At 40.6% G+C, this 72089-nt stretch overlaps 1 protein-coding gene across 14 annotated transcripts; it reads left to right on the forward strand.

Annotated features, from left to right (window-relative positions):
* Positions 1–8753: 8753 nt before the first annotated feature.
* tle3b (TLE family member 3, transcriptional corepressor b) lies at positions 8754–39644 on the forward strand. 14 transcript variants are annotated; one of them, XM_061033302.1, is made up of 22 exons: positions 8754–9223; positions 9763–9982; positions 10584–10684; positions 10904–10967; positions 12865–12909; positions 19188–19250; positions 19702–19806; positions 23710–23748; positions 25829–26032; positions 27026–27085; positions 30358–30480; positions 31029–31079; positions 31490–31645; positions 32737–32872; positions 33563–33735; positions 34377–34453; positions 34548–34797; positions 35641–35888; positions 36026–36173; positions 36284–36434; positions 37750–37826; positions 38240–39644. In XM_061033302.1, exons 2-22 carry the CDS (start codon positions 9959–9961, stop codon positions 38345–38347), a joined length of 2403 nt encoding a protein of 800 aa, XP_060889285.1. In that variant the 5' UTR covers positions 8754–9223; positions 9763–9958; the 3' UTR covers positions 38348–39644. The 14 variants fall into 14 exon arrangements, with proteins under 14 accessions (XP_060889285.1, XP_060889293.1, XP_060889300.1 ...); XM_061033310.1 differs by having other exon boundaries at positions 25832–26032; XM_061033317.1 differs by having other exon boundaries at positions 23713–23748.
* The last annotated feature ends 32445 nt before the right edge of the window (positions 39645–72089 follow it).

The following is a 72089-nucleotide window of genomic DNA, read 5'->3' on the forward strand; positions in this document are numbered from 1 at the left end:
TTTTAATAAGGTCAGACTGAAACACTCTTTTGTTCACCAATCAATCCTAAAATTGAATGTGGAGCTGAATCCTCGACCAAAGCACGTTTAGGGCCTCTGGGCATTTGTTTGCCGTTTGAGTGTTGTTTCAAATGTTTGTATCTTGAGTGTTGTGTTGTGTTTGAGTGTTGTGTCAAATGTTTATATCTTTGTTTCCTGTCTTAATTGTTGCGCTGCAAACGGAGCCGCTGTGACACAAGGCAAATTTCAGACTACGACAATAAAGTATTATCTATCTATCTATTGATTGAAAATTACCTTATTGATTGATTGAATGATGATTGATTGATTGATTGATTGATTGATTGATTGATTGATTGATTGATTGATTGATTGATTGATTGATTGATTGATTGATTGAACGTTATTGTCAGACAAAATCTGAAATGTGTCTTACATCACAGCAGCCCTATGTACAACATAAACAAATATTCAGAGGCCTTCAACATACTTTGATCTGGGATTAAGCTCCATATTGACTGGTGGAATAAGTTGACACTTTGTTTGTATTGTTTAATAAACCAAAACTTATCAAGCTGGTGCAAGTTTGACTTCCAGTAAATTTAGAACAGGCTGGTGATTGTTTGAGGCAAAATCCAATCTCTGGTTGGCGGAAAATTCTAGCATGAGGGTAATGTTAGTCTGTATGTTGAAGTTATATAGAAAACTCAATTTAGTGGAACTATGAAGCAAAAAGTCTTAAAGAATTAAATCAACAACACAGTAACTCCCATTCCAGCTCCTGTGAAGGCAATATGATCGTTTCTGAATTTATTGCAGTGGGTGGAGCAGGGTAATTAGAGCTATTGATCTGTCTAAATGATAGCCTTTGCCTAGTGCTGAAGGGCATGTGCTGAGCAAGCCCTAGTATTATCTGATGACCCATGAAATCGATGGCCTGGTTGCAATCTCCCAGGTGATTTACCTCATTCCATTTATCTCACAAGGTTGAGTGGCTCAACATGCACGTAGCCGCACACAAGGCCATGCACCTTATTGCATACCCTCCATAAGCCTGCATAAATGCTACACTGTTCCCTCCGAAGTGAACATGTGTGCAAACACCTCATCCTGCCTACAGTCCTGAGGCTCTGCATGTTCAGGCTTGTTCCCTTGGAAACCACATTTTGCTCTGGTCCATAATGAACTCAGTTCGCTGGTAGCCTGCTGAGTGACTGATGAAAAAAAGATCATTACACGGGGAAGACATTTGAAATGTCACCAAGATGTCAGGCTGCTCTCACATTCTTGTACATCCTCTTTTTCTTCCTTTTAATCAAATTTTTTACATCAGAACAAGAGAGCACGCAGCCGAGTGCAATCCTCTGCAGATTATGAACAATGTTCAATACACAGAGCTCTGCAACTACTCTAAACTTAAAGTTCTTATAATTTAATTTGTTAAGATGGTCAACATTTCCACCAAAACTGAAAGTCTACGAGATATAAATGACAACTAATCTTATCACCAGGGAATGCTTGTACTCAGTTTTTTCTAGTTCATTAGAAACAAAAGATGATTAAAATAAGACAGACGTAGACTTGTACACTCAAATGCACAGGTGGGAAAAAAGAAAGCCCTGAGGGCTTGTAAAAGGAAACCACTCAACATTAACATTAAAGCATCTGCAAAGTTTTGTCACAAAATACAAGCTGGTTTTGATATTTATAGAGAGTCTAAAAGCAGGAAGGACAATTTACAATCAATTTTTTTTATTTATTTAGCCTACTGTAACATAGCCCATTTAAATACCGCCATAGACTGTTCCAGACGACTGGACCTCAGTACCTCATGGATCAAGAAACACAAAGTGATGTTAACATTAAACTGAAACTTTAATCTTTTCTATCCTTCACAAAGTGTGTATGCTACCTTTTCTAAACAGATAGGAGTGTTAGCCAGGTCTCAGGAGTCACAGTCCTGCACTTTTAGGTTGTGTGGTACATGTTTGTTTCACTCCATTTCTTTTTTTAAAGCCCCCCTGATAACATAATCCAGACAAAGACTATGTTTATTATTATTAACTTAATTTAGAAATCTGTTTTGACTAATTTTATATTTTACACTTTCCCTTTGTTTCATTCTTAGTTCCTAATGAAGATATGTTACTTGAGTACCAAGTACCATATTAACATCCTTATTAGATTAGCATTTCCTCTCCATGCGTCTTTCTGGACCTCGAACAGGAACAGTATGTTCTGACTTGATCGGTGGTTTCTTTGGGGAAAAACAGGCTTTGTATTTGCCTGATTTAGGAGCAGTGGGGACTGTTATACGCTGAATAAATTATAAAATTTGAACACAATGATCTGGCATTACAAGAAAAAAAACTTGACACAGTGATCTCTGGCACTAACCCTGGGGGGGCATATTTGTTGTAACAACAGAAACAAAGTTTGGACTGTGGATTTTGGTGTGCTGTACTGAGAGCTTGGCAGGATGGTAGACTGAATAGTTGTGACTTAAACACCTTAGAAGTCCTGGTGGCTCATTTAGAGTGACAGTACAATATAGCATGCAGTTCTTCATTGATTGACCATTTTAATATTTCACAGTATTAATGAAGCATATACACCCGCTTTGTAATAAATCAAGACGAGATCTCAATCTACAGTAGCCTTATTTCTATGAAACAGGGTTTGCTAGACCATGTGCTTTCCTGTTTTCCACTGGCAGCAGTAGCAGCAGTACAAGGGGTACTTGTCACCTCCCTGTGTGTGTTATCATTCACTTGGTAAAGACAGAGTGGGCCTCACAGTCATCACTGGGTTCCCTTTCACTCTCAGCTGAAGGACGGGATCAGGTCGCTCTGTTGACCTGCTTCTTACAGCAGCCACTTGGATGGTAATCACAAAAAATAACACCAACCCACTAAAGAGCCTTACACTGGGCCGGCCTCTAGACCTGGTCACAATGAGTGCCGGCTAAATGAGCTTATTAATCACAGAAAGCTCCAGAGGCAGAGCCATTCTGAATTCATTAATGTTCAGCAGAACAGTCTGAAAAAAAAAAGACTCAATCATGTTTTTGATATCGACAACTGTGATCTCTTTTCAAATGAATGCTGCGAGTACAACAAACACTCAGATTGCTAAGTGCTGAATATTGTGTTCCAGGGCATCAGGTCCAAAAAGCACTTCAAATAACCTGCATTAACAAGTGAGATGGTTTTACTAAAATACAAAGCAAATTATCCAAATTATTCAAATGATTTCATTTAAAAACAAACAAGCCCAAATTTCCGCTATTGTATTTTAACCACTTTAAACTGTTGAATAGTATTCGTATAGTTTTTCAACTCAACAGTTGACGGCACATTGTGTATGAATAACTCTGAACATCTTGCACAAAAAAATTGACAAGACAGAAAAAGCTGTCTTTACTTCTAGATTACACAAATGCAACTCCTTAAAAGGAACAATTGTCAAGGTAGTTTGAAGGGCCCTCCTGTATGTTCTCACTTCTTCACTCTTGTTTATCTTAACAACCTGTCCTGATAGACAGCTGTAGTTTTTAAAGAGCTTACTAGTCACAGGTTTTCTTTGCAGAGGAAGGGGCCCTCTTTCAAGGAGGGATTACAGCAAATCACCAGAAAGGACTTTAAAAACAAGAAATTCCTCAACATCCTCTCTGTGTTTGAAACTCGGCTCTGTTTAACTCGCTTCCTCTGTTAATGAATAAAATACGATTTGGAGAACATTCTTACACAAGTCTCTATCTACCTGATAGGCAGCCCACTGGCTACAACAATACTACCTTTTATAAGCAAGATGAAACGGATGATGACATCAGAAAAAAGACTGCGTGTGTTAAGCTCCATTATTGCCCATATATACACACAAACATACATTATATACACCAGCTGCTTTGACAAACAAGTGCATGGACTTCAGCCAAAAAAAGGCCTTCACTGTTTTTGCCCAGACACTTCTCATGTCCGTGTTTGTCTCCTTTGATAAGGCCCTTTCATCTTGTTTGCATTGATTACAGCCTGACGAGTCACAGTGTTACACTCGGGGGCCCTTTTCATGTCTGCAGCCCCCACGACACACACTGGGTCCATTGTGGCGAGGAATGTCTCCTTTCATGGCCTCAACTCGCCTGTGAAAGCATGTCAATAATCCCTAGTCAGTGGGTGCTTCACAATACTGCTGCGACCATCCCACCACCCAGACCAAGAGGCTCCCATGATGCACTCCTCTGGAGAAAAAATGACGGGAATGGATGAAGTAATTAATCTGACAGATGCCGATAATCAAACTTCTCCACAAAAGATGAAACTTTTTACACGAGAAACAAAGCACTAATCAACGTTTCTTCATAAAGAACCTTCTCACACACCCCACCAAACATATCCAGAACAGCTTTACTGCTTTGCACAGCCCCTCCATGTTTTCACACTGAAGGAGTCTGAACATGGGCTCTCCTTTCAGGAAGTATCAGGATCCTCGTGTGCAGCAGAAGCAGGAACCAGCACTGGTTTGCTAAAGAAGCTGTGGTCTGAGGATTTGTTTGAGCAGAGAATGTGATACTGTACACAGAAGAAATGGGATTTGAATCTTCAGTGGCCACTAAAGCCATTAAAAATATACATCAGTAATGTTTATATTGGTGCTGGTTCGAGTTGGGGAGGGAGCAATTGAGTCCATTGGCCGGGCTTTTGCAGGATGGGAGTGGAAGGAGCCAATCATTGCTCTGTAAAGAATTAAAACCACCTCTGCAAATAGCCCCAATATTTGTGTAGCGCCTCAGAGTGGGAGTTTCACAGCGTCTGGGTTTCCAGTGCAAATAAACAGTGCAGAGGTCTACAAGGGTGGACCCCCCCCCCCACCTTCCCCTCCTTATCCCAGAGGTGAAGCCCACTCCTTTGTTGCTGCCTGATCTAGACCACTGTCAATTGAGTGAGGTGAAAAGTGGATCTGTGTGTGTGTGAGACATGTCTTCTGTGTGTGAGATGAAGCTGTATGATAATGTCTGTTTGTATGTGGTTCTTGAATCAGAGTCTCGGAGTCTGTGGAGACCGCCGCTGTGTTTGCCATTTCCCAGATAACCCATGTCCTCACACTGCTGGACCCACACATACCGATACCAGGGTCCTCAGTGAGAGCAAACGGACAAATATCAGAACACAATAATCAACAACTCTGCATAAATACACACATCTAATGAATAGATGATGACGCTGATAATAACTGTTGGTTTTATCAACTTTTAAAATGTTTTATAAGACAACATAAGAACTTTGCCTTTCACTGCAAAATACATGTCAGACCACTTCCACCCAGGTCCTCACTGAGATCTGATCCAGGGCCTGGATTTGGAAAGTGTCTTTAATGCATTCAGTCTAATTGGGACAGGTAGCCTCCCATTGTATTAGTGCAGGCTTTGTGTTTTACAGAATACTAATGTGGAAATACGTCTTCAAGAAATGTAGCAAGTATACTGTTTCACTCATCACAGGTGAAATATGTTTATTGATAAAAACAAGAGTGTAAACAGTGAAAATGAAAGAAAAGTTACACGCATAGATAACGATTCATCATACTGCTTCTATTCTGGTTGTCCTTTAAGTATCTACAGGATTTTCAAAGTTCTAGTCTTTACTTTTTTTAATCAATTTTTATACAAGATTTGGGTATGTTTACAACAAAGTTATAGAAACAAATTGAGTTAATGGGAGTTTGTTAGTTTAATTTTCTTACATCCCATCACAGAAAGAGTTTGTTAATCATAAGATGTATTGGTGAACAAAACCATAACATGAAAAGAAGATTTGGTTTTGTGCCGAACTTCTGATCTTCCTTCATGTTTCGGAGATTCTTAAGCTTCTTATGAGTGGGTAGGAAGCACTTTTAATTTATAATCGTTTCAACATGCATTTTCAATTTCTAGGCATTTCAAAATGACCAATAAACCTAAAAATGTTAATAAGATCGTGTTTAAGAGGTTCATGGCATTAAGGTGCTTTTTGGCAACAAGGTACAAGGTGGAACTTTATCTGTTCTTGTCTTGGACCGTTTTTCTTAAACATACAGCCATCACACATGCACCCTGCAAGAATGTGTGTCCAAGGTCAAAGGTCAAGCCATGAAAGACAGAGAGGAAATTATTTCAGAGGATTTTTCTTTACAAGAAAGATGACAAAATTAGATTTTTCCCCATAATGCAATAATGAACATTCAATACTTTTTTTTAATAAAAGATGATTAAGCATATTAAAAGACTAGAATATATCTACATATTAACCTATGATTATTTTATGAATTTTCATCAACACTTTTACGTATAATTTCACATATTTTGGCAAGGTCATGTCTTACTGAAGCCTCATTTGTAAAGTATGAATATTTGTCTGATTCTGTGCATGGTTACACTGCACCTGTGTTATTGTGTGATACCACAACTTGATAGAAATTCATGTGCATCACTGGTAAGGACAGACATGTTTTCCAACATGTTTACATTTTATTTGTGCAAAGCTACCACTGGATATCTGGCAGTTCTCTGTCTTCAAGAAACACAGTTATTATTGAACCAACGTTGAAGCCATGTGCCTATAGCAGATTCACACACTATGAGAACACAAGCTACAACATGAAATAAATTGTCGATTCTGAAAAAGCTTTTCATTGAACAAAGATTCAGGCAATTCAGCCTCAAACTGCAAAATAGAGACTTATTTTGTCTGCAAAACCACAATATTGTCTGTCAGAGCTTGTAACAGAAAGAACAGCTTCTAATAAATATGAGTTACTCCAAATGTTTACAGCTTGTTTTAACTCAAACTACTATGATTAAAACTGAAACTACACAGATCATTTATCATTAAGGAAGTTCTGCGCTGAAAAAAAGCAACAACTTTAAAGTCTCCTAGTGAGTGTATATCTCACTGACATGCCCTCAGTGCATGAGTTATTATCCCGGCTCATGTCAGAGCATCTGCAGGAGGGATACATTTGTTGCTAAGCAACAGCTAAAGCTCACAGCATGCCAGTTTCAGTTATGAACAAAATTTGGTCAGACCATACTTTTTGAACCTTATGGCCTTTTGTTTTGCTCCAAAAAATACATAATTAAGTGGAGGTCTGAGGTTCACTAAAGTCTGAGTAGTTCTGTCTGCATGTTAGAAATACTGACCCTACTGATGTGACCCTTGTGCTAAAACACAAATAAATAATGATATGCATTTGATACACTTTTAACTGTGTAGGCACTGCAAAAAACATTTTCTAATTTTCAAATTTATGATAATGCTGCTTTTTTTTTTTTAGCTGAAACAAAATAGTAAAATTATTTCTTTGGTAATTTAAACAACTGCCACTAACATTTACAACATCCAAATAAGTCAATGTATTAATAAATGTCAAGCGAACTGGCCAAACTTAAGTCTACTTGTTTCAGGATATACAGAAACAATATCCTGAAAGTAAAACGTCAATAGACTTCAATGGACACTGAGATTAATAAACAGATACAATTTGTGAAGAAACAGGACAAAAGCAGATGAGTGTAACAAGCTAATGTTTGAGCGAGGTAAAAGCTTTGTTTTGCAGCAAATGTTTTCATGGAGGGGGGGTTGAAGATGGGGGAATCAAACTGATATTTAGCCCCTACTGGCTTTTTTCCTCCTGCTTTTGTTTTATGCAAGGCTCTTTTTACCACATGGTAGTGACAGATTGTTTGAGCTGAAAGGAAAAGCCATTCGAAGCTAATTAAGCAGCCATTCCAGGCACTATTCGCAGGCAGGAGGGAGAGTAGCACAGGCATTTGTCAGCGCCGGACCCAACGTGGGTTTAATTGACAACCATGGCTGCTGACTGACAGCTTTTCCAGCTTGCAGCCAATCGCATGCCGAGCAGAGAGACAGCCGTGGCACCATTGGATAAAACGCTCCGAAGAGGTGGGAGAGAGGACCCACGTGGGGGCGAGCATAGTGAGCAACACCTGATAGGCTGATATCCTCACGCGCAGACGTGTTGTGGCCCACCTACTGCTGCTGATAGGAAAGCGTGTAGATGCTTGAGGTCTCGTTAGAAATAGGTCGATCAATTCAAGTCACTCAAAGGACACTCTGCTGTAGATTAAGCGGTATTCACATCTTCTTCACACTTTCGGGTTTTGAATGAAATTTGTGCGACCTCCTTTTATTCCTGGCAAAGAAACATAACTGGTCTCTTTTTCTAGGCATCTCTATTTCCCCTTGAACTGAGAACAGAAAGTGTGATCTTCCCGTTTCATACTGAAAAGATAAGTTCATAGTGAGTGTTGCTCCCATTCTGATGGTTCGCACACACCCCAAAAAAACACCACATTTCCATCCAAATGATGTAGTTACACGATGAAGTCCATCTATGGTTAGAGGGATTTTTCTCTTGTTTAAACAAGTAAATCGTGCCCGAAACTTCTTTGTTTTTAATGATAACGACTCGCGGGTTTATCCTCACAACCTGAAACATGGACCACCGGCTGCAATTTCGCGGATATATAAATTATTGCTTTGTTTTGAACAAGCTGTTGAACGCACTGAATGTCACTTCAGATCCAAAATGGCGAACATGTGAGGTCACATTTCCGCAGCCCAATCAGAACGCCGGTTTCCTCGATACCCCCACGTGGGGGATGCAGCGACGCGATTGGTCACCGTTGCTAAACTCCTTCTGAGAATCCTATTGGTCCAGCGCGGGGCCTCTCGCGGCAGTCGGGTCCTCGTGTCAGTGCACAGTCTGTGTGTGGTACAGCGCGCGGCGGAGGAGCTGGGTATACCCAACAGCGAGCTAGTGGTGTGTTTCACAACGGCCGACATTTTCAAGAAAATTTAACCCGGTTATTCGCCATAGAAAATAATCTTTGGACTTAGTCGAAGATTCGCGTACTACTACTGGATGTAACAAAGGCTTTCTTTGAAGTTGTGAACGGCCGACAACCAGCGCCGATTGAGGGGTTTCCAGCGTCCGACTGGACGGAGAGACGCTCTCCGCCTCGGGATCACCGGGGTTTAAAGGACTCTCAAGGGGGGCAAAGAAGAAGAGAAAAATAGAAACGACGACGGACATTATCCGCCCATATCATTTTTGCGGTGACGGATACAACTGGAGGATATAAAGCGCTGTGTTTGGATACTATTTTTCTTTACCTGTGCATAGGAGAGAGAGAGAGAGAGAGGAGGAATCAGTCCAGACAAAGGTAAAAAGGGCGACATGAATAGAGCCGCTAACAAGACGGGTGGTGGTGGTGGTGGTGTGGCTTTATGGCAGCCGACTTTGAAAGCAGCAGCTCCTTGTTTTCTGATCTTCCCGGACCACCAAAACAAGCCGCTCTGTGTTTTCTTGTTTCCTTTGTGGAAGACAACTCATTAGATTTACGAGAAAAAGGAAAGGCTCATGTCGTTGAGGGCGTGTGATTGAAAGTATCAACTTTGGGATTTATTTGATACCACGGATCAAACACATTTTTTTGCACTCTTTTTATTTTCCCCTTTTTGTAATGCAAATCAAGACGTCTGATTAACATATTAGACTGAAAATGTGAAACATTTGTCGAGATAACGTCAAAATACGGATAAAAAACTACTTTATTCTAATTTTGTGAAGTAACACGAGAAAAAGTGCTTTAAAATTCCTAAAAGCTTTTAAGATTCCTGTCGATTTACAACCGAGGATCCGCTGCATTTTGCTTGTAAAGTGTTTCGGCTCCTGAGCTGTGCCATTTTCCTGTTTGTTTAGGTTCAAAAGGAGAGGCTGACGGGGGTGATACCTCCAGCGGTCGGGCTGTGAGTGTGCTCATCGCAGCCGAGAGCAGGGCTTTGTCCGCCGCCATCCTGCGTGTACAGGGGAGGGGGCGGCGGTGATCTACCGCACCTTCACTGGGATTACGGAAATAGAGAAAACAAACCGAATTCCCTTGTGTAAAGGACGCGACATGTATCCACAAGGCCGGCATCCGGTAAGTAGCTGTCTATGTCACTATTTGTAAATTGATGCAAATGCACCGCCCTTCAAAGCAGCCCAATTAGCTCTTCAGAGTGGAGCTGCTGATCCACACAGTACTATCTATTAACTGCACCAGTACTGCTTAAACGCTTCACTTTGGCAGGTGAGAGACTGGCAGATCATGTATATTTGCAAAAAAAGATCAGAGCGTTTGGTTCAAAGCAGATCATCTCCTCATTCTGTTAAATTACATGTATTTCAGTACAGTTTGTCATGGCTGCATTATTAGCTTAGAAAATGTTAATTGTGCTAGAATCCTAAAACTGAGTATGCTTTTTAACTCTCCAAACCATACAACGTTATAGTGTAACATTCCTCTCAGAAAGGATGAAGTGACCTGCCTTTCGTCGTTACAAATGTTGATATGTGAAAGCAGCTCTTTCCTCCACCAGTCGGGGCTCAGGGGAATTGTGAGGACAAATTTACCAAGAAAAAAAAAACTTGTGCACATACAGTTTACCTCGAAAGAGGAGACAGCAAGCGATATGAAACTATTTTCTGCACTGTGATGGCATCGTTTACACCGGTGGTATCTCTAACCTTGCCCTTTTCAGGCACCTCACCAGCCAGGACAGCCTGGCTTCAAGTTCACTGTAGCAGAGTCCTGCGACAGGATCAAAGACGAGTTTCAGTTCCTGCAGGCGCAGTACCACAGGTAATGATCAGCCTTCTGCAAACAGCATGGACTTCCTGGAAAGAATAGGAAGAGGAAGCTGCCTCTGTTTAGTCCTTTTTAGTAGCTTTATACAACAGATGTCCTCTGATGTTAGACTCATATATTCTCCTTTTGTATAGAATGTACTTTAATTTGATTACATACCTTATATCAAACTGATCACAAAGCTTAATTTATTTCTCTCTTCATTTCCCAAAGTCTTAAAGTGGAGTACGACAAACTGGCTAATGAAAAGACGGAGATGCAACGTCACTACGTCATGGTAAGAGCAGTCGTGTTGCTGTGAGTCTGATTTAGAGTCGTATCCTCCCTTTAGCCTCAGGTGAACAGTCACAGGTGGTGTTTTGCAAAAGCCATGTTAGTATTTCTCCCTGCGTGGTATGTTGAGTCATGGCTGTGTTTTCATTGGATAAGAAGGTGCAGGTTGGGTGTGTGTGGAGGAGGGTAGGGGGCTCTAGCAGGGGTCAAATGTCCAACCATTGATTGTGGGGTGTGACGACCCCCCCTTTATGGCTCTGGGGTCTTCTTTATGACCCCCACCACCCCTCCCTAACACACCCAACATGACCCCCTGGGGGTTAATGACTGGTCTGCCGGCTCTGTGCATGAATCAGAGGTTTCCTGCATGTTTTATTTTTACTTAACTCCCCCAGGGTGAACCAGGGGGTCATTCAGACACTTTGACCCTCCCAGGGACTTCTCAGGGATTTTTCCTCAACAATAAAGACCACAGACACTACTACTTAGGACCAGGTGTGATTCTAAAACTAAACATCACCATATTGAGACGTTTTTTTCACTATTGATATATTATGTGAGATATATGCAAAGCTCCACATGAAGTTACTGCATTTTATGCTCAGTGGATCATGTACTTGTCTTGACTCTTTTGAGTGGCATCAGACAAGAATCACCTCTTTGAATCACTCATTAGGATCACAGACTTTTTAAGGTAACAAGATAATGTTATCTCATCATCTAAGACTTTTTAACCCTTGGTTACGTTTTTTCCTATTTTTAGTTTTAGTTTAAGTAAATTATAATTATAGAGTAATTAGTTGATTGTGCTACATTAAATTCTGTCACCATTATAATAAAGCACTCTAAATCCTGATCTGTAAAATTGTACTGTATGTGAACATTTTACACACTTCACACTTTATCTCCAGAGCTCAGAAAACGCTTCTCAGCCATCAAAGTGCAATTAAAACATGCGACATTCAGTTCAGAGCTTCCTGATGATCACACATTGACAATGCAGCCTGTGCCTCTGTAAAAAAAAAAAAAAAAAAAGCCAACACAAAGCTTCTTTCTAATACAGGAAAAGCTGCATTGTGTGCATGGAAAAGAAAAAGAACAATCTTTATCTTAGAAGTGATGTAACTCAGACCCCGCTGTAAGTTTGTGTGTGCATGCTTATCTTGTTTGTACATGAAAGGAATGACTTCAACCAAACACAGCAGTACGTTTGTTAAATATTATTTTCCCTGTGAGGGACCAGAAGGTGGTGGGAGTAGTTATAATAAATGGAAGCTGTTAACTGTGTGTTTGATAAACAAGACAGACAAACTGCTCGGCTTTAGTTTGTATCTGCTGGTGGGCTCACAAGCTTTTGGCAATCAACATCAGATAATGTTGCTTTCAATAATAGCATTGGCTCTCTACTGGGGTTTTGAAGCCATAGACTGTGTTTGTAGCACGAAGACTGGCAGTGTGTGGAAGAAGTAAATGAGGACAGTAGCCAGTAGTAGACTGTCGGCTGTGGTTGCACAAAGAACATGAAGTTGTCAACCTCCTTGTTTCATGTCAGTGTGTTTTTAACGGCTCACCCCTGAGCTGCAGAAAGGATTGAGCGTGTCTCTTTTATCGTTTGGGTGCTTTGGAAAACTTGTAAAAATATCAGACCAGTGAACCAACATGTTTTATAGTCTCGTTGGAGAAAACTCTTCAGTTACTTGCGATTTTGGTTAATTTTGTGCACAAATAAGAAATAACATGACGTAAATAATACCACATAAAACGATGGAATCATGTTCTGTATCTAAATACTAATATATAATTATTGAAAATGAAACCTTCATTTGTGACATGTCTTTGTTTCAAATGTTTTCAGCTGATTGTGATATGTAATAATAACCTTTTCTGTCTTCATTTCACAGTACTACGAGATGTCCTATGGGCTCAACATTGAGATGCACAAACAGGTATGCAGCCATATCATAAATGTTTTGTGTATAGTCCCCCTTAGTGATTGAGGAATATAAACACACCTACACACACACACACACACACACACACACACACACACACACACACACACACACACACACACACACACATACCTGACCTTAGTGTCTACCCTCATCCTTAAATGGCTTTGGGAGGCGAACACATACCAGCTTTCTGTAGTGAAAAGGCTGACAGGCTCAACAACATAGAGGGCACGCTGCCTGATGGGGATGGTTTGATAAGATTAAAGTAAAGTATTTGGCAGACTGTCTGAGAGGATGTGTTTCTGTGTGGTTTGTCCTTCTGATTATGTGAGTGTGTGTGTGTGCGTTTGTGTGTGCACATATGCCTCCACTATTCTGTGTCTGCCTCCCTAGTGCCAGGCGGGCTAAAAGCTCATTAGTTCAGCTGCCACCCAGTATTGGGCATCATGCTGCAGTGGAAAGACTTCCACAGATGAATGGGGCAAAAATATCTGCAGCTCCTCCGCACCACCCAAGGAGCCAATTCAGTAAGCTGGAGGCATGAAGGCTAGAGAAGGGGGTTGATGGGGGCAGCTGGGGGCATACTGTATGTGTTCAAATCAAATTCTCTGAAGAAAAAGTGACAGTGTTTCAAATCCTTCTCATATTTTTTTGTGCTTCCGGTTGATCATTGGTCTATGAAGTCTAGAGTTCTAGAGGCAAGTGGGTCTAACCCTCAACCCTAATGTTAAGTCAGGGTTAAAGCCCCCTGCACCATAGAGAATGTGCACCGCTGAAGTTTCCAAGAGCAAGGCATTGAAAGCAAAGGAGATCAAGCAGAGACGTTATGTCAGCTGTGATCTGATATTCCTCTGGATTCTTTCATTGACTTTGTTTGGTTCTTTTGGTCCGTCCTGGTGCTTGACAACTTTGTGTGTGCCAACACAGTTTTGGAAATAAGTGCTCTCCCTTTAAGGTGTTATCTCTTGGATTTAATGTGTGTGTTTTTTTTTTTTTACCCGTGCAGAGAACAATCATTTTGGCATAAATATACAACATTAGCTGAAAATTTGAAATGGAATAAGAGTAAAAAGTCATACATTAACTGGGTTCAGGTTTTTGAACATGAACACAATCGTTGTTCTGTTTTGTTTAGAATGGTGGAATATCTTAGATTTCTAATGGCTGGTTGGATAGTTTGTCAGCGTGTGGTTTTAACATCAAAGTTAAGATGAATCATATTTTGTACAAAGATTTTAAGGTGTTGATGAAAATATAAAAACAGCTACTTTTAATAGTAATAACATAATAGTTTTGTATATCAATTTATTTAAGATGCATGAATTTTGAGCTTCTGTGATTGGCAGGTTGACTTTTCATATTGTTATAAGACATCGTTTTCCTTAATGAAACACGCTAGCCCTCTGTAGAAGTCAGATTACCACCGTCAGAAACACCGCAAAACCAATCTCTCTTGAGCTAAAGATCTGACCCAGGGACATTTAGTCAGCCTTGTGACACCCATATTTTCTTTTGTAGCAACAGGCATCAGCATAATCTTTAATCCAGTTCACTTAATAAGAGGAAAGAAATATGAATGTGATCTCAAAACGCCCCTTTTTAATCGCTCTACACTTACATTTCCATTTCTTTGATTCTGTCTCACCTTTCGCACCCTCAATTCTTTTCTTCAACCTTCTCTTGCCCTATGTCTTTTCATTGCTTTCCCCTCCTCCGTCTGCCCTGCCACCCCAGTGATGTGATGTGAATGATGGCCCTCGTGTTATAAGCTGTATGATATGATGTATGAGGGCAGGGGGAGAAAAGGGAGGTGGGGTGGAGACTGCATGGCCCTCAGATCCAGAAGGTTAATGGCATCAGTGGGAGGGAGGCCCAGTTGGAACAGCAGCAGACTGCACAATTCATCAGCTTTAGATGATTTCTCCAGGCACGTGCTGTGTGTATGCGCGTGTCTGTGTGTGTGTGTGTGTGTGTGCTAACTAGGTGTTTTCTGTTTATCAAGGAGCTCTCTGCCTCACCCCCCTCCTCCCTGTTCTTGAGCGTTTTCTGTCAGGCACTTATCACCAACAAGGAGGTTGAGGCAATGCAGGGATTGGGGGGGCAGGACTGGTTGTTGTGGGTGGATGCTGGTGGCAGTGGACAAAGCAAAGGAAAGGGGAGGAGGAGACAGGAAAGGAGCAAGAGGCTTCGGGGTAAATGGGTTAATCGACTGGTCCTCTCCTGTGCATCTTCTTTGTTTATCAATAAGCCTGGTGGAGTCGACGGACCACTCTGAATAATGCATGATACCAGCCACCTCCCTTCTCCTCCCCCCTAGCTCTCCCTCCCTGGTGAATGAGTGTTTGTGATGACATCAGTGAGAGGTAAACAGACAGCCCTTAGCGGTCCCTGTTATTGGTAGGTGGTGGGGGGGAGAGGATTATTAGATGCAGGCGGGCATATTACTTTGTAGAAGATTTATGTGTGAAAAAAAGACTTGATAAACCCACTTTGTGTTGTTATCGCTACAAAGCTGGATTGTAAACCAGGCAAATCGGCACACACACACACACACACACACACACACAAGTATATTAACAAATACTTGCATCCCTTAAATGGTAATACCAGTTGTGTCTTTACACACAGAGACACACAACTTCCCCTATACGCCTGCTGATCTGAATTGTTACTACGAAGTAATGTGTGCCCGTTGCCGGGGGGTAATTTGTTTTGACAGTGTCTCTTATGATGGCATGAGAGTGCAGGGTGGAAGTAATCACCCTCGCTCGCTGTCAATAAGTGATTTTAATTAGCGCAGCTCATTAGGCTGCCTCAGCAACATGCCCTGCTGACTTTGTGGTGTTGGTTGCTTTGTTTTTCACTACCTCTGTTCTCTGTTGTGGACCCTGTTTATCTCTTGTTTCCTTGCCTGCATCTTGATTTCAGTTCTCTCTTTTGGCATAGTGAAAGCAAACGGAACATAAATAGTTAGTGTTAGTTATAAATAGTATTTTTTCCCCCCACCATTATTATGCATTATGTTCAGTCTGTATCTGAACATCTGTTATTTTGTGTATTAATTTCCTCACTTGTTGAATGAATAAGAGACACAAAAAGTGCTTTATCGTGGAGTGTCATGCCCGTTTCCTGGATGGAGGGAGAGGGTGAGAGGAGGACCAGAGGAAGGGAGAATGGGGGAGCTTGTACAAATGAATAATTTATCGAGGATTCCTGGAATTGTTTGCCAAGGTGATGATGGCCGACCTGTCTCTAAGCCAAAACAAACTGACTACGAGAACACACACACACAGTCTCTCGAGGGAGGTTGACAAGGTTAGTGGAGGCTGTGAGACATGCTGGATTTTGATAGCCGGGCTACAAGGGCTGCTTGAAACAGTTTTACACAATTAGTGTCTCGGTGTTTGGGTGTGCTCAACCAGCCAACTGATGATTGTTTTGTGTGTTGGACGGTGTTGCTGTGGTTAAAGGGCAGAAAATACTTTGTGTGTGTGTGTGTGTACATATGAACTGCATCGTTCAAATGAAAGTTATAAAATAATGTTTACATGATGCTTTTGAATCGGATGTAATCTGTTGGAAAACAGCCCATCTTCATACGCTCCCCTGCAGAAAAAGGATGTCACTACAGTTTTGTGTGTATGAGCTCAAAATAGAAAGACATGCACATGCAAAATATCCTTCATGCATTTGTAATGAGCAAGATACCTCTAAGTGCCTCTCTCTTCCTCTGCTCTGGCTGAGAAGATAATTCCCAAACAGCCCATCTTTGCTACCCCCTCCCCCCATCATATGCCACTTGTTTTCCTCGCCAATTGAATCCTCGTCAGTGACTCTGCTCTCTACTTGCGGGCTAATGCCTGTAGCGACAAACAGCCAAATGGCTTTCAACGCACCATTGACAGAGGGATGCAATGGAGAGAGAGAGAGCCTCTCAGAGCTGTGGTGCTACTAGACAACCCTGAGTACCTGTAATTGTGGAGCTGCAGTGAAAAGCTTCTGCCGGCTCAAAGGCTTCTGTTTTCAGTGGCTTTAAGTGACAATAAACTCTTTCCAGTGCCTGTCTGTGCCGCTAAAAGCACTGTGGAAAATAGAGCCTCCACAGTAAAGTGGGAGTCATTTAAGGGTGCTGCGAGTCATTGGATGTGATGTGTTGCAAGTATTTTTTACCTTCAAAATGTCAGTGAAAAAGTAGGGTAAATAAACTGTGTGCCCATTTAAACTCTCTAACATGTCAGAACAGAGCAGAGGGACTACTTCTGAAAAGATGTAGTTAATGTAGGTGGCAATTACATTAAAGGTTGTACAGTGTGTTTCTCAGCTTGATGTGTGAGTCATGTTTGCCCTCGTATAACCTCAATTTGAGTTAAATAATGCTGGTAAATTTATGAATTAGGAATTAGGCTGAGACAAGGAAAAAAAAAGGCTGCAGAGGAAGTCTGCTCCATTGTTTTATTTCCTGGCCAAAACATGTTAACTCAAGTTTCAGAGTTAGCCAAGTGTTTGGGAACAATTAAGAAAAACTCAACTCTGCATGATCTCAGCTCTGAAAGCACCTGCTGCAACTCACCTGTCGGCATGTGCATTTGAATTCCGTGAATGATTTTGGCTCTGAAGTGGAGATTTTCTATGAGCATATGGATGCCTGTCTTAGTGAATCATTTTTTGGTGAGGGTTTGTGATATTGTTGCTGTAATAGCAGTGTATCAGAGCACCGCTGTGTCCTACAAGCCCCATGTTGCTCCCCTTGCAGCCATTTCCAGAGAAGTGGTGTGATACTGAAACACTCTAATCCTACTGTGTGTCATTGTATCCAGCCCCCGCTAATGATGATGGTTTATGAGTCTCCACAGAGCTCCCTCCTACTCTTTCTCTAAGCCCCCCCCCCACTAGTGCGACCCCCTCCCAACCTCCCCACTCTCAGTTATCCCTCATTAATTTCCCGTGCCGATCAGATCGACAGGCCGAAAATTCAATTTAATGACCTGCCTCTTTGCTGCGCCTAATATGATTTTACAGGCTGTTCTGGTCAGGGCCCCAGCCCAATTTACATAACGATCAGCCGTGCCAGATAGCGTTTCCCCAGCAACAGAAGAGAGGGGAGATGAGAGAGAAGGAGGAAAGAAGGAGGGCACGGAGGAGAAGAGTGGAGATTAGCAGGGAGGGGTGTGAAGAAGCATTTGGAGGAGGAGGAGGAGGAGGAGGAGGGAGAGTGGGGAGGCTAGATGGAGAGAGAATGCACAGTGCGTATAAGGTCAGACGGGGGGTTGTGAGATAATTCCTGACAGGCCAGCAAAGGTCCGCCCCCCTCCTCTTCTTTATTTCTTTTCCTCTCCCCTCCGCTTAAAAGAAAAGAGTGACACAGGAGGCTGTGCAAAAGGCTACTGGCACCTCCTGTCCCCCTTTTCCACTCTCTTTCTCCTCCCTCCTCCTTTCACAGTCAAAAAAGGTTAAAGGAGAAAATTAGTGGAATGCAGAAGCCTTTAAAACGGCGGGAAGGACCTCAAACCCCCCCCACACACACCTGCTGGGCCTCCACCCCTAATCTCTCAGAATCAATTAGTTCACCTCCCCCGGTTCAGTCAAACTACATTACCTGAGTGTCAAATCAGAGCGTTTCACTTCACCATTCACACCCCCCAACCCCCCACCCCCACCAACATGCCTCACCGGTTCTACTTTCTTCTGCTTTCTACTTTTGTGTTTCTCTCCTCCTACTGCTCCTCTCCGTAGAAAATACAGATTTAAAAAAGGAAATGGGTTTAGGCCAAATGTCTTGGGACATTCAAGTGCATAAGACTGACAGCACAGCAGATCCATTTGTCTGAATACAGCGCTGTAAAGTGCTCTATGTCCGTCCAGCCTGCAGTATCATCTTTCTATCCCAGCTAATATTCCAGGGTCGATACGGAGATGCCTCTGATAGATACAGAGAGTTAACCTGTCTGCCTCAGTGTGCACTACCCCCCTCTCTATGGGCCGTAATTATGAAGTATGGATCTCATTATGGTCTCTACAGCCAGATGGTATTAGCATATTTCAACCTGCTAATGAAATAAGGCCTGAGTCTAATGGAGGCGGGAGAGAGAGAGAGGTGCATTTGTTTAAAGGCCGTCCTAATTTAGTTAAGAAATACATGATCTGTCCAGAAGGACGCTGCAAACATTTGCCCTTGTGTTTTATAGGTAGTTTAACGGTTTAATTATAATGTTGCCCGTGTCATGCGGCACACCAAAATGGTTCTTACATCTACTCTTTCTTCCTTACAGACTGAGATTGCCAAACGTCTCAATGCAATTCTGGCTCAGATCATGCCGTTCTTGTCACAAGAGGTGAGTGTCACTACAGCTTGCGCCCTTTTTATGAATGAAACTCATTTATTTCATTATGTTCAGTAACTGTACAAGGCATTGTGACCCTATAAATGGTTTATGTAGGAATATGAAAGCTTCTTATCCAAGTACTTGAAATGCAGGTAGTAATAGAAATTCTAATTATTGACAATAATTGATTCATCATTGGTAAATCCTAAACCCTGGTTCTTATATATCATACTGTAATTACAATTTGAATGGTTGCAATGGACAGTAATGGTTTTGTGGTATTTACTTGGGTTAAGTGGGATAAAATGGCTCTATATTTTCCCCCCTCACCTTGAGTTCAGAGTTCTAGACTTGTCTTGGTAAACCTTTAGACCATGCAGGAAAAATTGCTTTTTTTCTGAACCTTTTGTAATGTTGTTTCTCACCAGGAATCTAATCTTTGTGTTTTTGTGTCCTGCAGCACCAACAGCAGGTGGCTCAGGCTGTTGAACGGGCCAAGCAGGTGACAATGACTGAGCTAAATGCTATCATCGGGGTACGTGGACTTCCCAATCTGCCTCTCACTGTGTGTATATCCCCTTTTCTTACTTAATTTCACCTGAAGCAAGGGGCAAAACTGCATGTATAGAGGAGCACAGGCTATCCAATACAAACATTTAGGGGGTTGTAAGCTTGCCACAGTATGATTAAGGTTTTACTTCACCTTTAAGGGCTTCAGTTTGAAGAGAAACATGTCAAGAATAACCAGGAAAAGGGCGATAGATTCAGGAGTAAAAAAGAGGTGAATTGTGGCATTTGAGTTTCAAAACGAATGTAAAATAGCAACTCCATGTCCTCCTCTCTTGTGCACTTTTGCCCCATCTACAGTGGTTTATTATGTTTTATTTGAGTTCACAATGTTTGCAATGTGCTGGCAATATGCTGTTCACTGGTGTCGTTCCACTGATTGTTAGTTAACCGTGACCTGTCAGCACCCAGTGTGCAGCTCTTAGCAGCAGCTCTCCTCTGATTTTCTCCTCTGAGGCAGAGTCAAAGAACATCTGATATAAAGTAACACAGTCCAGGCTGAGATCAGATTGTGGGGTTTCTCAGATTTCACTCTGGCTGCACTTTAATTAGATAAAAGCTTCCAGCCAACAGACTTACCCAAACCTCTGACCCTGTAGCAGTAGGATTAAAGAGCAGTAAAGTTGGGACAAGCAGTGTGACTGCAGCAGAGATTACTGCATGGAGGATGTAGCAGGTACTGAACATTTGTAAGCAGCAGAGGATAAAAGATTTCAGCTACACTCAAAAACTTATTGTAAAATACAAAGAAAAGGAAAAACTCCCAATATTCTGACTCAGGAGCACTCATACCATCGACATACAACAAGGCAATGCTTCGTCTGAAACGTTTTCTTGTCATTTAATGAATCAGTTAATTATAGTGTCTCTAAATAAAAATAACCAAAATGCCTACCACAACTTCCCTAAGTCAAGGACACCGTCTGATGTGAGCATTGGTGTTTTAATGATGACTGTATACATGTGAATTCTTTACTGAATTAATATTTACTACTTTAGTTGTAATCTGGCTGTGCGAGGGTTGTGAATGTTGTTTTCCCCTCAGCAGCTGGTCATCTTCACAATTCAAATGTGTGATAAAAATATATACTGCATATTCCCTGCTCCAGTATTAAAGTATTCTTTTGGCTTTTAACTTGCAGCTTGTTTTACACTGATTATACGTGAAGCACTTTTCTTGTGTTTGATTTAACGGAGAGTATCTGCAGCTATCGTAAGTGTGATGGAGGATAAGAGTTCACTTTTAAATCAGTAATTGACCTTTTAATGGAGCCACAACCCTAAACAGTCACTGAACCCACCAGCCTAAGGGTTTTTTTGGGGGAGGGTGTTTCACCCTTTCATCTGGTTTTATTTAACTGCTATGTGCTGAATGCTCTCGATAGTCAGCCTGGACCCAGATGGATAGTTGACCCTTTTTATTAGTCCTCTGTAGCAGAGGTTTGTCGTCTGTAAGCTGTTCTCACTGGTTGGGGGTCAAGTCTAATGAGAGGCAGATATCGAAATTCGATTAAGGTAAATGAGCCAGGAGCACAACCCGCAGTTTTCAAGATAATTACTTCCTTTTATTTTTATTCCTCCATCCAGCACAGTCAGACTGTCCACAGTGACCCTGCCTTCATTAACGGTGGGCAGGGCCAGACAGAACACACACACACAGACTAAAGAAAACAGAGTTTGATCATTGGTGCAGAGACCTGGCAGGTGATCAATCTTCATGTCCCCACAGTGTGAGTGAGGCGGTGTGTTTGTGGTGTCATTAAAGTCTCAGAGATATTCAGAGAGCATCAGACTCTGGCAGTCAAATACAGCAGCTAGATCAGAAGATTTGAGTCCAGGCGAACACACACACTCATACGATGGACTGAGTTCTGATACGTTATGATGAAGCCTCAGTATGTTAAAGTCCCTGACTACTTTCAGGGTCAGGCGACTGATGTCAAATATAAAGGATTAGTTTCAGCTTTAGGGTCAGAAGGGTCTTAGGTCACTTCATGTGCAAGTAGTACATAGGATCAAATATTGTAATTTTCAACTAGGCCGAAATAAACAGTAAAAAAACAAATGTAATTATTGCAAATAGAGATTATATATGAATGTATTCTTTGTAATGTGAGGAGTATTGACCAACCAGGTTTTAGTTGTATGCAGGAAAAGAACTCTAGAAGAAAGAACAATGAGTTGAATGTATTGGCTGAAATGGATTCACAGAACCCATCGGTTATTGACGATGTTCAGCTTTATCAAAATGTCTTTCACACGTTTCATAACTTCTCTTTTCTTTCTCTTTAAGAGGAAGTCTTTGCCTGTTTATTAGTCATCTCGATCTCTACTGGCTAAACTGGAAGCCCAAACTATTAGCCAACACCATCAGAGGCCAAATCATCATTTGGCTAACTGAGTTGTGAGAGTGACAGTAAACTAGTCACCTCTGAAACTATTCGGATTACCTATAAAACCATGCAATCATTTATCAGGCTAGTTGCTAAAGATATTCCAGCACCAGCACCACGTCGAGAAGAATTAAATGCAGATAACTTTTTGTATTAGCTGATGGTTGAACAAAGCGAGCACATTAAAACAACACATTGGACTGTCAGCCAATCGGGTTTGGCTTTCTTCATGTTTGTGGTGAAGTAATTGCTAAAATGAAAAGAATGAATTAAAACAAGTAACGTTGCAGCCCCAATTTTAGATTTTTATTTATATTCAAAATATATATTGAAAAGGTGAGATGTACAATGAACTCTACAAGAAACGTTTGCTTGTGTAAATATAAACAATACAGGCAACATAATATCAAACTTAATCCAACAAGAGTTACCTGTAAGTTTAGCGCGCTGAAGTGTGTGAAGGTGATGGAAAGTCTGAGGTCAAAATGCAAATGATCCTCCTCTCTCCTCCACTATAGTCTGCATAAGTTGTGGCTCGAGGCGACATATGATTGAGTTTGATTGAGTGTCAGAGGTGCCGTCTCATTTCCATACTCCCGCTCTCCTTTTCATGATTCAGCACAGGCCAAGATCGTATCGAGGCAATGTTTAACGAGTCAGTTACAGGTGCTGCGCTGCTTATCACCAACCCTTATGTAAATGTTACACAGCGTAAACTTCAACACTACCTGCTTTTGTATTTGATGTTTTTCTGGATCATTTGATTACAGTTCAAAGACTAAAAAAATGTTTGTTTTATTCCAGGATGTATACTTACTTGATTAGAAAACGTCATATTTTCAATGTAGGTTTCAGTGTGTAGGCTTTCTGATTGAGAGTCTTCAGGTGTATATGGCTTGTCTTAATATCTACACATGTGCTACAATATGTTACTGTCTGAGGTTTGTTCAAAGTCAGGATGTGATCCATTTACATATAAACTCTGAAATGCATCCTCATCCATTAGATCTTATGATTTTTATTTTATCTTATTTTAGGGATGCATTTTTAAATATGTACCTCCAAATACATCAAATGAAGTGAGTGTAGGATATATTTACAGCTGTGCCCTATAGCTACAGAGAACATCTTCAACTATAGCAGGGTTTCTTTTCCACAATTTGTGTGTTTAACTGAGACATATAGAGGTCAACTCAACAGCAAAGAACAAGAAAGGTGTCAGAAAAGTCCTTGTTTCGAGTCTCTTACGGAATACATTTTGATTATTTTCTTTGCTTCCTCTGATAATAAACTGAAATATTTTCGTATTTGGGTTGTGCTAAGACTAAACCAGCAATGTGAAGACAATACCTTGGACTCAAAGTGATTATTTCTCCCTTTGTTAACACAGGATCAGTCGTAAATCAGCAGATAAAATAATGTCAGGTTGAAGCTATAGTTTCAGTTTTTCCTCTTCATGCTTGTTTCTTTTTTGGCTGAATCTCCTCTCCCTCTCCCCTTTGATCCAGCAGCAGCAGCCGCCTCATAGTGTCTACCCAGCCTTCATGGTCAGTTTTTTAAAGAATTTACTAAACATAGTGAATCTGTTATTCCCCCCTGAGCATTGTGAACTGGTCTCTGGTAGTCTTAACATGTGTCTTTGTTTAGGGAGATGATGTTTCCTTGAGACAGAGCATGCCTTTGGTGTGTGTATATTTTGTTTGCATTATGTCCTTTGTCTGCCTCGGTCAGACAACACAGATTTTAACCACTTTAGTTTTAATCTCGGCTACAAATCCAGCACTTCAATCTGATTCCTAGACTGAAATCAATCCGATGTGTTAGAGGTTAGATGTGTTAGTCCCATCTTTGTGATGACTGAAGGAGCTACCTTCCACAGAAGTCGTTGTAAAGCACAGGATAAGTAGGTAATGTGGCGAGGACTGCCAAACTTATTAAGCCGGTCTGGCAGCTGGTTTGTGCTGGTGCTGTTGATGCGTGTTCCACCTGACAGTACTGTTCTGCAGGGAGCCAGCTTCGCCTAGTTAACTTTAATTGCCTGTTTCCTGTGGAAGTTGACTGAGCTGCGGCGGCATTTACACATAATGAAAAAAGATAAGTGTGAAAGGAAGCCAGCTCTTTATCCATGAATATTGAATTGGAAGCAATTTATTTTCTGAATTTTCTCCCTCTTTCTCTCTCTCCTCCCTCCCCCTCATCTCTCCTCGCCGCTCTTCTCAGCCATAGCTCGTTAATGAGGCTTCTTGATAATGATCCCTGCACGCTTTTCCTCATTAGGCACACTCAATAGGGACGTCCCTGCCTCCATCCCTCTCTCTGTCGTTCTCTTGTTATTTTCTGATTCTGCCTCTCCCTCCTTTTTCGACTCTGGCCGCCCCTTCGTCTCTTTCTGCTCGCTTTTCCTTTTTCACAACAAATAGGCTGCTCTGCACACCAGTACAATATCGATTAACAATGCTGCTCCTCGGTCGCTTATGTCCATTGTGCGATTTCAGGTCCAGCTCGACATAATGAGCTGACTGAATAATGGCCAGCTGCTAAATAAACCTTTAAATGTGGTAAGCCACTAGATATACCCTCGCCTAGCTCGTGTAATGAATGTATGGATGAGGGTATTGAAGTTCTATCCAGCAAGCAGAATAGCAATCATGTTTTTTTTTCTGTTTTCGAGAGGCGGTTGATGGATGTGCTAAGTGTTATTTAACCTTGTTTTAAAGCACTTGCTTCCCTCTTGCCTGAGTGGCTATTTAACTCCTGTCTATCTACTCACTCCTCTCTGGCTGCCTCTCACACACACACACATCCATGGCCTCTTGGGAGGTGTATGTGTGTTTTCCAATGTGTCTGTGCTTAACTGCATTTTGCTGGAGGAGTGGGCGTGCTTGCTTGGTTTTCCTGAGTGTTGAAAGGGTTTGAGGTTTTAGATTGTAGACCTATTGATTTTGAACTGTCCCAGCTATGATGAAGCGCAGGGTTTGGGAGGGAGCAAAACTCTGTATCCTTTCTGACAATCAGAGGAGACGTGTTGTTGAGTCGAATATAGTTGTCACAAAAAGATCTTTAGTCTTAAGTGGGAAAAGATAAGCAGTTACAGCACAGTTGTGTTAAGACGAGGTCATGATCTAAAAAGAGTGTCAGGTGTGTGGTATAAATATCAGTTAGTCTCAGCTTTACTTTGCCCTACCATCTTAGCAGAGTTATATCTAAAGACATGTATCAATTTATAAATGAGCGTTGATGTTAAGTATTGGCTATAATGTACTGTATGAAGTTAGAAAAATGTACATTTTTGGTGCCACATGATGCAGTTCAGCCGATGATAAATACTTTGAACATGTGAGATAAAGTCATAAAAAAACAATGTTGGGAAATGAATTTTCTACTGTCAGATGATGCTCATTCTGTACAACTAGAGTAATGTACAGAATCAGTTTTCCCCTGAGCCGGTGAATGTGCTGGATCAGCATGTTGGCAGTCTCTGTCAGTCTATTCTGCATAAACGGTTTGGCCTTGGACTAAATGTGGTCAAAGCCCGCTCTAATGCATGAGTGGAGTGTGGTCATCCATGGATTCATTTCCCAGCCGACCCACTTGTCCTCTGTCTTGTCTCCGTGCATTTGTTTACAGCAGCAGCAGCTCCAGGCTCAGCACCTCTCTCACGCAGCCCACGGGCCCCCAGTCCAGCTGCCCCCCCACCCGTCAGGCCTGCAGCCTCCCGGCATCCCCCCTGTGACGGGCGCAGGCTCTGGCCTGCTGGCTCTTGGTGCTCTTGGCAGCCAGGCCCACCTGCCTGTTAAGGATGAGAAGAACCACCACGACCTGGAGCACAGAGGTGAGGAGGAGCATTGCCTGACACACGCATACACACACACACACACATACTGCCTGCAGGATTTCACGGCTGATGGGGGAATTGTTCTTTCCAAGAACTGGTTCTACCAGCCAGATGCATGTACCGTAAAAACAAGTCAGTGTATGTTTCGACCTGTAAGTGTGTATGTTCAGAATCCCTATGTGAAGAAATATTTGTAAAGGTTTCAAAAAAAAGTTTATTTTGATTTGTTAAAGTACTGTCAACCTGTACAAAGGGTTTATAGGTTGCAACTCATTTTGCTAATATTTCCTCACTAATGCTGAACATATTATTTATAAGCTATAAGAACAAACACTATCCATCTAATGACTAATGAATTTAAAAACATTAGTCAAGTCGTTATTAAAGCAAATTAGTTTCTCACTTTCTAATTAGCGACTGCTTTAGATCGTTGATGGATTAACTGGATGTGGGTTATAAACTTTCACTTTGCACATCCACATGTTCACAGTAAAGGATTTAAGGGTTATGAGTTTAATGACTTTCAAATAAGCCAAAAGAGAAGTTTTACGTTTTCTATCAGTATGAAGTCATCGATTAAGGCTTTTCTTAAAAGTAACAAATATATTTAATCTGGATGCCCAACAACAGTTTCTCTGAAGCTCACAGTTCAAACAGTTGGGTCTACCTGATTTCAAGATCTGAAAAATAAATAAAAGTTTCTAAACACAAGCTATGAGTTTTCTCATGTAGGCAACCTAAAGCCTACACTATCCCCAATAACTGCTTTTAACTGATTTATAGATATAGAGTAAATGACTCATGAAGCATGAATAAAGGTTATCAACCCTTTCTTTAAGGAGCATTATTAGAACATGGTACCAAGCTTAATAATGCAGCCTCACATACTTGAGTTTTTTTTTATAAAACAATGTTATTACTGTTATTTTATTTGAGTTTTGACACTTGGTGACACGCATACTAATTTGTGTTTCGCTTTCCTCTCTCCTGGACCCTCATCTTTTCACTCTCCTCTGGCCATTCCTCTGAAAGAACGCGAGTCGAGCACGGTACGTTGACTCTCACCTTCTCAGACTCCTGTGTGTCTTGACTTTGCCGGTCTCTGGCTAACTGTGTTTGGTGATTAGGTGTACTTTACATAGACTTAAGCTCCCTGTTCAATAGAAATTCATGCTCTCTCTGTAAGAACACACACATTTTTGTACTCAGGAGGTTGACTGAAATCAAATAATGAAGTCTGGCCAAATAAGCCAGTGCCATCTAATCCAGGTGGAAAATGACTCCAATCACTGGGCGAGGATTAGCAGTCAGCCAGCTCCTTTAATTTCAGCACAATTAAAAGCGACTTTGACTCTCCTTCTCTTCTTCCATCGCCACTTTGGAGGATTCACTGTTGCATGTGAACAATGCCTAACTGCTTTTCATCTCCTTTTATCTGCCATTCTCCTCTTCTTTTACATACATCTTTATTTTCTGTCCTCTCTCCTTCCTCTTATCTCACCCATTTGCTCGTTTCCAGCATATCCTCCTCTGTCTCGCTCGCTCTCCTTCTCATGTTAAAGTCCTTGTTTATTGGGCTGGCTTAAAGCTCTCAGTGAGCTGGAGCATGACGACCTGCTGGATCTGCTTGGCCAGATTGAGTTCCCATTGACTAGTCATCCTGAATGAGCCCACTCATGTCTGAAGGGAACCCAAACTCTTCCCCCGTCTCGTATGGTGACGAGCAGCTGCCAGTGCTACCTTACCTGATCTTCTTTCTAATTCACCCACACACTCGCACGTCCTGTCCTGTTGTCTCAGGTCATCTGATCCCAGAGTTGCAGGCAAGTGCAGGGTTATTGAGTCTAAGGAATCCTTTAAAGGTCACAGGCTCAACCACACAGACAGGCAGCATCCTCACACTTAAGTAAAGCAGCTGAATGGATTTCCATATTTTGACCTGAGAAGGAGAATGGTAGAAACAACTTCCATCCCAAAGTGTTGTTTTTATTTATTTTCAATCTCTCCTTTTTTTGTCATCCCTTCACTTAGACTTCAACTTCTCACTTTTCTCTGCCACTCATCTTTCTCTTCCCCTAATTTGCAACCAAGAAGTTAAACATCTTCTCCCTCTTTAACCGAATCTTCCTCTTTCTGAAGGCAGGGATTTGTTGAGCTGCCTGACAGTGTGGCATGGCCTCAGGGTTTGCTTGCTTCACCCCTCCTTTCCCCCTCCTTCTCTGCCTGTCGGCCTGTTTGGCAGTGCTAGCCCTCCACACCAGTGCCCAGACTACAAAAACCCCGTTTGCAGCTTCTGAGAGAGTGCCAGCCTGTCCGGGCATTCCCACTAGTGGGGAGAACTCGTTGCCACACTGCTACGCTCTCATGGCTTGCCAAGTTCCTTTCCTGTTTTGCTCTCTTGTCTTTCTTCCTCTTTTTTTCTCGTTTTCTCACTCTGCCTCTTTCATGGCTCTTTTCTCTGCTGGCAACACCCTCTTTGTGTCTTCACATTGCACACTTGTCCAGGTTCTTTCAATGGCCTCTTTATTCCTTTCTTTTTTCTTTTTTAAATTCTGGTTGATTTTCATGAACTCTGCTGTCATTCTCTGCTGTTTTGTCACTGAACGGCCACAGCCCACACACAAACACACAGACTGTCTGGGAGTCTTTAAGACATTTTTTACAGTTACACAGAAAGATCCTGGTCACTCTTTGTTATGTTTGTACGTACTTCCATATCATCTAGAGACAAAGTGCAAGAAGGAATGTCAGCTAGTAAGCTGTTTGGTTTGAATAGTGAGAGGTGTTTCAAGTGTGTCTCTGACCAGGTCACTGAGAGGCTGCACGAGAGGATTAGTTGTTAGGTTGTGTGTATACACACACACACCTCGAAATCCCATGAAGCACTCTGCTTCATCTTCACATTCTCTCTTCACCTCTACTAAGCCTGCATTAAAGGAGCAATATGCAAGATATCTACTGAATGAAATTATGAAATGACCTTTCTATATCATCAGACGTTAATGAAACATGCTATGTTGAAGTGTTGGATTCTCTGTTAACAGCACAGCAGCCAGTACATCCTCCTAAGTTTGGATTCCGATCCTGAATGGTTTGTTTTTTTGATCAGAGAAGCTGGGCGGTTTTAAGGCACCCCTACACAGCTGTTTTGGACCTTCGTTTATCAGCCAGATATGAGACCAGTTATCACGACATATCCACAGGTGCTGCAGTGATGGAAGCAGGCAAGCGAACTGGTTCAGATATGAATTATTCTACCCGACCTAAAAAAAAAAACCTTTTAATAAGCTCCACTACCAGACACAAGGATAAATATTGAAGATGCTTTTGAAAAATAGAGGGAGAGTTTACCACATTAAGGTTTCAAGACCAATACAGAGCTGGTTAAACACTGAAGCTTCTGTGTCCCCCACATAGCATCCCGCATGTTGGGGCGCTGTTGGCGCAGTGGTTAGTGCGCGCGCTCCATGTGTGGAAGCTGTAGTCTTCCAAGCATGTGGCCCAGGTTCAAATCCGGCCTGTGGCTTCTTTCTTGCATGGCGTTCCCCACTCCTCTCTCCCCCATTTCTGATTCTATCCACTGTCCTATGGCTCAAATAAAGGCACAAAAAGCCAACAAAAACATTCAAAAAAATGTAGCATCCCGCATGTGGATCGACTCTAGGAGGGGGCAGGGGAGAGACAGCTCTCTCCAATGTTTTGAATTTAGACTGCAGTACCAATTTTGAACGCTACATGTCACAGTTACATATTGCTCCATTAAGTATCACCTAGCTTGTGATTTAATGCTTTTGTCTCCCAGCGGTGTTTTGTGTGTTTGTGTGTGCTCAGCTGTCTCGTCTGTTTCCACCCTGCTCCATTGCCCAGGCAGCAACAGCAGAGCTAAGCTGTCCCAGAATCCTTTTCTGCACCTTCTATCACAACTCAGTCCAGGAGCATTGTGCGTTTAGCTTTACAGTCAATATTGTCACTGCTTCAACAAAAGAAAAAGCCCCGAAGCAGTGGCTGGACTAAAATACACCATTTTGGTAGTTTTAAGTTGCCGAGGTTTAAGTGTTGCATCTAAGCCCCAAACGTTTACTTGACAGGGCATATAATGTCAGTACAGTAGTGGATATTACTTTGTGATAGTTAAAATCTTAAATCCTAAGACTCACAGTTCTGCAATTGCACTTCTACACGCTGCAACTAAACTAATAGTTATACGTATGTATGTTGTATATTATGTGGTTAATGACAGTCTGTTTCAGGAAGTCAACGGTAAAGCACACAGAGTAAAGTGGAGACTGATGTGCCTGCATGTTGTTGTTGTTGTTGGCAGAATAACTCGGTGTCGCCGTCTGACAGCCTGCGGGCAGCGAGTGAGAAGCACCGCGGCTCTTCAGATTACAGTCTGGACTCCAAGAAGCGCAAAGTGGATGACAAAGACAGCATGAGCAGATATGTGAGTGTTTGTCTTTAGGTTTTCTTTAATTTCACAGAGATGAGTTCTCAGCTCTCCCACTCTAGCTGCTGGTTTTTTACTGGTTGTTTTTGTTGTGAGTGTAAATTTTAATAGGCCACGCCAGATAAACTGTTACTCCTTAGGAAAAGTTTAAATTTACAAACCAAAATGTTGACTTTACAAGCAATTTATTGACTGTGATTTCATTATATAAACAATATGACTCTTTTTTTTACGGGTCAGTAAATTCCTAATTATTTTGCTGGGGGTGTCCGAAAAAGGAGTAAAAAAATGTTGTCTCTTATTGTATTTAAATACACAGTGGTCAAGCATAATATTTACAATGAATTTACTCCAATTAAATGCTAATCTAATTAACAAGTATACAGTATCCTACCAAATACAGATGACATAGTTGACTGTACATTTGTCATGGTCTTTTATTTGATCTAGAAGCCAGAGAAGATGACAGCAGTTATTTATGCTGATTGTCTTTCACCACTGTTGTTGTTCCTGCAGTAAGCTGAGTCTGTCACTCCTTCTTTCAGGACAGTGATGGAGACAAAAGTGACGACTTGGTGGTGGATGTTTCCAATGAGGTAAGAACTGTTTGAACTGAGCTGCTCAGCCACATTCCACAGTGTGAACGCCGCACAGAAACTAAACAACGTTCTTTTAGTTAGTCTGTCAGAGCCTCAACACCTTTACAGCGCTGCCAAAAAGTCTGTCACAATATTAGTTGTGTATGTGCAATGAGTGTGTGCTCACATGCTGCATTTCTTTTGCCATTCATGCAGAACATAAGACAAAGAACACAAAGAGAAAAGGGAGTGACAGGTGAAGGAAAAGTGTGTATGTGTGTGAGGGAGAGTAAGAGCACGCATGAGTATATTTATCTGTGTTTGCACATGAGGCCCCGGTTTGTTTGACCTACATGTACATGCCAGTGGCTTTCCTCCGCTCTTGTTTGCTCAGCCTCGCTCTCTGTCTGTCTTGTTTAACTTTGCAGGATCCGGCTACCCCTCGAGTCAGCCCTGCTCACTCTCCTCCAGAAAACGGCCTGGATAAATCCAGAGTCCTGAAGAAGGATGCTGCCCCCAACAGCCCCGCTTCTGTCGCATCGTCAGGCAGCACTCCATCCTCCAAAGCAAAGGACCACGCCCATGTGAGTGTGAGCGACACACTAGTCTAGGGAGGAGATAAAATAAGGAGGTTACAGTGGAGGGGGTGAAGGGTGAGCTGACAGATTAAAGGGCATTTGTCAAGTGAAGTGGTTGTCTGTGTCAAGGACTTATACGCAGGAGGCTTAGCGGGCGGCTGCTATGAGGGGTTGAAGGGGGCAGAGGGTGGATGCACTCTCAGGAAATCAAACCTTATGGCTCACTCCTCAATCTCCTTTATGGCTTACCCAATAAATGGTCATTTCTTCCCTTACCCGAGGCTGTAAATAACCCAGAGACACCGCAGTGAGGGAACTGCTGTCTCCTACTTTTTTTGCCTCTACTCATCTCCCCCCCTCCGCAATTTTCTCTAATACTGAAGTTCTCCCTAACCAGGCTAAAACAATCCTCATGCATCGGTTTTACAACACCCACTTCAAGGAGGATTAGGATAGATTTATAGTCCACATTACTCCCCTCCACCTCCCATGACACCCAGCTTCTTTCTGCCCTCATTAGTGTGTGTCACCAAGATAAACCCCCCCCACTCCCCCCTCTGTCTGCAGAGGAAGAAAGATGGATTAATTATGAGAAAAAACGTTTGGTCCTTCATCTTGCTAGTCTAGCCATTCTTAACAAGCTTGACTTCTAAGATAAGGTTTATGCCCCTACCGACAACACACACACACACACACACACACACACACACACACACACACACACACACACACACACACACACACACACACACACACACACACACACACACACACACACACACACACACACACACACACACACACACACACACACACACACACACACCAGGGCTGTAATGAAGTGTCAGTGTTAGATTGGATTACCATGAGCACGTCCACTTAGATTGTCACTCTGGATTTCCCTGGCAGTGGGGTTATTTTTGACTCACTTGGATGTACTTTTTTTTACGGTTCACTGTGAATGTGTGTGGACAGTGTTGAGTGTTCAGTATTCAGTGTTAGTGTGGCTGAAAGAAAGAGTGAGTGAACTTCCAACTTTAGTAAGAGGATACAAAACAAGGTCACAACCACAGGTTAAAGAGTTCTTCTGTTTTTAGAACGACAAGTCTTCCACACCAAGCCTGAAGTCCAACACACCGACGCCAAGAAATGAGGCCCCCACACCAGGAACCAGCACCACCCCAGGACTAAGGCCTCTCACAATGGGCAAACCACCTGGCATGGAGGCACTGGGTATGTTAAACATCTTTAATATCATACTTTTAAACAATTGTTCTGCATTATTGATTGACAAAAAGGCCATTTTGGCGGCACCGGTGGCCGAGTGGTTAGTTCGTGTTCCACATGTACAAAGGCTATAGTCCTCTTAGCGGACAGACGTTGTACAGTTGAATTACGAGTAAACAGGTGCGTGCGGTGGTTGGCGTTCCAGTGTGTGTGTGTGTGGGTTTTGTGCAGCAACGTATGCTGGTGTAGTTCATGGTGCTCCCACGATACTCTGTCTGCAGACAGCAGGGGAGCAGGGAAAAGTAGCTGCAGCTGTGTCGTAGTATAGATATTACATGACTGTTGGGATAACCATTTACCCGCCATGTAGTGGATAGCTCTGTGAAATTCACTCGCCAAACAGAAAATCTACACACATTTGGCAGGTGTCAGCAGAGCGTCTAGACCCTCTCAAAAAAAAAAGAACAAATTGCTATTTAAAAAAAACATTCAGAGAGGATTTTAATTGTCTATTTTTTTGGCGCTGGTGATTTTCTTTTGGTGCTGGGTTAAATCTGTTTGGGGTCTCCAAAAAATTCTCTATGCAGGAAAAAAACCCTGGCTTATTGTAATTAGTGCTTCTAAATGTTAATTGTTGTGCCTTTCTTCTGCATGGTTTAGTATAAATTTATCCAAATGGTCCTTTCTCCTTTCCAGCTGCGCCTGCTCTGCGTACACCTCTGTCCATCGCGGGTTCCTATGCCTCCCCGTTTGCTATGATGGGCCATCATGAGATGAATGGATCCCTGACCAGCCCAGGCGTCTATCCAGGTCTCATCTCACCACAGATGAGTGCTGCAGCTGCTGCCGCCTATGGACGCTCTCCCATTGTAAGTAAACCAGCATCTATATATACTTATGAACTGAATAAATGAAGCTCTTCATCTGCACATTTATTCATTCATGTATTCCACCTCTGTTAGTTTGACATGAGAAGTCGTCACCAACAGCAGTATGAATGATCCTCCTCTGTGTTTGGTGGTAAAGTCAGTCTGAAGTATGACTTTGGGAAACTTGAGCATTCATCCTGTATTTCCATAACTCATTGTGAATATTTCTGCTCGGCTGGCTGCTCCTTGTTGTGTGTACATAATGAGAGAGTACAAAGACTGCCGCGCTGCTTTACTTTGATCTTAGCTAGTTAGCATTCTAAAGGCTTTAAAAAGCACCCAAAAAAAAAAAAAAATGCAGCTCCATGTTTGAAAGTCTCCCAGGCTTTCATTAGCATTAGCAAGCAGGATGTTGTAGCCTTGTGTAAAGCTTCTCTGAATGTAATGAAGATGAATCTGCTCCTTTCAAGGGATTTTCCTGCAAATGATTCCTACAAGTGTTCCTCAGGGTGTTATCAGATAAAGCAAAGCATAGTTTTCAATTTGAATATTAGCTTAGTAGTCTAATGTATCTTTGAAGATTACTAGTTGTTTTTTTATTTATTTAATTTTTTTACTTTTTTCTCCTCTTGTACCTACAGGCAGGGTTTGACCCTCATCCTCACATGAGAGCTCCGGGGCTGCCAGCCAGCCTCACATCCATTTCTGGAGGAAAACCGTGAGTATCTGAAATTTGTCTTCAGCCTTTTTGGGAACAGATAGCATTTAATTTGTATTAACTGACAGTCTTTTCCTTCCTCTGTCCTCTGCAGAGCGTATTCTTTTCACGTGAGTGCGGATGGTCAGATGCAGCCCGTGCCCTTCCCTCCAGATGCACTGATCGGCCCAGGCATCCCGCGCCACGCTCGCCAGATTAACACACTGAGCCACGGGGAAGTCGTGTGCGCTGTTACCATCAGCAACCCAACACGCCATGTCTACACTGGCGGCAAGGGTTGTGTCAAGATTTGGGACATAAGCCAACCAGGCAGCAAGAGCCCGGTGTCCCAACTCGACTGCCTGGTAACTAATCTTGGTATTATTTTGGAAAAGTCATGGCTGTGGAAAATGTGAAATGTTTGTGCAAGAGTTGTGTGTTATTAAAGTGGACATTTCAAAGTGCTAACAAGGTGTCCAACTAGAACAGAGACATAATGTTCTTGATTCATGAGGTCTCTGCAGACTTCCTCCCTCATTAAGATTATCTTGAGCATCAAATGTAGCCTGACTCCACATCCCATCATAGCTTTCCCCAAGATCCCATCTGACAGAGATGTGAATAATTCAGCAAAGTATCTCTGTGCTGTGCTGAAATAATCCTTGGTGAGAAAAAAAGCCTGCTGAGTAATGATGTTCTGATTGGCCGACCCTGTCTGCCATTACCCAGCTCATTACTTCCTCCCAACTGCCTCCCATTTCTCATTTTGATACTGCGGCTTCATGCCGTTCAACTCATAGAGCCTCCAGCACCCTTAAGGTGCGTCCAGAGTGCAGTTGGGTCTTATAAAGCCATCAGGGTGCTGTTTTAATTTGACCGAGAGCTTCAGCAGTCTTATTGATCTCTTTCTTTCTGCTCTCCTGTAGCCAAGCCAACAGCAGCAGCCTCACACACTACCTACATCTCTTGTTAAAGCTGACACCCACATCTTCACTTAAATACAGAGGAGTCAGCAGGAGTCTTAAGACTTGACTTGTCAAAGAAAGCTCTCCCTAAGTTTAAGCAGAGATGGTCTTGACCTGCTCAACAGAATTGTAATTTAGTATGTTCTTAACCTCTAATTGTCCTCTTCATGTAGATATTTGTAAGATTTAAAGATTAACGATGTCCTGTGACTTAGATCGTGACAATACCTGTTTCTATTTCAGAACAGGGACAATTACATCCGCTCCTGCAAGCTGTTGCCTGACGGCCGCACACTTATAGTGGGTGGTGAGGCCAGCACACTGACCATCTGGGACCTTGCCTCACAAACACCGCGCATTAAGGCCGAGCTCACCTCTTCTGCTCCGGCCTGCTACGCACTGGCCATTAGTCCTGACGCCAAGGTCTGTTTCTCCTGCTGCTCAGACGGAAATATCGCTGTGTGGGACCTCCATAACCAGACCCTCGTTAGGTAAGTGCTGTGGCTCTGAGGATATGATTTTACCAACACAGAAAATGTTAAGAATCAATCCATTCATTTTAATTTTGGACATCCGTTAGATTAGAGCATCTTCTGAATCCATTGTTTCTTTTGTTGGATTGTTGCAGGCAGTTCCAGGGCCACACAGATGGAGCCAGCTGCATTGACATCTCTCATGATGGGACCAAATTGTGGACTGGAGGACTTGACAACACAGTCCGCTCTTGGGATCTAAGGGAGGGGCGACAGCTCCAACAACATGATTTTACCTCACAGGTACAGAGAAGCTTACGATAATAAAATATGTCAATGATGCAATATCTTCTTGTTTGTCCCTCCTTGTAAAACAGACTTTTTTAGAGTGTATAACGTAATCCTTGTTGCAGATCTTCTCGCTGGGCTACTGTCCTACTGGAGAATGGCTGGCTGTGGGTATGGAGAGCAGCAATGTGGAGGTGCTTCACCACACCAAGCCTGACAAGTACCAACTGCACCTGCATGAAAGCTGTGTCCTCTCGCTAAAGTTTGCTTACTGTGGTAAGTAACAGACAAAGGGTCTTCTTTTAAATATGTGTGGAAAGACACTGATCTTTGGGTAACACAAACATCTTCAGGCATTTTTGTTTTTTAGGGGAAAGTTGTTTTGAGCTCTGTCCTGGTCCAACACTTGACAATTCATGCGGTTTGAAAACTAATTGGCATCTTCTTGACGTGTAATATGATTAAGAACATGGATTTTGTATACCTGACAATATGCCTCCTTCTGAGAGAAAGTAAATAGAGAAGTGGCACTAAAGGCTTTGAAACAACTGTAAGATCAGAATGTAGAGCAAGAAGATTTACATCAGACTTCAAATGAAAACATTTTGTGACTGGTTGGTGGCTCTTCTTTAATTTTCTAAGTGGATTCTCCTTGGGGGATTTGGAATTCAGAAAGTGAGAGTGAATCTCTTCAGTAGTGTTTTGAACATCATGGATAGAAACTTGTTTGTTGAACCCCTCCATAGGAGTACACAATGTTCTATCAGCATTGGCCTGGACATGAAGATACTGAACTATTTCACTGGTGGGCTGTTCTGTCTGATATTCTACTCTGAATCAACCTCTCTCTTCAACAATGACATGTTGAAAATGTTTCAAGCGTTCAGCGCCTGTCCTCCTGTTAATTAGTCACTTGCATGGTGGTAGTGATAGTGTGATTGCTGTTTATTTGTGAGAATTTGTTTTCAGTGTTTGAATGTCAGATCACTGCTCCTGACACTCTTTGCAGTGGAAACGGCACACAGCGAAAGCTCGTAACTGTATTAACGATGAAGCTGTTATTTGCTCATTAGAGACTTTAGTAATTGCTTTTTCCGTTTAAATCAATGTGCCTGTCGGGCAGACCAGCTGGTTTCAAGTTTAAGGCTCTGACAAATTAGGTTTTACTATTGCCTCACTTATTTATTTCGGAAACCAGCACTGTCGGTATTCATTTCCCCTCACAAGACCCCCTGAGCACAGCCTCGTATCACTGCCACGCATTCAAAATGATGCTCACTGCTTCAGAGCCCTTGCTGTCACTAATTAAATCATTAGCCAACTAGTCAGTGTGTAATTAATCAGAGGCTGATTAAAATACTTATCAGGGTGGAAATGGTGCGATTCTGCTTCATTATGTGTATTTTATGACGATTCATGTAATTGTACTTCCCTCTGTGAGGTTTGATAGTCACTGAAAAGGTTTTCATGGTCACATGTGTGCTGTTATTTTGTGTTAGCCTTGAATGACAAACCAGAATATGTTTGTGTGTGTGTTTGAACACACACACCTTCAGATTGTTTTCTCAACCTGTCTGTTCTGTGTTTGCAGGTAAATGGTTTGTGAGCACAGGGAAGGACAACCTGCTGAACGCATGGAGGACTCCTTATGGTGCCAGCATATTCCAGGTAACTATGACAAACATGAACACACTTAAAATCAAAGTTAAAGTGGAATATTACAGTTAGAGTTGAGAGAGTATTCACTAAATAGTATCAGCCGTATTTCACAACACATTTCTCTGAATCTCATCTTTAAGTTTGGAGCTTTTTCTAAACTTTTATCTGCATTTCATTACATGAAACTAACTGGTTAAATGTGGAAGGGAAGGAGATTTTAGCATGATTTAAAAAAATAAATAGATAACTTTAATTTTCTTAATTAAAAATGTAATTGTTGTTACACAGATTGATTTCCAGAACAAATCTCTCTTTTCTGAGTTTCCACAAATTAAGTACAAGTGATGGTCCACTAACTTGAGAAACAATAGCAGCATATTAGGACGATGTGTTGACGGCTTTTGTTGTTTTTGCTTCCACAGTCAAAGGAGTCATCCTCCGTCCTGAGCTGTGACATCTCAGCAGATGACAAATACATCGTGACTGGATCTGGAGACAAGAAGGCAACAGTGTACGAGGTCATCTATTGAACAGACGAGGCTCCTGCTTCAGCACTTCTACTGAGATTACTTTACTTTCCTCTGACCAACCATCTGTGGACCTCAACGTGCTACGATAGACTACAGGTTAAGCAAGGTCATCTGGCAGGAATTGACGGAGCTGCTGGCCTAAGGATAACTGCTGGAAAGATATTTTTTTCCCATTGGAGGCTTTATTTTTTGGTAACTCTTTTTTTGTGACTTCAGAATTTTTGCTCTTTTTTTTTTTTTTGTTTAGAATTGTTTGGTGAAATCGGATGAAGCAGCGCTTCAATTCTGAGACCCTTGTTCCCCAGATGTCTTGTGAAAAGTGTACATATCGGATTAAATAAAAGACATTTTATATATATTATAAAAAATATATATATTTTCATGTCCTGGGTGTACTTGTGATGGGTTTTTTGCCCACTTGGTGATATGCCATGATATTTGAGTGGGGGAGCAGAACATAAGTTTTCTCTTCAATTTTTTTGAAGCCCCTTCTCCCGGCTGATCTTTGAAGAAATCAAACAGAGGAGCATGAATCTTACAAGTAGGACGTTTTTGTGGAGATTTAAACATGGCCTTTTGTCACCGTGCTCTTACCGAACTATGAAAATGTGGAGTCCTTTAACTCTGGCAGAGCCTCAGCTGGTTTGGACCACCTTGCGCCCCGAGCGGGACTCTATGATTCAGGAGAAGAGATGGATGTAAATTAAATTCATGCTTATAAAACAATGTTTTTAGTGTACATCTCTGTCTGTGCTATATTTCTCTCTGTTTGTTTTACCTTGTTAGATTACAGGAGATAGGGGACATTTAATCTTTAGCCTAACCCTTGGACCTCAGTTGGCAGCAGAAGCAGTGCTGCAGGCACAAACTGGATGATAATGTGCTTTTTTTACTAACTTGACGTAATATGGATGTTGAATTGCACCATGGATTTCTTGGCTACAGACTAAACTCAAACAGTCCAATCTGTGCTGTTGGACTCTTTTTGCTCTTTGTATCTTATCAATATTCCTGGAACATGTTTGGTCAACTGTGATGGGGAGGCAACGCCGTGTAACTAATGAGGAAGGTAACACATGAAGTAATCGAGGTCCTCTAATGTTGACATTAAGACAGCGCTGATTATTCCTGGTTTGTACACTGTGCTCCTGATCCTGTCAGCATTTCCAACAACAGAAATTAGAAAGGACAAAAATCGCCTGTTCCTCTGAATCACACCAAAGTATGTAGCAAATGCTGTCAGCACTGAAAAGAAATGTACAGTTGTTAATAAATCAATAAAACTGTTTTTGTAGAATGGCCCTCTTCCTAGTTTATTTATAGACCGTGTTACCCATAAAGGTATGCTTCCGGTGTGCTTCTGAATCCAACATTTAAAGGGGAGGTTTTGCATTTTGGTTAAATGCTTATTTGCCGTAGGGGGAGGGAAATTAAAATTCACACTTGTGTCTGTATGCTGAGTTAGTTCAAGAGATGGTTATCAAAGCATAAAAAAATAAAAACACTGCTAGCTTGGCTGTGTTACAGTCCGTCTACCAGCAGCTCTAAAGCTCACTAATTAACAGCTGACTGCTGACCAAGAAAAAGTCTGGCCACTTAACACTGTCTCGTTTCTCTAAAGCACAAGCAGAAGAGGATTACTATTAATTTGCGAAAGTCAAACCTCATTGTATATGTCCCTTGATTCCATCCTGATCTAGTTAGTAGTAGTTAGTTTGTTATTGTAGTTAGTTTGTTATTCAATTTAGATAGAAGCTAAAGGAAACAATACAACTTGCAAGGCAGGCTTTATGGGATTCCACAATTTCCCAGTTTGGGATCAGTAAAGTGCATCAGTCAGTCAGTCAAAGGCTGACTGACCCCCCCCCCCCCCCCCCCCCCCCGAAAGTCCAATATGACTTTCTTAGGTCGATAAGTTGAAGTGACCCTTCCACAGCTTAAAGTCTTCTGATTTCATGCACCAATAAACCTGCACCCTGAATCTACGAACTCCTCTGAAGCCGAGTACATTTTACCTTTGAAATTGTATTTGAACATAGATTTTTCTTTGTTCTTTGCATCTGAACTGAAAAGATACTTTTAGTCTGCTAGCATGTTCTCAGTTAAAGCTCATATAAGACAGTCAGGGTGAAGGAATAATGAAAAGCTGCAGGTTGATCATCACATACTATATTTCTGTGATATACACTTCTCTCTGACTAAAGAAAAATAAACATAACAATAAGAATGCATTAGAACAAGAATGGAAATAACAAAAAATCCCTGTAAACTGAACATAAATACAATATTTATTTATAAGGAGTGTAACGGTATTTGTATTGGTCCCAAACTGTCACGGTTCAGTGCATGCAGAAATAAAACGAATACCGGTACGTCTGAGTGGATAAAAAAGCAATCACAAAAGACGGTGTCTGCTCCCCAATCCATGTGGCGGCAATGCTCGTAACTATGGCAACCGTTGTGAAACAGCCCACACAAAAGAAGACATGTTCCTCTCACAGGTCAATCACAAACACCATACATTGCTCCTTAAGGTACATGTTTTATTTTTTACTGTCAAATCAGGAGATATCATTTATTTCTATGTTTATATTCTGCTCAACTGTGTTTTGTTTTCCTCGTTTTTTGTTTAATGTTTAATATACTACAGGCTGAAGCAACTATCACGGGTAGGTCTAAACAAAACAAGACGGAACAAACAGAAGTTTGCACTAATGTTGCTTCAAGATAAATGAGAGTAACCTAGAATTATGCTTTCAAGACTTCTTGCTGTTTTACTGAACTGTGACCCTAACCCCGAGGTTACGGACAGAACTGTGACCTCTACTGTTACGCCCCTTATAGGTATCTGTACAAAAGCCAACATGCTGTAGAATATGCTAGATACTAGTGGTCATGTGACTCTCATCTTGCAGGTTATAACAACCCCTCGAGTTGCTTCTCATTTGTCTACCAGTGTAAATATTGGATCAAATGCTAGTCGAAACAGTCTAATTTGGTTCTCAGCTGCTAATAAAAAAAACATGTATTGCTTATAAAACAAAACGGACACCAATCGCCAGTTCTAACAGAGAAATCAAGTAGTTCCTGCAGGTGTAATGTTTGGCTAATGGGAACAGTTAAAGTGGTGGTTGTGACACACTGGTATGAGAGTGGTGAAGTGTTAGAGAGAGACGAGATCTAAAAGGTGTGAGAGGGAGACAGAGATGATTGTTGTGAGTTAATGGCTTTGTTTCCAGACGGGATGGTTTGTGGTTTCAGGCCTGCTGGTGGGAGGGATGAGACACACAGCTCAGGGTCTGTGTGGCCTGCCAAACCACACGCACACACGGACTGAGTGACTTCTCTGTTGCCTCACTTGGTTTACAGCACCAACACAGACACATTTAGTCACACTCAGATTTCTCACACTCCCACACACACCTGAGAATCAGACAAACCACTTTGGGAATTTGTTGCTTTGTGCTGAGATCAGAGATGAGTGAGGATGAAATGTCTCACAATCAGCATGTGGTTATGAAACTGTGACATTTGACTTTTTCTGTTTTGTATTTTGTCATGCACAGGCCTCCATAGAATTACTCATGATGTGCACTATTAATGTCAGCGTCTTTGAATCCTGTTTTCCTGACTCATCGCCCTGAACAGTTGCCATGTCTTTTCCTTCTCTCCTCTCTTTCTTCCTCTCCCACGTCCTTTCCCACTCTCTTGTTCTGCTCCCACCACAGGTGGCAAGTGCATTCATTTTCACTTTTGTGGGGGAGCTGGCTGTAAGGCTGTGATTTCTCACTGTGTATGTGTGTGTGTGTGAGAGAGAGAGAGAGAGAGAGAGAGAGAGAGAGAGAGGGAGAGAGAGGGAGATTTAGTGCTTAGAGAGGCAATATGGGGAGATTTCTTTACCACACATTTGAGCTGACTGTGTGGGCTGAAGCCTTTGTACATATGGCTGAGCTGTGCATGTATACATGCACATATTTCCCTCAAATACCTCAACATAAGAAGCGGCAGCCATCTGTGTAAGATCCTGCTTGCAAGAAATTGTCTTTATATATTTTAATAATCGTTTAGTCAGGAAACATTATAGCTATGTGGATTATTCTGTATGCTCCAGAGATTTTCCAGGTCAAAAAGTGACATTCTCTTAATAACCACACGTCATAAAAAAGGCGGTCACAGTTGACCGTACACCAGGGCTTACATACGTGGTTTGGTTTAGAAATGTAAAGTTGAGGTTAAGAAAAGTCAAGTGGTTTTGATTAAATATTGAGAGAAAACAGAATATGGAAAAGTTAACATGTCCTGTCATGTGGAAACTTTGACTCTTTAATATTTAACCAAAACAAAAGAAGATTTCTTCACATTCAAAAAGTGCTTCGACATAACCAAACCATGAATAAATGATTTCTGGATGCCACAAAAGAACAATGCGTGCAAGACGTGATCATGAAAATGATATCCATGTTTGTTGATGGAAAATGTAATCGCAGCAGAATTTGGTTTAAAAAAATGTGTTTTCTGTTTAAACTTACTAGATTTGCTTTTGCTCCGTCTAAACTGGAGCTCCAGACTGAAGTCAACACAAGTTATTGGGGCAACATTCACAGTCTCGTCTTCTTGTCTGATTCTGTGCAGCAAGAAAATCCTCGCTCTGCTTCAACAGAAAAGTGGAGTTCAATCAAGTCACTGTCATGTTTTGGTCATTTTAAGTGCAAAATTTTAGTCTTTTTGTGTTTGTTTGTTTTCTCACTGAGACGAGGGAGCCAAAAACTTTTACACTAAAAACTTAGAAATAACAACTTAAAATGTTTGTACAGAAGAGAGACTTATAGCTACTGTAACCTACTGAAATAAGACAGAAAAGAAGCATGTACATATTGGCGGGGGAGTATTCTTTTAAGACATCTTTTTTGAAAATATGAACAACTTCTGTATCGCGGTTATAAAGGTAACGGCCTAAAGATACAAATCTAAATTGGCTGTTTGCTCTTGTCTTGTTGACATAGCAGAAAAGCAGTCCTGCTGTGAGCCACGGCTGTTTTGACTCAACATGAAAAAGGCAACACTGGAAATGTTAAGATATATAACTTTTTATGCATTCTTCTGAATTTGATGCATTAACAAAAAATAAAAAGACACATTTTGATTTAAACTTCTCATCATTTCAACCGATTCATAAAAACACTTTCCTTCTCGTGCTGTTGAAAGCTGACTGTGTTTGTTAGCCTATAAAAAGGCTCGGCCTACAACCTGATGCAACGTGTTTTTGTACTCTTGACAGTCGAGAGCTTTTACTGTGAAGGAAAAAGGGACGCATTGCACTCAACAATTCTCTCATCGGCCCATTTCACCATGAAGGCGAATATATTGCTCACCTTACCCAACAGCCCTCTGATTTCATCTCTTCCTAAGACAAAATGGAGAGCCAAAATGATCAATCATTTCTCTTTTTCTCCCATCTTTCCTTTCACACCAACACAGCCTTTTATGTTTTGAAATTTCACTTCCAACATCTACTTCACTCCCAGCCGCTAAAGCCCTCCACCGCTTCTTCCTTTTCCTGTGCATCCTGTCTTCAGGATCTGCTCATATAAGCACATTGACAGGGCTGAACCGAGCAGCCTGAAGAAAAACACAGAAGAGTGTTTTTCTTCTTTGCTAAAGGAGCAGATAAAAGGCGGGAAGCTCTTTCCTTTCTCCATCACTCACTGGATAACCAAGTGCTTGTGGAGATTAAAGGGAGCTTGTGTAGAGGCAGGGAGCGCCGGTGCCCTCTGATTTCATCTCTTCCTAAGACAAAATGGAGAGCCAAAATGATCAATCATTTCTCTTTTTCTCCCATCTTTCCTTTCACACCAACACAGCCTTTTATGTTTTGAAATTTCACTTCCAACATCTACTTCACTCCCAGCCGCTAAAGCCCTCCACCGCTTCTTCCTTTTCCTGTGCATCCTGTCTTCAGGATCTGCTCATATAAGCACATTGACAGGGCTGAACCGAGCAGCCTGAAGAAAAACACAGAAGAGTGTTTTTCTTCTTTGCTAAAGGAGCAGATAAAAGGCGGGAAGCTCTTTCCTTTCTCCATCACTCACTGGATAACCAAGTGCTTGTGGAGATTAAAGGGAGCTTGTGTAGAGGCAGGGAGCGCCGGTGCTTCAGCTCCCAGAGGTCATTTGGGTTCCTTTGATAGCGTTCAGGCCGCTCTCCATCTTCTGACCCGTCCTTAAGATGAGAAGCTTTCATCAGTCTCTGCCGGACATGAGAGCCCACTCAGGATCAGGGGCTCAAATTAGAGGAGAGCTGTGTGTGTGTGTGTTTGAGTGTGTGTGTGTGTGTGTGTGTGTGTGTGTATTTTTATATTTTAATGTATAATTCAATGCTTTTACTGCTATAAAAGCCTTTCCTTTGGTCTTTGATCACACAGCCTGGTGAGAACAATGCTTAAACTGGATTCGATCAATTATTTGTCAGGGTGGAGGCTTCCTGTGGAAAGCTAACAGCTCCCTGAATGTACTCTGAATATCAAGTGTGATGGTGTTGATGTGTTTACAGGGTGTGACCAGAAGAACATGAGCCCACATTACGATGCAACTTTATGGATTTGTGATCAATACTTCTATCACTAACATCTGATGCTTCTAATGTGACATATGATTATATAAGGGATGTGTTGATTTGAAGAACCGATAATTGATTTTTCATTGTTACAGCAGTACTAACACCTTCATCCCGTGAATTTCTCGACACTATTGATTAAAAAACTAACACGAGTTAAATAAACAGTACGCTCGCGACTTGCTCTTTTATTAAAGTGCCTTGAGATAACTTTTGTTATGAATTAGGCGCTTTACAAAGATTTTTTTTTATTTATATATATATTTTTTTAAATCGAAACCCAAACCATTATGATTATATGAGCTCCACACAAGCAGATTTCAAATGTCTATTTTTGATTGATGTAAAAAGATTGTGTTTTTCATTCTATACTAAAAGCATTCAATCCACATTTTAACAAATATGCCTTTCAATTATTGCAAAAACATATTTTGCTAAATAAAATGAATAAAATGTCTTTGATTGATCTGTATGAGTATATTTGTAAGGCAAATATCTAGCTTTTAGGAAGCAGCCTGTTAGCTTACCTTTGTTCAAAACAACTAGTCTATTTACCTCAAAGGTAACAAAAAGCCACCTGTCAGCACTTCTTAAGCTCACTAATGGAAATGTTAAATCATTGTCTGTAAATCTGTACAAGTTCCTTCTAATAATTGTTTAGAATATTTCTCAAAATGTCAAACTGCTCCATCAATATTAAGTTCAGCAGAATGATGCATGAGGGAAACAAAGACAAAGACACCCTGACGATTGACTACAGGATCAATCAACTCCCATATCACCCACTCTTAGTGAAGAGGTGGAAACAACAAAGAGGAGGAATATACTGTGTTCTTTGTTTCTTGTTTGTCTTTCGTTACAGAGAAATGCACATGCTGTTGGTGATTTCATTATCATGATTCTGATGTCATTAGGGAGATGCTTCCTCTGATTGCACATGAAATCATTTATGATGAGAGAAATAAGGGTGGGGTGAGAGGAAGAAGTAAGACACAGAGTACACAGTTAGAAATCTACTATGTGATAACGTTAAGAAACAGAGGAACATTGTTTCATTTCATGGATCCTGAAAGAGAAACTGTGAAACGTTCCTCACACAAATCGCTCTAACTGCAAAGGTGAAAATGAGGGTTAACAAGCTCAGCAAAGCAAATAATTGGTACAAATAAGTAATTAGCCCAGTGCAAGGGCTGGGATAAAATGTGAAGGAGCACTAATTGAACATGATTATAAACTTCCTTCCTTCCTCCTCCATCAGTGTGAGCTGTAACAAGGACGTCCTCACAGATAATTAGGATCAGAGGGCAAAAGTGCCACTTTAGAGGAGACTAAGAGGGAAAGTGTTCAGTGAAACACGGCATGAAGAGTTAACACAATACTGACGAGTTCTTACGTTAATCATTCCCGCCTTTTCTTCACTTCATCTTTTCACAATTTAACCACACAGATTCAGTTCACTTTTTTTAATCTATAGACCATATTCTCACAGCAGCCATGTTCCTGTGACGCCTAATTCAGGGTGGGAAGCTCAAATGTTGTTATCATGTCATGCTGTTATATTCCAGCTTCCATGGTTACTCATGTTGTTTGTGCAAACGTTAAAGTTATCTATGAATTGTTTGACTAATGAACCCAAAAATAATACAGCAACTTGAAAATAACTGTGGAGCTTGAAGATAGATATGCATGATGAATACATCCAGTGAGACTTCATTCAGGCTTAAATGAACGTGTTCAAAATGAACATTAATATCTTGAATTAACATATGCTTTTTCCAAAATATCCCTCACCATCAAACATAAATGTTAGCAAGTAAGTGGCTGAAGGCTAACGTTAGCTACAATCTGATGGAAGCTAACGATTTATCAAACATGTATTCTAACATGATATATGGTCCGATCGCTCTCTGGATTTACAGTGTCCGTTGTCTCTGTAGTGAATGATGAAATCTAAAACAGCTGTCAGATTGTCAACGTTTATATGATCAACAACCTGGAGTACAACAGTTTAACATGACAACATTTGAGCTGCTGTGTGTTGGACTTCAGACCCCACAGGTAGCCTCAAACAAAAACTAAATCATATAAATGCTTCTCTATTTAATGAGAACTTGTTGACTATATAGAATTACATTTCAAACGATTTCTATAAAGAAACTAACCGTAGTAGATTTGAGAAATACTCTACCATTGACTGCATGTGTATAAACTGACCCTTCAAAGTCACTCAGATGAATCCCTACAGCAGTAGGTTACATGTAAGTCAGTCATACATTAAACACATGAGACCCAGAGTTACTTCTAAATTCTAACATGAAAGTTGGTAAATATGTCTTTGTGTAGTCGTTATGTATCCTGTTCAACTGTAACATGACGCTGCAACTGTCACATAAAAAGCATCAACTGAAGTCAAGTTCACAGACTGGTCTCTGCCTGAAGGTGTTTTTACAAAGATGAACGTCTGCGTCATTTTATGCATCTTTTTACTACTATACTATAAGACTACTTATTTTTTCCTAATGTGGAAAAGACACATCATTTTCATTCTTCTTAGGATGCTGTTGAGTTTTTTTTAAATTACAAAGTGAACTATTAATAGTTATTGTAGATATATTTGTTAAGCACTTTGTATTTTTGGTTTGGAAAGTGCTTCACAGGAATATTTAAATATTCTAACGTGCTTTAAATGAATGAATTGTTTTCTGTTTCAAAACAAGAGCCACCGTATTCAAATAGCATTAGAGGTTGTGGTACGATAGCATGTTTTTTATGTTTCATATTTAATTCAACGTATTTATAAATCAGGCTAGTTTTTAATGACGAAAAAGTGACAAACTTCTAAGAGAAAACAAAGATAAAAGAGGAGGAAGGGGAGGTCAGAGGGTTTTAGTGTAGAGAGGGAGAAGTGACATGAAGCCGGAAGCCTGTCAGAGAGGCAGCAGGCTTTGTGCTGTATGAACAGGTCATTTGTTAAGGTGGGGTCACAGTGGTTAAAGTGAGGTGTCAAGTTAATGTGACAGGCAAATGAGTGTGAGCCTGTTCCTGGGATTTCTATGGGCTCTATGCAAAGCGACAGGCAAAAGAGGAAACTGTCCATTCAGTGTGTGAGCAGAGCGGAGGAGAGAGAGTTCCAAAAACAGGAATTCAAAGCAGCGGTCAAAACATCAGACTGAGTAGAATAGTGCTTTGAAAACTGGATTGAGCCGGTGAGACTTATCAGCCAACTCTGTCACTGCTGGTTTACACTACGACTGAAAGTTACTCTCTTAAGGTTAATGGTTTGGAATTTTTATATTCATCTATTTTTTTTAGCTCAAATCTTGTATAACAATCAATAATACATAAAAAAAGTGTCTTGAGATAGCTTTTGTTATAGCACTATACAAATAACATGGACCGATTGATTGATTGATTGACTGATTGTAAACATCTTCTCTGCACTGTGCTGCCTGATGTGCCGAGGTAAACACTGAGATGCACAAACACTGAAGCTACTCGGGGTAATAATCAATAAAGTTAATAATAAAAGTATTTGTAGATACACACTTTAAAAAAATAAAATGGACTTTACTGAGCTCTTCTTGACAGAAAACTTGTCATATAGCAAAACAGTCAAACTGGTGATTTCTAGAACAGCAGAAGCAAAAAGCTCCCTTTCTAGCTTACTAACCTGTTTCTCAGTCTGAGTTTCTCTCTCTGTCACACACACACACACACACACAGACACAGCATATTCCCTCTCCCTCTCTCGACCTGTCTCACACACCATTACCCCTGTGAGGCGAGGAGACAACCCTAGCCAGGGGAGAGGGGGAGGAGGGCAGCATCATGGGTAATGTCAGTAGACACATGTCAAAAGTACAGCCTGTGTACTGAAAAAGCTGTGTGTGGTGTGACAGCGGTCCGCCTGCTGCTAACCCGGCACCCCCTCCCCCACTCCTGCCGACAGAAAAGCTTCCTGTGCTCGCCCCGAGGGAGAAAGAGAGCAAGAGAGAGCCAGCAGGGAGGGTCATCAGCACTACTCCGCTCGGATAAATGCTTTTTCCTCTCTCAGTCTCACCTCGCTGCACAGCCATTGTCCTCAGGAAGAAGGGCTTTGTGTGTCTGTGTGTGTCAGAGGAAAGCAAAGTGTGAGAGAGAAGTAGTGTGTGTGTGTGTGTGTGTGTGTGTGTGTGTGTTTGTTTGTCAGTGGACACCAACAAAAAGGAAGACAGTGATTGTTTGTGTGTACAGGTTGGGAGCTTGAAAATTTACCACTTAAAAACTCAACACACACAAATCACTTGACAAACTGCTCAGGCCTTCAACCTCTCTCTATCACTCTCACAACTATGGATCACATAATTGACTTTTTAATGAGGCAGTCTCTGCTGTCTGACGCTGGCAGGATAATTCAGACATCACCTAACTACATGACCAAAAGTATGTGGTATATTGAGAATTTAATCAATTACACCTAATTCTAATTCACTCTAATTACACCCTCCACTCTTTTGGATGAAGACTATTCCACCACCTTTTTGTCTTACCTCATGTTTCATAACGTGACCTAAGAATGGAGATTAAGTCAAATGGTATCAGGGAGCTAAAGAAAGTTCAGGTAGGTTCTATTTACAGACAGTGTTGGGACCTGCTGGCTTTGTGCAGGTCGACTCTGAGATGTTGGAGAAAAAGAAAGAAACAAGGTTGCGCTCACACTTGTGCTTCGAGATGGTGGAACACTTAATTTCTAAAATGTCATTGTATTCCAAAAATTAGGATCACCATTCAATAACAGAACCTTCACATACTTTTGGCTGTTGTCAGATCAAATGGATTCACTACAGCTCTTTAGTTCAAAATGACTCGTAGAGTTGAATACATTTAAGCTAAATGGGCTGCTAACACGCTACACTGTGTATTTAGAGAGAAAACCAACCACAGCCGGGATGTGTATACGGACTCATTACAGAGCTCACACACAGTAAAGCAGGAACAAACAAAGCGCTGATTGCTCTCCTGCAGAAGGGTGATCTGGGATCAGAGGAGACGACGAAGAAAAGCTTTTAGAGGAGTGCTTGGATAAGATGCCTTGATGACACATGATGATTTTACTCTACAGTTTAATGAAAACTACAGCCACCCCAAAACAATGATGTGTCATAATGTAAAATGCTAAAATAAGAAACACTGATACTATAGTCGTTTTTTCCCCATATCTGTCCCTGATTTTAAGAATACCTCCACCAGTGTTAGACATAGTTCTATTTTAGTTTATGTAATCCAGATTGCACAGTTATACTGGCATTTAATGTGACAAAGATGATAAAGGCTAACCTGGATATATGTTTCATGCCTATTAAGACATTATATAAATAAGTGGAGGCTTATTGAGACGGTTGAAGTTCAACCTGTAGCACACCTTCTGCATGTCCAGTCAATGATGTAACCATCTACCCTCATTATACCTCCATCATACCCATCATAATCAATGATAGCAATGACCTTTTCATTCTTAAACCAGTCTTTACTGACTGATGTATAATACCATGACTTAAGTTCAATAAAAAATATTTATTAGGGTTGCTATTGAAGACAAACACAATAAATGTGTTAATATAATATTATAGAGTTATATAGAGTGGAAAATTGACAGCAGGGAGAGTAACAGATAGCACATGTTTTTTTTTACTTCGTATTAGGCGATGAGTTCACAGCTGTTAAGTCATAACATCTTCAATGCGAAGGACAGATGAAAAAATATATACCCCTACAGTCATAATATTAATTTATGATAAACAAAGACCAACCAGTATGTTGTTTTGCTAAAAAAAAAAAAAAAAATCCCTTGTACCTGCTGTCTGAACCAATCAGGAAACAGCTCTGTAATGAGTGTCACTTGTCGCCGTGACAACCTAACCTTCCTTATAGTTCTAATTAAAACATACAAATTGTTAAAGAGGTATACAACTTAACATGATCTTTTTTTGATAGCAGAAAATATTTTTTTTTTCAGATTAAAAATATTTTGAAACAAGCGAACATTCAAAGGGTAAATTTAAAATAATGCCACATTAAATAAAAATTAATTACATAAGCAACAGGAATATGCACCTTCCTCTCAGCATACATTCAGATTAATTCAAGGTAAAGAATTACAGTCGCTAAATTGAGACAGTAAGCTTAATTATGTTAAGAAGTTGTGCGTGTAAATTCAGCTTAATGATTTGGTGGATCACAATTTACTAAAATAAAAACAACATTCTCTCTGATGTTCTCACAGACATGAACTCAACAAAGAGAAGTATTGTTCACTAATTGGATCTTCTGTTAAGTGAAATCCATTGATTTTTATTGTGTATTAATGGAGCAGAGCTGTTACAGTTACTTGCTATCTCCTTTAAATTAGATGTTAACAACTGATATTGAGCCAATGTTTGTGTACCTGCATGCCTGCATGTAATGTATGCATGTGTATAGCAACATCCCAGAAGGACTTGAATTACATTTGACAGTAAACTGTGTGTGGTGTTTAAAAGAGAGTCTGCTGAATGTCGTCTCATGTCAACATGTATTTATCTCCGAGCTCCGTTTCCTTCACTCAGAATGCAAATTAATTCAAATCTGCCACTCAGCTCTGATTAAGAGGCAGAGTCAGGAATAGCAACAAACTGAGATGTTTTAATTTGTGCTTCTGGTATTAAAATAATGATTCACAATCTGGAAGCATAATGATCACATGTTTTCAAGCACGCACACATGCAGGCACACACACACACACACACACACACACACACACACAGAAACAAAAGAGTAAGAACGGTTCAGACTTTCCATGCAGTGAAATAATCTTCATACTGAGCAGGAATAATTCTGTTTCTAGACTCTAGACTTCACAGAAACTAAAAGGAATGCAGACATTTTGGCTTTTGTCATATTTCTTCACAGATGCGAACAATAGATGTTATTTTACATCACTTTTAACAGTTACAACGTTTCACACTGTGTGCATTCATGTCCCATTGAAACATGTGAATAACTCTATGTTCCTCAGAGCTTTTGTGCTCCTTCTCCTGCAGGATCACTTGGATCACTGATGATTGACTTTGAACCTGCTTCATGCAACTGTAACAATTGTTGTTTGCATTTATGTTTATTTTAACATTATTACAGTTATTAATGGTAATATTAGTCATTTTCTATTATTCATAATGACATTGTTACCATAAGTCTTAATGACCTGGTGTTACTGTTGTGTAAATATATTCCTGTCTGTCTGTTTTTATCACTCCCTCCTTCTGACTTCCTCTGCCAGTTGTGACACATGGCTGCTCACGTATAAGTCTGGTTCTGTTCGAGGGATCTCGCTGTTTGAAGAAAGTTTTTTTCCGGCCACCGTCGACAAGTTCTTGTTTGTGGTGGAATAATGCTGGGTGTCTCTCAATAATATAATAAAGACATTCAGTAAAGACCTCTTCATGCATAGAGTCACATGATACTGTTTAATGATTATTGATTGGTTGTTTGATTGACTACATAGTGGAAGAGCATGGCCAACCCTTTTAATGTCCCATACTTACAGACTGACTGATGAAGCTTCACTATCTCTTATACTGATTTTATTCTGACCTTGGATATGTGTGAGCGGTGTTGAAATTGCTTGAAAAGTCATTTGGGTTAATCAGTGTAAGTAACACGTCTCCTGGCAGTAATGCATCAGTTTCAACAGATGTCAAAAGGTGTTCTGTTAACTGTTGTGCTCCTGATAATGCACTCTCTTCCCCTTGAAAATTGCATTCAGACATGACACACTGATTAAAAGCTTCCATTCAAAGCCTCAGCTGTATTTACAGAAAAGTATCTGTGGGTGAGGAGCACCTTCACCTGATAACCTTTACTATTCTACCCTGACCACACACAGAACTCTGTGCTTTATACAGTATCTTGATGGAGTTCAGTGTAGATGCACTTCTGTTAGCACTCTGATTTTCCTTTCTGCCTGTCCTCAGAAAGATTTTAGACAGCAGTGAACATTTTAAGAGGCTCAGGTAATTGCCCTCATTTCTACCACAGACAAAAGGCATTGTTCTGTCTGCTCTTAAGTAAACTGCTGAGTGCAAGCCAAGGACCCTTCAAGGCTGCTGAAAATTGTAAGGGCCTTTTTTTCCCATGGCATCCACCAATCTGAGGATATTATGACTTTCCGCATTGGAAAAAAAAAACACATACTCACAGATTGCTTCTGGTTTAAAAAAAAAAATTGTATCAAAGAAATCCTTCTTGGTGTGTTCTCATCTCTCTGAGACAGCTGGCCCGATGGATTTCAGTTTGTTGTTGGACATAATCTCCTTTTTTGAATGTATTATTCTTTCTTGTGTTTAAGATTAGTTTATTTTCTTGTATTTGTATTTATATATTAACATTAATATTGATGTCAACTTTGTTGCATAGAAGGTTAATGACTTCGGAAGAAGTCGTTGGCATTTAAACATTAGTGTTCACCACTTTATAGTACGTGTGTAAGTTTAGGATGAAGTCAGCTTTGTCAGAAAACTTAAATAGAATATGATGTAGATGTAGAATATGTACAGCACTCATGTTTGATCTTTCCCCATCAGGAAGCACCTAGCTGTAAGTAGTATGTCAGTAGCATGAGATATGATATGTTCCCTTTACATGGATGCTGGAGTGGACGTTAGGCTTTTGAAATACTAAATAAAAACTAAAAATAGACAATTTACATTTCTGCTTTTTACATGGGGGAGGAGCCGTAGATAATCACTTCTTCTTTTTCCACATGTCTACACACATGAAGTCCCATGTTATGTGTTTTGTCTTAATTGGCGAAGAGGTGTATCTACAAAAAGATGACATTGGTCTAGCCGGATGTTTTGTTCCTGAAAAGTAAATAGACAACTTCAAAAATCTAACTTTCAAGTTTCTTTGTGAGAGCAAATGGTACAAGGTGTGTTTTTTCAATGCAAAGTTACTAGAAACATAAATACACATAAATCAAAGATATAGCTGACAAAGCAGTTCAGTTCTCGAGGGTAATTTATGAACAATAACTGATTATTTTTTATTGTAGCAAAAGCAGCAACAACCACAGCTCTTTTAACCTGATTGTTAGGAAACTGGACATTCTATGTTGGGTGAAAGTCATATTGACCCATAAACAATATGATCAGACAGATACACCTTACTTAACAAAGCCCTCAGAAGAAACTGGTACAGTAGGTGAAGTTCTAGTTCTTTATACCTTTGATAGGGTTTTTTTCTAAGCTTGTGTGTATTCAGTGTGAATGTTGGCTGGCTTTAACAACATCAGAGCAAAGTCACCACAGATTTTATGTTTGTGCTTTGAAGACCCAACCCATTTAGGGAATTCAGAGGGTATTAGTTGGTGATTTAGGTCCTAATGAATGGGTTGCCAAGCCACATACACACATAGATATGCCCTCATCAAACACACACTCTCTCTCTCACAAACACAAACACACACCCACACACACAGGCACTAATCCCTCAGTGAATTGTAACTAAGCATTACTCTCACCCCAAACCCTTCTTCCTGCCATGCTAAACACCAGTTCATGGGACGCCATCTGGTCTCCTCCCTTTAGAAAAAAATACCAGATCTTGTCAAAGCAGCAGGGATAAGCACACAAAGCTCAAACCCAAAGGGCAACCAAAGACTCCAAAAGCTAACTGAAGATGAGAAACTCAAATATTGCCCCATTACCCATCCTCTGACCCCAAATGTGATGTCCACTTTAGCACACCAACCAACGGGGTAGAACCAATCCTAACCCAGTTTGCCATTTGCATATGAAAGACTGCAGCCTCAGAATATAGCATCCAGAGAGGTGGCTCTGGCTCTGATTTCAAGGGATATTTAGCCCTCTATTCAGCCATCAACAAAGGCCGGGCATTCAGACAGGCGAGGAGGGAGGCAGTGCTTGCTGAGCCGTCACAGAGCTCATTTGTTCTCTTCTGTTTACTTAAGCCTCCCTCTTTTTTTCCCTTCCCTCCAGAGGCTTCAAGCAAGAACGGCTGGGTGATTGGGAACTCCTCCTTCGCTCCATCCCAGTGGGAGAGATAAACAGCAATTTAAATGGTAGTCAGAGAAAGGTTTTGATTTGCATGCGTTTATCGGTCAATCAGTGCTGCCGACAATCATCATCAAACTGTTGCTGTGCTGTTGTACAGAATGATTTATTCATTTTATCTAAATCTGTTCCAACCTTTATTTTGCTCTTAGTATTGTGTGTCTATTTGCATCTACCTGGGATAAGCAATGTTCTTTGGTCTTTGTGTGTCCATCCTACGTTTAAGCGTCTTTCATGACTGATGGCGAAACACTTGATGAAGCTAAGAAGCATCCTAACCCAATTTCTGCCTCCACCCACCTCCAGCCTCCTGTGTGTATGTGGTAGAGAGAGGTATTTGTAGTTATAAAGGTGGATTAGGAGGTAGACTGGAGGCCACATGAACTACCTTTGTCATGTCTGAGATGTAGGGGAGGTGGAGTCTACTGCACATCCATCAGATATTAAACAAGGTGCTGTTATATGAAGGACAGCAGAGAATGAGGAATTGGCTCCAGATGTGTAGTGTAGTTTGGTGGGAGATAAAGAGGTAAATGGAGGAAGAAAGGTATATGACACTACCAAGACGAGAGGTTCATTTTGAAATTCCCCTGGGGAATATAACAAAATATATGGAAAATGGATCAACAATAAAAATAGAGCTAAACCCCAAATTATTTTTGAGCCTATAATAACCTAATAAATGGACAGATCTGCAATCAAGCTAAGATGTATTGATATACCTCTAAAGACACACATTCACCTTTATATTTGTGTATCACTGTAAAATAACACATTCTGCATGACTTGTACTATTTTTTTCTCCTCGCTCTTTTTTCCTATTAAGACATTTTCCACTTCGAGTTCTTTCTATATAACATATTATGACAACTTGATGCCTCACATTGCCTTGACAGATCTGATACACCATGCATGACCATATTTGACATACTGTATGTATGCCATGTATGAAATATATGATTTCAACAGTTAAATGAAGGGGAATCACATTTTCAAATTTAAGTTACATTTAAAAAGTATTTTTCTGTGTCTACATCATCCACTAAAAAAGAGGTTTCAGCTTCAGTTTAAATAAAAAGCCCAGCAACTACGCACAGATTTATCAGAAGAGATAGAAACAGAACATCTTCCACTGACATCTGTCTCAAAGTCTCTGAACAGTCTGAAGAGAAAAACTCACCACACAACTTGTCATCACTCAATATGCCTACACTTGCAAAGGCCTCTTGGGAAAACATTTTCAAAGTAAAAAAAAAAAATACATTCAAATTCTTGATAGTTTTCCCCCAAATGTTCCACAGTTTCTGTAAAACACAAACTACGTCAACCATAACAACTCAAAGTGAGAGTAATGTTGTTTTGTGCAGGAAAACCTGCTGAAATGCATAAAAGACAAGCTTAGTAATGATAAATCAGATAAACTTGAGAAAGTCTCTCCTTTGAAGGATACATTTGTAGTGACAGCAGCAGTACATCTGCCACTGTTACAATTCTATTACTTGCTGAGCAGTAATGCTTTATGAGAAATGTACTGGACGAAACACTCAGCAGAACTGAAATGAAGTTTGTAAGACAGTGAAAATAAAGAAGTTACGTTCTCGTAAACGATCAAACACAACATTTATTTCTCTGCATAACTACCAAAAGTCTGTTTTTATTTTTAGACTTAGGCACCTATCATTTTAGTCTTTATCAGTCACATATATTTCACTACTGAGTTAAATCGAAACAAAATTGAAGAGTAATGGAAAAATAACTGTGTGTGGAAATTGGGAGTTAAAATCTAGCAGACCTGCTGAAATCATTTTCATGCATGGGTGAATGTTGAAGAGCCCGAAGAGAGATTCATTTCACTAACGATGTGTAAGTACTTTTTAAGCAGAGGGAAGACAGGTACTTAAACATATGTCAGAAATCAAAATCCTAAAGCTGCGGGTCTAATAAAAATAGATAATGAATAATGAAACTTGGTGAAAAGGCACATTTTCTCCAACAATCCGTATCTCTTTTGTTCAGTGCTGTTGTGTCTTGTCATTATTCAAGCTGGAACAATGGAAAAAAGGCACTTTTGTTTGTCTCTGACCTCAACGCTGCGAAAACTCTCTATTTGCCACTGCATGGTCACCGGCTTCTTGTTGTCAACAATCACCTGAATAAACAGACTGTATAAAGTTTACTGTGCCATGAAATGCAGATACAGATATGGCTGCAGTTCAACATTTAGGGAAATAAGATTTACAGAAAATGTCATGCTGGTCAGGGTATTAATCGGGTGCACACATATTCAATAGGGATTACACTATATGGATAACAGTGAATCAATTAGTTGTATTAATTAAATTAATTTGATCAGTAGAAACAAATGCATCCCTCTCTGCAATAAGACATGAGGCACTGTCCAAGGTGCTGAACGAGGTCCCTCTGATGAAACAATGTGTTCTGTGATTGGTTTTGTGATTCCAGAGAAACTTTATACATTATGCTTGTCAGGAAGTAATATTTCTAACTCAACATGATCCACAAAGAAACAAAATTATGTGTTATTTTACAGAGAGTGGGTCAACTTACTGAGGAGTAATATCAGTATAGATATCAAAATTGTCTAATACATTTATTTAAAGGGGTTCAAGTAACCTTTTGCAATCGCTTTTATTTACTGGTGCTGCGATATCCTTTTCACCACAACTTAAAAAATACTGCAGAAACATACCGCAAAGAAAAAAAGAGTAGGGAGCATCAGCTCTCGTCACCTAATTTATCTTGTAAATTCTACAGTTTGAATATCATTGATGGTAGTTTTAGATATACAGTCTGTACTGCCAGCATTCAGCACTTCTTAGACACACTTAATTCTCCAGGAATCAAACTGAGAGCAAACAAGTTCAAGCCTTGTGGCAAAGGTTAGACGGTTTGCAGTCAAGCCTCTTGTCTGTGTGCCTCAATCTCTTTATCCCTGGACTGAGCTGGCCTTGGCCCAGGGCCGGTTCCCAGACTGTGTGTGTGTGTGTGTAACTCTTTATCCTCCCAGCAGGGAGTTATCTGGGGGTAAAGAGCTCACTACTGTTTTTACATAAACAAAGACTTTGGGATGAAATAGAGAGAGCGTCATGGCCAAATCCCTGTGCCTGGCTGTCGGCCACCACTCTGTACCCGCTTCACCTTAGGCACCTTATGGACACCCCGCTGCTCCTGGTAATTAAGCAGCACAGACGGCCACCATGAGTGAACTAAGTGACACCACAGACCGAGGAGTGGCCACCATACAAAATGCTGACTAGATCCATCACTCTTCATTGGGTCAGATCTTACATAAAAAGGAAGATTACATGTTAGATGAGAGGAGTTTGTTGGCATTTACACTGTAATACAGATTCACTCTTATCTAAGGAGGTTCAGAGGAGTTGACGGCAAAACAAAACAATCAGAGCCATTTTAGAGTAATTGGCAACTTCCACAAAATAATACAAATATGTATTCATGTTTATACATTCAAAATCACAATTACAATCTAACCTTTAAACTAGTTTAACTTGTGAATGTAAAGAGTAAATAGACTGCATTAGCATCTTCTAGTCTAAGAAGGATGGGTGCAGAGGAGACCGCCTGCTCATCAGGAGACATTTGCTCTTCATCCTTATGGACAAGGACACTATGACACATAAACATGAGAAGAGATTGAACCACAGGTCCTTCAATTAATGAATAATCCTTCAATCACCTGAGCCACTGACCACATGAACCCACCTCCCAACAAGAGGAACTGAATCATCCGACTGTTTATAGTTTCTGAACCTCAACCACATGGCTATTAATGTAACCATGACAATAAGACTTTAAAATCCTTAGAGAACATTTCATTTTAAGCCAGACATTTAAAAAAAAAAAATCTATTCAATTCTATTCTATATCAATTGTTCTTTGTTATGGTAAAGGTAGGCAATGAAATTAGTATGGATCAGCTTCAGGTGGTATTAAGCCTATCACAATCCCTTTTAAAGGTATAGTATGCGACTTTTGATCCACTATGTCCAGTAGATGTACTTTTAGACCAAAACAAAACTCCCTCAGCTCACCACCTCCCCTCCTCCCCCACTACTCCTTATTGTTCCAACCGAGTGCAGCCGTTTGTAGGAACGATCTACAGTCTGATATGCAGCCCAAAGTTGATATTCGGTTCTTAATTCTTTAAAATAAAATCTTAGACACTGTGCCATTATGCCTCTACAAGTTTGACCTCACTCTGGTATAAGAAAGCCATTTGTCAATGATGTATTAAGTTAGGATATATATTCGATATCTACTATATCAATGTTTTAATGTATTAATGTTTAAAGGGGCTATATGTAACTTTTTACATGTATAAATCGTTTTTTATTGCCCATTAATAAGCGAACGGTTAACTGATGTGAAAAAGTAGATGTTCACTGTCTATCTGTGTTGCCTGTATAAAAATTTTCCCCGGGTCGTATTTTCCGCGAAAGCTCCAGGAAGTGACATTTTATGCACCTTCTCAACGTCCTCCTCACTCCGCTCTGCTTACAGAGATCAACAGTACAAACTCATCACACACTCCCGGTCTTCACCTGCACAGCCAGAGGCCGTCTTCCACACACTTCTATCTGCCCTATGAGCTCCCAAAGGCGGACAAACTCATCACACACTCCTGCTCTCAGCCAGTATCTGCTGAGACTGTCGTTTGTAGGATGGAGAATGAATACAGACACACAGACTCCTTCACAGACTTTCACATGTGTATGACCACTTACCTCCTCTGTAAAAATTATGACGGTAAAAAAAATGGACATTGTTTGGTAAAAAGGAAAACAAAGTGACAACAACAATGCATTGGCTAACTTCCACAGAGCTGTTTGAACTCCCATGCCTTCTTACCCAACTTCTGCTCTAGATTTTTAAACTTAGATTTATTGATTTGTTTACCACTGAAATTAGTTGTCAATTGTAAGGCCGTACTTTTCCTCAAAGCATGCATAGACATGATGAACAAACAAATCAAGAGAGTCAGTGAAAGTTGTAATTTAATGTCATCATGAAAATAATCAGCCCTTCCACTTCACAAGTACAGTCTATTCTCCACAATGCCCACACTTGAGTTCCTGCACTGTCAGGATCAGCGCTTCCTTCCTGTCAGCCTGTATTAAGTCACAGCATTGAGGAGGCTCACAAACAACATCGCTGACTCGATATACATGCCATCTTAAGCTGCCTACCATCCGACTGCATAACAGTGACTCATGAAGCAGACTACCCATGTCCCTGCTCTTCCTGCCTGCTTGTTGACAGTGAGTCAACAAATCTTAGACATCCTTAAAGTAGAAACTAGTGCCAAATCTGTGGACTGTAGAAAAGCAGAATATCATTTAAGAATATCAAGTGTGACTCATGCTTTGCTGTCACTGTTTAATATGATCCAAATTCATTCATATAGTACACTTAAAACCCACTACAGTACATGTGAAAACAAAAAAATCAAACCTCCTTAACCAACCATAAAATTGATATATAACAGAACAGAAGGGTTCAGTCATAAACAAATCTACCCAGTTTGATTTCTCTTCACTCTATCCCTGCAGGGAGAAAATATATCCTTGACAGTTTGCTGGCACAACAATAAATAAATTACAATAACTATGAATGGAGAGTATCCAAAAGAACAGACTCCATATTAAATGGAGAAACATGCACTCATATTGAGAGGTTGTTGTTATAAAATATTTGATCTTTTATGGCTAATTCCTCAAAGCCTCAAGTCCATTGCCATGTCTTACTTTTTTACACGCAAAAATATCTTGACTATTATCTGAGATACGGTAAAGATATTTTGAGAGACAAGCTTTCACCTGACAATATTGTGACAAACATTTACCCTTTTAACCTCTGTGACAGCATACACAGATTTGCTGGGATCAGTGCTCCCTTTTACATGAATACTCCGTTCCCCAGTCGCAGAGTCTTACCGGTGCTCAGTACAGCACTGAGCACCTGTAATGTAACCAGGTAATGTTCTTGTCTGTTTGAAGGCAAATTGTGTTCTACAATCGTACAGCATATAATGTCACCATCGTGCAAACATGCATAAAAAAGTTATGTAAAACATGTCCTATAAACCCTAAGATAAGGGCTGTATGTGAGTAGAAAGTACTTCTGCCAGCCAGCTCCCACTGAGGAAATTGTCTATGATTGACAGGTTTCTGTGGGTGCCATGGAAACCAAAGAGGAAAAAGTGGACCAGTAACAGAAATGGCTGACATGAGTGACTGTTAGCGGGGTTTTTGTGTAGCTTTCAGTACACAGTGAGAGACACTGCAGTTGTCTGTGCTTTCAAAGCCTGGGGTTCCCACTGTTTGCTCATGTCTCTGCGTGTGTGTGTGTGTGTGTGTGTGTCTGTGTGTGTGGGCATGTAGCTGTGAAATGTTTATTTGCAATACTCCCCTTCTGCTCCTGTAACAGTGTCAGCTATATCCCGCTGCATTTAGTGGCCGTTGCCGTTTATGTGAAAACCGACCAGCAGCCATCTGTCATCTGCCGTCTATGCAAAGAGAAGGCCAGCAGCACCTTTTTTATTCTGCATTCAAAGCACTCTGTTTGAATTTAGCCCGTCAGTGATCAAACAAGCATGATGTCATAACTGAACATCCCATATCACAGGCTCTGAAAAACAACAATGGGATTGAATTTGACTGCACACACACACACACTGCTTCAATGGATTAAGATAAGCATGTTTGAGTTCCTCTTATAGAAACAGGTCCTGCAAAAGCTGCTGTAGATAATTTGGTAGGCAAGCCTGTGCATGTTGGCGAAGGGGTTGTGTGTACAAAGCTGTGTGAGTGTGTACATATGAGAATGACTGTTGTACCCGTTGTAACTGCCAGTGTTAAAGTACAGGATGCAAATGATGTCCTGCAGATATTGACATTAGTTATTTATGTTCATTAAAAACAAGATGAGGTTATAATGTACGGCCACACAATGTAATACTTTCACAACAGCTGTGTTTCTCTAAAGTACACATTGTTGTTAACTGGGAAGGCTGTTAATTCAATACTATAGTCAACTGTCACAATAGTTTGTAGTTGTGTTGTATTTGAGCATTCTTAAGGTAAGTCATTTGTGCGTGTGTGTACATGCAGGTTTTGTTTTGGAGTAGATGTTTTTATGAGGAGAGAACTGTGATGAAAAGATTAACTGGGATAGAGCATTATCTTTATAACCCACATTTATTTGTCTAACAGCAGGTGCCAGAAAAGTCAAAATGGGGAAGAAGTTAAACTAGATATGAAGAGAACACTCAACCGGCTGTTTGGTGTGATTAAACTGTTGGACAGCTAACAGTAGTTTATTACCATATTATTACCTCCTCTAGTTCGGTGAATTGTCTTTCTTATTTTCGATTACTGTGTTGTTGTATTTTTTTTTTTTTACAACCGATCTGTCAGTTAGGGAATTCCAGCATTGTTTTTTTTTTTTTAAAGATTTATTTTTGGGCTTTTGTGCCTTTTTAATGGAGAGATAGGACAGTGGATAGAGTCGGAAATCAGGGCACTGGCCACTGCGCCACCAGCGCCCCCAGAGCCCCCAGCATAGGTTTTGAATTAGAATTTATATCCGCACCTTTTATAAAACAGCCATGTTGGTCCTTGTTTTTCAGTTGATTCGTTTGGTTTGAAACATATTAAATATGATACTGAGGTTTTGCCTTCCAGCATTTTTGTCTGAACAAAGACGTATTACAAACATATGGCAGGGCAATGCTGAAAGTGACACTTAAAAATGAAAATAATACTAAGGACCATGATAAAAAAGAATTATGATACAAAGTAGTGATAGTAATGACATCGGCCAAAAAAGAAGAATACAAGTAACACACGTTGTTTTAACTATGAAAGCCCTCTCTCTGAAATGATGGACTTTTGTTTAACTTGGTTACCAGATTTTTGCAGAAATATATAAAATGTAGATGTAATATTCATTCAAATTCATGATAAAATCTCTAATGTAGTATTAAGGTTTTTCTGCCTCCAAAAATCAAACCATTTTTGGAACGTGGCGTTGGTTTAGATTCAAACAGGTTCGATATTAAAGGCACCCTTTATGGTAAATAAAACAGGGAATTTAAACTGACAGGAAAGAAGGATTACTTTTCCTTGTGGGTGTTTTTTGTATTTCTCCTGGGTTTTCACTGAGGTGATTCTGCTTTGTGCATGACAAAGATCTCAAGGTGACAATGACATCCAAAAACCCACTTACTTTAAAGCCCTTATAACATCTCCTCTCTTTACATCTCAAGGTTTAGATGTTCAAAAAGATCTCATTCAATTTGACTTTCATTTGTCAAGCTGTAATTCACCACCCAGTCTTGGGTTAGAAATCACACTTTTCCTCTAATTCCCTTTTGGCATCTTCAAAAAATCCCCTCTACTTTTTTTTCTGGCTGATCTTGTTAAATTAAGTATGAAGGCTTGGTGTGAGTGCAGAGCTTTTTGCAGAAGGGAAAAGAATTGAACTGTCACTCAACTACCACCCCTTAGAAGCAGAATGCTTTAGAGTGTATCTCTACGTGTATGTCTGTGTGTGTGTGTGTGTGTGTGTGTGTGTGTGTGTGTGTGTGTGTGTGTGTGTGTGTGAGAGAGAGTGTGTGTGTGTAGAAATGTGTGAGTCTGCAAGTTCAAAAACATGTTTATGCTTCTGCAATGATCAATGATTGACAGTAAATGAGCAGAACACATCAAATAATGACTAGTTGACCTGACATCATGTAAACAAAAGCTTCATTTGTGACTGCACGCACACCCAGAGGACCCAACATTGTTCCTCTGCAGCTAAAGTAAATCCTCTCCGCTGCTAATCGCTCACAGACAGGCTGCATGTAGGCGCTCTTATCCACACTGTAGGATGCTACCAATACACGGTTGACTGGGAACAAAGAGGATAGGATCGCGTTAGCTAGTTCTATGTGTCACATTCTCTGGGCAGAGAATCTTCCACATTTTTGGTGAGAACACTTCGTCTCTGTCCGCCTGCATCTGTTCTTTCACTCCTCCGTGTTTTTTCAATCTCCTGCCGACTCTCCTTGTCTACAAAGTGAGAGACAGAATGAATCACCCAGGGGGATTACTTTCCTCTCCACACAGTGCCAAAAATACCTTCTTTGGCTAACAGTCTCTCTCCCTCTTTTGTATTCTGCATCATTCATATAACTACGCTGCTGCCACTGTCGGCTGAAAATCTCATACCTCCAAAGTTCTCAGAGAAGAAAATGAGCAGCATTCATTTTGAGTCAGACAAAGCGTTATTTAGTTTATCCAATGGCGGATTAAGAAATATTCCCTGAAAATCAGATGATCATGGCATGAACATACAGCTGAAGTGAAAACATGAAAATCATCAGGTCTTATTTGACAACAGATTGACATTACTATAGATTTAGTGAAGTAACTGAGGAGAGAAAAACTTCTAGGAGCTGTATGTGTGAACGCAAACAGCCAAATCGTTCAGACTTCACCTGGAGTTTCTCCTGCCAGACCCCTAGTATTTTAACTGCAGCAAGTCCGAGTGACCTGATGTGAGGATGCAGCAGGATATTCTCCGGAGAATTCACCTCGAGCCCATGGGAGGGGGAGTGACGTTTATATACTGTGACTGCTGCACGGTGCATAGAGTGTCTGCATGTGACCACTACGATCTCTGTGCATGTAATTAAACGGCTGCATTACGTTTTCTGTTCGTCAATATATGTTATAATAATATGTTGTTCTCAGCTCTTAGTTGATGTTTGATTCCATTGAAATACACGTAACATTGATATAAAGGCAAAAATTCTCATTATACCATCGTATAACGGACTCTGTTGCTTCGTCAGCGGTTTTTTTTTTTTACGCCACGTCTCACCACAGGAGACCCCTCGCCCCCCTTCCTGTCTGACAGTCTGTCTGTATATGTTTAGTTGGGCTGTAGTGCCAGACATCAGTATTGGGCTCAACATTTTTCCAATGCTCTCAAACATTTTTCAGATATGAAAATCAAAAGTCTGTTTCGCCTGTAGCTACCTCAGGTTCGCCCAAGGAAGATGCAGGCGAAACGTGATTTATTTATTTATTTTTCCTGGTATGTTTCTGCAACAGTGCTCCCCTGAGAACGTATTTAGGCTGTGCATGGGGTACCCTGTTGGCCACTTAGATTTTTCATCTGTGTGTTTGTTTCTGACTCAGACATGTCTCATTTTCAGCCATCTTCGTCTGTCCAGTTGACCTTTAGTTCTTCCTTCCTGCTGATTACACATGTGATGGACACACGATTTACTGTGAGTAAACTGCTGCTGATACTGAAGATGCACATGTAATGTTGTGCACGGGCGTATGCATGTGCAATGCAACCATGGTACCCTACTTTCTGACATCTAGTCTTGTGCACAAATATCAGTATAGATATAAATTATTGTTAACTTTGTGCAGAATTTTTTTTTTTTTTAATATATTTAAATGTTACACATACGTTTTCGGAGTAATAATCTTGATTTCAGCAAATCGTGCCACAGTCCGAGAACTGTGTAAATAAAAACACTAGTGGTACACAAAAAAACACTTTTTTTGTTCAGGCAAATGAACTATCACTTCATTAAGTTAATCAGCTGATGTTCGCCTACAGCGTTTTGGTTAGATAATGCAGACTCAGCACTATTTTTTTCCTGTCACTATCATCATTTATATATTAACAAGTCCAATGGATTGCATTTAATAATTTTTGTGTTACACTTCTGCAGGATTGCTTTCTTGTTTGCTAACAGCAGAGAGTGGCCCTTGAGGCCTTAATCCTTGTAATCACTACTACATCCTTAAAAAGTATGGCCAAACATCAGAGCGGCTGTGTATGTGTCTTTCGGTGGGTTTGTGTAGCCTGAGTGTGCGTGAGGGTGATTCTATGTGTCACGTCTTTTTAAAACGTTAAAGTGTTGGATGAAGAGATATTAAGGGGATCATGGTGATCACTCTAAATGTGATGGCCTCAGCTCCAGTAACAACAACATTTAGAAAAGCTTTCCAAACGAGCATATTGCACTCATCATCAGGCAAGACATGAGAAGATTTGGCTGGCATGAATCCTTAATCTGAGGGTAAAATAATCTGTCTCAGAATGTAATAATTCACATGGTATGTCTTTTGATTTGGATTAGTGATCCAGCAATCCTCTTAGCCCAATGGCTCAGTAGAAGTTCTCACTGACAAGTTCACAAGTCCACATAGCTTGCATAGATTCCCTCTCTTGGCCATTAACTCTCACAGCTTATAGGTAATCTGCTTAATTCTGGCTGTGGCAGTTTCAACATACATCTTTGAGTGATATTGTAAACACATTTGGAGGCATGCTTGTATGTTAGGGGTCAGTGTTCTCTTCAATCTTTCAAGTGTAACAGCTTTTAAGCATTGATTATTGCAGCATGAATGCAAGCAAAGAAGTCTTAGTAATATATAAAAGTTGTCAAAGGGATCAGTGACATTCAGGATTACTAACACGTGGGAAACACTTTACACTTTAATACCCGAGAAAAAGAACCCAGCTGAGTCCATACTTAATGCAGGTTTTTGCTCAGAGGGAAGTGAGCTGCATTTGTAAAAACAAAGTCTGTCACAGCTCATGCCTGCTGCCATCTTTAAACATGATCCAGTGCTATCAAATAACTCACACTAAGACAGCAGGGAAAAAATAACCCTGAATCATTTAAATCCTTGACTCAATATTCTTTATCTTTATCCTTTAAGGTTCTTTATAATTTAATAAACAGGATTAAAGTCATTGGGTAGAACAGAGCTAAGCGAGGCTCGTTCCACATTTTCTGTTTTAGCCTGCACTCCGCATACTGAGTCTTATTAAGCCCTTGCAAGATTACAGGGCCTTAATCTCCGGGAACACATGTTGTGAAGAATAAAAGCAATTTTATTTGGGAAACCAGAGTCCAAGTTTAGCAGGAAATGAGCTTTCTCCATAATCTCATCTTTTTGCTTTTTTTTCCTCAAGTAAATGAAAAGTCCCCTGTTACAGAACTGAGCTCTTGCTCTCTGAGTGTGTGTAGAAGAATTAACTGTGTATTGTGCTCGGAATGAATGTGTACTCCCTCGCTTGGCTCTATCCATCACACACAGACACAGACACATGCACACACACAAAGCGTGCATAAATACCACAGCAGAACACCGAGCCGGCTTTGATTTCCTAGGAATGTAAATCCACCTGTTTCAGAACAGATGGGTTTTCAGACGAATGTATTCATTGTCATAGTTCTCCCCCAACACCACAACCACCTCTGTCTTCTCCCGATCACCTCCCTTCTCTCCTCCCCCTTCATTCCCTGTAAATTCTATGCAGATTGCTGGCCCATGCTTACTGCACTTTGCAGAGAAAGCTTCGTAAAGATGACGATAAGCTAAAGCTCTAAATCCCAGACTTAGCTTTCTTATCGAAAGCCACAGGAGCGAATGGAGCGCTTTAATAGAAGATCTCTGCGTTGCAGTGTGTGTTTGTGTGTGTGTGTGTGTGTGTGAGGGAGAGTGTTGTCTGGCTTGTAAATGCAAATGCAATAAGACTCCTTTTCCATCACACCGGCACTATTTCATAAGCGTCGCAAAGGCCTGTTAAGCCTAAACCATTTGAAAAGAATTAAGACACTCGTCTCTAATAAATTTGATTGACGATGCACTGTCATCCTTCTGTCACTGCTGGTACTTCAGAATACAGAACTCCATCACACAGAGATTAAAATTTGAGTTGTTTATTACTGACGATTTGGAGCTTAGCAGTGTATCTCTTTTGTAATAACCTTTCACCGAGATGTCACCCTGAGAGAGAACAGTTTACAGTCACCTTTGTGAGAATGTCTTCAACACAGAACTACAAATAATGACCGACCTCAATTAGCATTAAAAATGAACACGATTGTCTCCAATTCTACACACTACAATAATGGCCATAAAACTTTTTTATCAATCCCCTATTTTCTCTGAGCGTTTTTGTCATACTTGAATGTATTTTACTAAAAAGTGTGAACAGTTTTTGTTGTTTCACATGGAAGGTTTCTGGATTTATTAGGTATTTTTACCGGTTTGAACATTGATCATGTATCTGCAGGAGCTGGGGATTGAACCCCTGACCTTCCGGTTGACAGACGACCGACTCTACTCTACACTGAACCACAGCCTCCCCAATCATCAAAGTGATTGTTAGTTTAATCTCTGCCAAACAAGATTTACATGAAACTCCATTGTCAGGTATGGGGGAGAGTTTTTTTATGTTAGAATTAGACACTAACTTTACCAAAATTGAGCTTCTGTATCCTGTCATGGATTTACAATAGGTCAGACTACATCATGAACAACAATGAACAGGCTAAAAAAAAACCTCCCTGACAGCTCCAGGTTAGCATTTGGCACGTGCAGGTCTCTCGGCCTGGCAGCACCTCAGGGTTAAACCTTGTTGCACTGCCAAAGAGCCAGTTAGTAAGCCAGCCAGACAGCAGGGATGTCCACTGCCCTGCTATCTGTACTGGCACACACACTGCCTTCCACAGCCCCCTCTCCCCCACCTGGGTCCCTGCTGCCTGTCCTGTGCACTCAGGTGCACGCACATCAGCATAATGAACTCCAAGGTAGACTTTACCACTTCACTGGCTCCTCACAAGACAAAATGCCAAAACAAATCTTGTCATAATTAGGCATAATCCAGCTCATTACCATCTGCTTAATTATCCTATTAATAACACTTCCTAGGAGAGCTTGTTTGCGGCAGCAGCAGTGCGCTCGGGCAAATGTTTGTTCCTAAATGAGCAAACACAGAGAAGACAACAGCATTGTTCAAACACGGGAGCTTTGACAACAGGAAAAAAAAACAGGGCCAGGATTAATAGCATCGTATTGTGCTTATCTTCCCTCTGAGGAACTTCACCACCAGGGCTTTGCTATACAGATAATAGGTGAGTATACCTGAATGAAGATTTTATACGGAGATCAACTCATTCTTTTTAAAGTAGAGGCAGTGCTAGGCATTACTAAACAAGTCAATTCATTATCCAATAAATGAAAGGATAGGAGCATTTCCTGGAGTCAAATCGAGACAGTTTAAAGGTGCTTTTGGGATACAAGAGACATAAAAATACTAAAAGCAAACTTTCTTTTCTAACCTAAAAACAAACTCCAACATCAGCATCATGCCTTCACCAGAGAGTTAATATGTTTTAGTACAGTATATAGTTGTAGTATTATGGAAACATTTAGAATAGGGTCATTTTTCACATCACCTGTTACTCCTCATACAATCTTCAAACAGACAACAGTTTGCCATTTGTTATAGCTGAACCAATAATAACGTCTTTGCATGAAGATTAATCTCATTATGAAGACTGTATGAAGGAGATTTTCAGACAGTGCAAAGCAAAGTAATTCCAGGTCACTGACCTCATGTTTTCTCCGAGGCATTGAGGCATAATTCATGCGAGCTGAAATGGGTTAATGCCCCCCCAACCATAGTTTCCACATAGGCAAATGCTTGTGACAGCAAATAAATAGCATAATGATATCATTAGGATGGCATTATGCTCAGTTTGTTCTGTTACACTCGGCAACATGGTTAATTTTTCATTTCATTTCCGCCCACTGTTGGTGAGATTTGTGAGGAAGCCTGGGGGTGGTTTCCTTTTCACAAACGTTTGGTAACAAGTAGGAGATTGTCCAAGTGTTCAGGTAAATATTTTGATTGGACAATTGACCAGCTTACTCCTTATGTTTTGGTTTATTGGAAATTAAATCTGACAAAAACAAACAAACAAAAAAGACCCCAATAAACAAACAAACTGATAAAGGTGTTTGCAGGTCTGCAGGAGTTATTTGTTTCCCGACTGGCTGGTCACTGGTCTTCTCCTACAAACCTGTTTCTTACTTATTTGTTGAACAGACAAATCTATTCATATGCCTCTTCAGGGTTTTAAAACGCAGCAGGAACTCTCTCTCATGCTTCTCTCTTGATCATCTTTCTCTCCAACATAATCGGTGCTCTCCCAGCAGGGTGAAGAAGAGATACAGAAAGGTGAAAAGGTCTGCAGACTCATTAAGGCATAAGCCAGATGAGACAGTCCAGACCACATCCTCCTCAGCTAGAATTATAGGTTGGTGTCTGTTCTACAAATGAACTTTGTATAGAATGTATTCCAGTACACTGTTAACATACACAATCCAGAGTTATGCATAAACACTAAGGAGTTAGAGTAACTCTCAAACAGTTAACAACCGACAACATACTGTACAAAAACAGGAAGAGAACAAACATTCTTTTCTTTTCTTTTTCAGGCTAACATTTCCTCCCCTGGTGTTCAACACAATCCTTTGGCCTCTGGGAGGTTAAAGACAAAGCCCTGGCACTACACACTGTCTTGAAACGTGTGCACACAAACAAACTGTACCCATCAATATTTAAATACACTTTTAGCAAACCTAAAACCTGTGCTCACCCAAGTGTATCAACACCAAATATAAAATGGCAAACAAGTTCACCATTTAAAAGCTGAGTTTTCTTTCAATACATTCAGTCATGTGATGTTTTCCAGCCAGGACAGCTTTTATCATTCAAAAAGCAAAACCCGAAATCTGTGGGAGATCATCTGTAATATCATGTAGCACACTTACGCTCCTGATGTAAACTGAATGTGAAAGCATGACAGGATGTAGTGTCTTGGATGCCTGTTTTATCTTTTTCCTCTGATCTTGGGAGGAAAAAAAGGGAGGAAGAGAAAGGGAGAGAGACAAATACAGAGGAGAAAGACTTTCAGCCATAGTAAAAGAGAGAAAGGGTGGGCGAAGGGAGTGACAGCAGCACCATTTCAAAAGAATAAAGAGAATGTGTTATCAAGGAAAAATGGATCAATGAATTCACTTCATGCAAAAAAACAGCAACAGCAGACATTGAAATCCTATTATGGGAAGAACTGGGTATAACTGATGTGTTCTCCTTTTTCCACTGATCTGTTTTTTTTTCTCCGTGCCCGCATCAATAGGGTATAAGGCAGTTTAGACGTGTATTGATGATTTATGTTTGAGCTTTAAAGCTTACAAAAAGAAGTAAATAATAAGCTTATGTTGAATGGCTGCTATCCTGCAGTTTATGTGGGTGACTGAAAAACCGATAACAAGAATCAACCATTGATAAAGCTGTGAGATTTGTTGATTTATATTGTGTGACATAATAAAACATTTGTGTGGCAAATGACACGCTCAGCAAATGTATTTGTTATTCGGATAGCCCTATTCATTTTCCTGCACAGAACAGATGCAGGCACAGACAAATATGGAGAGGAGTGAATGTGACACAAAACAGGAGTGCTGAACAAGTCGTACAGTTAGAGACTTAGACCAGAAAGGACAAAACATATAGCTAAAGCAATACTTTGTGAGGTGACTTATGTAAGCAAACGTTAGCAAATATATGTTAGACATAGCTTTATAACCAACATTACTGAAATATAGCATAAAGGACCCTATCTTACACCTGTCGCAAAGCATAAATAAGTAAATATGTGTTCACCTCTATCTGATGTTGAGCTCACAGAACATTAGTTAACATATATCCTGTTTCATAATCACAGCCTCTTTATTTTATTTCTGATTTTGAGGGAATAATTCAGCGAAATATAACTTCAGTCCACCATCAACCTATTTCAGACAGCGTCCTGAGTGTATGTGTTCAGGGCCTCAACGATACGAGAGACGTTAAATGAGCCAGATGGAGTTTTGTGTATTTTTGAATAAAGATTTGAATCCACGGTGTAAATATCAACGCACCAGCCTGCAGGCGCACCTGTCTTCTAAAGGGAACGAGAGCTGACACCCTGATAAGTTTGTTTTCATGTTACACCCAAAGCACACCTCCGTATAATCAAGTAATCAAGACATAGTCCAGCCTCTTTGCACTCTGCACCTCAGATTGTGTGCTGCATAACTAGCAGAAGGGATTTTCAGGTGGCGCAAAGTGTTTTGGACTTTGGA

This window comes from Labrus mixtus, chromosome 1, assembly GCF_963584025.1.
Source record: "Labrus mixtus chromosome 1, fLabMix1.1, whole genome shotgun sequence".
NCBI classification, from domain to species: Eukaryota; Metazoa; Chordata; class Actinopteri; order Labriformes; family Labridae; genus Labrus; species Labrus mixtus.

What these genes read in the sequence shown, in the direction of transcription:
- tle3b (XM_061033302.1), top strand. Translation starts at nt 9,959, where the DNA reads ATGTATCCACAAGGCCGGCATCCG. An exon ending in GTGTCTACCCAGCCTTCATG is followed by an intron (nt 23,749 to 25,828) that starts GTCAGTTTTTTA and finishes ATTTGTTTACAG; the next exon opens with CAGCAGCAGCTCCAGGCTCA. An exon ending in AACATGATTTTACCTCACAG is followed by an intron (nt 36,174 to 36,283) that starts GTACAGAGAAGC and finishes TCCTTGTTGCAG; the next exon opens with ATCTTCTCGCTGGGCTACTG.